The 72,089-nt window shown below is 48.2% G+C and overlaps 1 protein-coding gene and 1 pseudogene across 1 annotated transcript; one reads left to right on the top strand and one right to left on the bottom strand.

Annotated features, from left to right (window-relative positions):
* Positions 1-9,087: 9,087 nt before the first annotated feature.
* Positions 9,088-15,861, top strand: LOC149328850 (uncharacterized). The gene is made up of 3 exons (XM_089561969.1): positions 9,088-9,332; positions 11,813-12,598; positions 14,827-15,861. Exons 1-3 carry the CDS (start codon positions 9,293-9,295, stop codon positions 15,345-15,347), a joined length of 1,347 nt encoding a protein of 448 aa, XP_089418095.1. The 5' UTR covers positions 9,088-9,292; the 3' UTR covers positions 15,348-15,861.
* A 15,107-nt stretch (positions 15,862-30,968) lies between these two features.
* Positions 30,969-58,667, bottom strand: LOC149328851 (uncharacterized; annotated as a pseudogene).
* Between the last annotated feature and the right edge of the window lie 13,422 nt (positions 58,668-72,089).

A 72,089-nucleotide genomic window follows, 5' to 3' on the forward strand; every position in this document is an offset into this window, starting at 1 on the left:
CGTCGACTCTTGCGCTTTGACATTTTATTTCTATTTAAATAAACAACTTTCTTTCTGCAATTTTGCCCTAAGCCATATCGGCATACTCTAAGCCGATCCTGTGTGATTTCTTCCTTTCAGATGGTGCCTGAAATGATACTCTCGTAATGCTATAAGAAGTGCACCTGATCACAGAACGAAAGAGGAATTTAAACGGATTTAAGCTTTTACACGAAGACTTGCATGCCTCTGAGATATGGCTTCAAGCACAAGAATAAACAGTTTCTTATGGGTGGAATCTATTGTGCCATCCAATGAATTTTCTGGCTTTAACCAGGTCTCCTGATAAAAGTAAAAGGAACTGATCTGTTCCTTTGTTTCTACCGGTTTCGCTCCACTCCAGTGCACACTCGTTTTCTAATGCCAAGGCGTTCAGAACGTGGGAAAAGAAATGCATTGAAGTATTTCAATACTAATGGTTCCTTCATTGTAGGAATGTAAAAGAACAGCCAGACTTTTTTAGGGAAATGGTTGAAAAACAGCGCACAAAAGACTTTGAGACTAGAGTAAAGGCAACGGCACGACAAGCGCTGAACTCACAACTAAGGCTTTATTGCGAAAACCTGGGCATATAAGGAAGGTATAATACATGAAAACAAACAAAACTAGGCAATGATAAAACTACTGTGCGCCCGAAGCCCAAAATGTGCCAAGAAACGTGGTCTGGTTATCACTTAAAGCAACCGAAGGTTTGCTAACGCAGCCCGTTGCTCCGTTGCGATGAAGTATGCCCAGTAGCACAAACGGGGCTCGGAATTGCGGGCCCTCGTGGGCCCCACACGGGCAGCCCATGGGGGCCCGATGTGGGATATGTGCGGGATTTGCAACTCGGCATCGCGCGGGACCCACAGGTGCAGCCCGGTGGGCTTGCTACATAGGACCAGCAGGAGACCCCTATGGTCTGCATGCATAAAAACGATACAGGGGGCTTTGCTCGGTCCTTTGTGGGACCCATAGGGGCAGCCCATGGGGGCCCGATGTGGGATATGTGCGGGATTTGCAACTCGGCATCGCGCGGGACCCACAGGTGCAGCCCAGTGGGCTTGCTACATAGGACCAGCAGGGGACCCCTATGGTCTGCATGCATAAAAACGATACAGGGGGCTTTGCTCGGTCCTTTGTGGGACCCATAGGGGCAGTAATGGGCTTCTTAGAGGGGACGTCCAGGGGGGCTTAGGCGGCAGTGCAACGGGGACCCGCACGGGCTAGCCCAAGTCCGGCCCACATGGGCTAGCCCAAGTTCGGCCCACAGGCAAACACACATAGACCAAGAAAGAGACAGGACACACACCAGCGCTGAATTCAGCGCTGGTGTGTGTGTCCTCTCTCTTTCTTGGACTTGGTGTGTTCGCGCTGTTGAACCATCATTATGAATATACACTAATTAGCCCAATCTGGACCTCATCCGCAGGCAAAACAGTCCACTTTTGCTTCTCAACCGGTTTTCCTTGGGTGATGGCTCCCCCTCCCAATTTCTTCTCCTTGTTAGAGACACCTCGGTGCGCGCTATCTTTTCCCCATTGAACATGAAACGCGAGCTGTGATGCATTCCGTGAAAGGTCTAGTATTGGACAGTCGCAGGTATTAAGCGACAGCGTAAGGAGCTCGTTCAGGTGGAATCCCGGCTCCGCCGTCGGAAAAAACCCCAAATTCCTGTAAATAGAAAAAGAAAATAGCCCCACTGTGCCAGGTGGGCAAGTAACGCGTATGCCACGAAGGTTTTTGTTTGTTCTTTATTCCCGTAGGCCACGAAGGGTAATTGCTTCAGGCGTGTTTGAGCGACACCCATTGAACGCGTGGTCGGGTAACCTGTGTTTGGGATGTGTTCTGGTCTGACAGTAGTGAAAAAAATATTGGTGTCGTGTATGGTGGCTTAACGTCTCAAAGCGACTCAGGCTATGAGGGACGATGTAGTGAAGGGCTTCGGAAATTTCGACCACCTGGGGTTCTTTAACATGCAAAGACATCGCACAGTACACGGGCCTCTAGAATTTTGCCTTCATCGAAATTCGGCCGCCGCGGCCGGGATCGAACCCGCGTCTTTCGGGTCAGCAGCCGAGAGCCGTAGCCATTGAGCCACCGCGGAGCCAGAGAAATATTAATATGCAAATTACCCATCAGAAATTGGACGGAATGAAAAGGGGTGTTATGGTGCTTCAGTGTACTGAAACAAATGGTGTGTATGTGTAAAAGTGGCGTAGTATGCCGTGCTCTGTAAGCTAGATAAGGATTGATCATAGGTAATCAATAATTGGGATTCTAATCCGCGATCGTTATCGGTAAAGTGATTGTGGATTGGTAATCGCTAAGAAATAAGAAAAAGAAAAAAAGACGAAAAGAAGCTACCGAGAATCTCACGCAGTGGAAGGTGTACGTCACATTACTTAAAAAGAGATAATGCGTGCAAAAGAAGACAGGACGAAAGAGAAGGCACGGACAAGCCAGGCGTCTCATGACGCCTGGCCCTGACGATTGACAATGCTCAGTATCGTGAATGCACCTCACGCCTTTCGTATTTGAATTAATATTGTGTTTCAAATGTGTGTCGTAACATCGTTGGTGTGTAAACAGGTTGCTCGGACGATTCCAATGCTTGCTTGGTCATCCTTCTTTATTTACGGCACATTCCGCAGCATCGATGCGATGCGTGATGTTTGTTCAGGGCCTTGAGCCGCTCCCCCTCAGGACGCTCGTCGATGATTGCGCTCGCACGTATGCACCATATGCCTGTGTAAAGAAAGAATACACACCAGAAAACTTATTTTAGTCTTGTTACCATGAAGGACAAGAAATTTCGGTATGTAACAGAGAAAATATTTCGGTATTTTGTCTCTCTACGCTGTGCAATCTAGAACTGGCTGGTTCAAAAAAGACACTGAACTAGAAAGTTTCTGTTTACGCCGAGCATATCACTGAGACGGCGGCAGTACTTAGACAACAGAGTGATTTCAAATGCGTACTTACGTCCTAGCAGCACGACGTCGCCGTCATAAAATCCGCCTTCTCCGCCGTGGCCTCCACCGCTCATATGCCAGTAAGTGTCACTGTTCGCCACTCACGTCTTTCGGAGCGAAGTTATTCAACACTGAGACAAGGGCGACAGGGTTCCACCATACTTGCACTAGACGTACGCATGGAAGGCGATGCCATCTTCGATCGTGGATTGATCGAGCAACACGAGGAAAGGCACAAAAAACTGTATGACACAAATTCAACGAGGACTAGCAAGTGCCAGCGTGTTTTCGCAGCTACTTTCATCCCTTGACACTCAACCCAACCGCAGGAAAAAAAAAAACCTGTTCCAGACAAACGCAGGAAAGGCGGGGATGCACTTCTGCGGAGCCCCCTCTGCACTTTATTGTGCTTCGCGGGGAGTGTGGTCGGGAGGGCGGCTTAAAATGTTCGGCAGTGGGCTGTAGAGTGAGCGCCTCCTCGCCATTTCGGGGAAGGGGGATGGGAGGGACAGGACAGACACAAAGGAGCCCTTGGGGAAGCAACAAAGGCAGACAGAAAAAGCAGGGTTGAGCAGGTTTTTTTTTAGAGTGGACTCAGGAAAAGCAGGGAAGGCGGTGGTGATAGGAAAGAAAAAAAAAACTTGAAAAAAAAGTGCGCAAAGACAGGTTACTCATGTGACGTTTCTACAGGAGTTTCTTTTTATTTTGTTCTCTCTAGCACTGTACCTTTTCGCTAGCTAACCTTTCTTGTTCGTCGATAGAAATGTGATTAGTATCTCTTCCTGATAGGGTGAAGGGTGCGGCAGCTCGCAATGGCGCTTGGCCAAGTTGCGTTATCAATGTGCGATCACTAGACGAAGAAGACGCGCAAAGAATGCCTGCACAAAAACCAAGAATTTTGTGTCTTGATCAATGCGTCGCTACAGACTGCTGCTAGCGGACATTAAGAAAGCTGCTGCAATTAACGCGACAGTAAAAAACCTTTTGCAGCCTCTGGCGCAGTCACCGGAGGCTCGCTATGTTCATCAACTAGTCATGAATTCCATGCGCCACATGTTGCATGGAGACGACGAAAGCGCTTGAAGTGCTGGCGTAATTGAAGTGCGTTGAAACAAGCAAGAAACCTTATCCTGGCAGCTTTCTCCGCGGCGACCGCAGCACACCAGAAAAAAATACAATGCGATAAACGCAAAAGAAGCACCAACAAATCTCAGAAGCTGGTTTTTTTGTTATTACGACGTTCAAAGAGCAGCTCTTCGTCAGAGTGAAACGTGCAAGGTCTTGCTATTTGGTCACGCTTAACCCTTTTACCTCTGATGTAGGATATGCAGGCAGACTAAATGCAAGAATGTCAGCTCTTCCCGTGTACAACTAGTGTACGTGTGACTGTCGATATGTTTTGCCCGGCAACTCGCTAATGGCGCATGATGTTTCTGCGCTGTGAAGCCCAGAGTAGTCTGCGCAGGATTTACGAAGGCTGCTGGCGGATATAATACTAGCCGTTTGCCCGCACACACTGTATGTCTTGCTACTGCGCAGCTCACGCTTAGGCCTTTTCTACCAGATATGAACGATACAGGCGGGGAAGATGTTGGAATCGCAATTGTGCCCATGCTTAGCCCATATATTTTCCATGCAGGACCAATTTAGGCTACAGGCGGGAATACTGGTGTTAGCCCACACACAGCCCAATTGGTTCCGTTAGGGCGCAGCACGGGCAGCCTCTGTTGGGTGTGCCCGCACTTCACCGTCATGTAGCCCCATCTTTTATGCACACCAACTGCACGCAGCCCATGCTTACCCCTTTCATACCCGATTTAGAATACAGGCGGTGAAGACGTCGGAATGGCAAATGTGCCCATGCCCAGTCCACGCGGGACCTTCGCCGGTGTTGCTAAGACAGCCCAAACTGCATGCCTGAAACGCTTCGCCACTGTGAAGCCCATAGTTTAGCCCCTGTATTTCCTACGCGGGACCCATGTCGGCTGAAGGCGGGAATACTAGCTCTTTTCCCACACAAAAACACTGCGGCTCCCTCATGGTGGTGTACGGGCAGCCACTTTTGGGGTTGCCCGAGCTTTACCATTATAGAGCCCGCATCCTAGCCCGCATGTATCTGCGGTGGGACCAAGGTGGGCTGCCCAGTCTGTTTAAGCCTATGCCTAGCCGAGGAGGGTCCCAGTCAGGCACGAAGTGCGCAGCCCCAGTGTTTTGTGCCAGCACTGCACCCACGGGGGACCCCTGTGGGTTTACTGCGGGCAGCCACCAGCCCTCATTGCCCATGTCGGACCCGCATGGGCCAGCCACCTTGTGCTACTGGGGATGCTTCTGCTACTTCCCGCGGGGCTGAGTTAGTAAACCTTCGGTTGCTTTAAGTGATAACGCGATCACGTTTCTTGGCAGACGTTTGGGCTTCGGGCGCACGCTAGTTTTATCATTGCCTAGTTTTGTTTGTTTTCATGTATTACGCCTTCCTTACTTACCCAGGTTTTCGCAATAAAGCCTTAGTTGTGAGTTCAGCGCTTGTCCTGTCGTTGCCTTTACTCTTGTCTCTAGTCTTTTGTGCGCTGTTTTTCAACCATGAACCCATACCAACTCGCCCAACTTAACGTTCTACTAAATTGTTTAGGGAAAGGCGTATACAGTATGGTTAAATGCAAATGTTTCCCCTAATTTCCTAGCGTCTCAGGCATAAAACTTCGCACAAATAGACGCGCATACAACAAATCGCGTCCTCCCTTCGCCTATAAAATTCTCAGAACTGATAAGTATACCCACCAAAATAATCTATAAACAATCAAGGCAAAGACTTCACAACCTCTTCATTTTACTTTGTCATTGCACCACATTAGCCTACTTCGCCATAATTCTTAACATCTTCATTATATGTTGAGGCGGCGTACATCTTTAGTAGCTGCCATTTTGACTTTGGTTTGTTTGGTATGTTGGAAAAACTTGAAGTGTCTCGAGTAAGCCTACTAGAATAGAACAGCGAACTGAAAATGAATATTGCATGCAAGTGAAAATCTCCGTTACTTTTCTTCCGTCAGGCACCACATTGTGAAGGAATCTAAATGAGACAAGCCGGCTCCGTTCAGTGGAGTGCTGCTGAAAAAAAAAACGCTCATTCAGCACCACCTGGTTGATGATGATTTCCTGACATAATGAATTATTTACATATTTCATTTAGTATTGTTATACTGAGGAACATTTTTTTCCAGGTTTTCCTCCTTATGTTCGTGCAGCACTTAACCTGCCACATAGCACAATGCTTAGTCATCATCGGCTCCCAGCACCATTATCTTTTTTTTTCGGTCACACATCCCAAGCCGGCTAGTATACACGGCTTAGGCGGTGCCAGAATGTTCGCACGTACTGGCTATGAAGGAGGTGCGGTTTCATGTCCTTTCTCGATTTTCACGAATTCAAGCGCCCCGTTGCCTACAGTGATCTGAGTCACGCTTCAAGTGCGGGGGGACATTTTTAAGCTCGACATTTTTAACAACTGTGGGATTCGAACGCGCATTCGCCTTGCGCTGTCAGTGAAATATATCTGTTAAGGGCAGAAGTTCCGCTAAGACGGTATATTCCTTCACACCAATTCACTTTTATCATTTCGTGACTGCCATCACTCTTAAGGAATAAAGGCGGCGGAGTTGTGGTGGCACTGGGCTGCTAACCCGAAACACGCGGGTCCAATCCCAGCCACGGTGGTCGAATTTCGATGGAGGTGAAATTCTAGAGGACCGTGTACACTGTGATGTCAGTGCCCGTTAAAAAACCCCAGGTGTTTGAAATTTCCTGAGCCCTTCACTAGGGCGCTCCTCATAGCTGGAGTCGCTTTGGGATGTTAAACCCCCATAACCCATTCACCAATCTTAAGGAATAAATGATAGATGTGGTAGGAACCGTTTACATTCCCGCGTAAGAACGCAGAACAATCAGGTATTCGGGGCGGAAGCGCTGTTCAGACAGCTCCGGACAGCTCTGGACAAGGTAAAAGGCACCACCTGGGTGTGACCAATCGAGACAGATCTAGAAAAACAGAGCGATGAATCCGCGTGCTGGCAGCTTTGTAGAATGAACAAACTTTAAACGGTCACTAAAGCAAAATCTTATACTTGAACAACAACACTGAAAAAGGTTCTCGGTATATGATTACACCGAAATCTAGTCGTCACTGCGCATATTTTTCAGCGGATAGTTTTATTTGCGATCTTTAATCAGCGCGCGCAAAGCCTTCCCGGCTGGCGCGAAGTGAAGAGCGTGACGTCTTGACGCCCTCGTCCGATGGGACACCGGTCGCGTCACTCGAGATGTCGCACTGGAGTTTTGGTAGACCAAGTGATAAGGCTCCGAAACTCCGACGCTGCCGGCGCAAAATTGACGATGCCCGTGAGTAGCGATGGCGGTCCTGCTAATACGGGAACAGTGGGTGCGCGGGTGTTATGACGTCTAGTCGCAGCTTCCACAGGCGGCCACCAGGTGCAACGATACGGCAGGAAATTGCGAAAAAAAAACGTGCTATCCGCCTTTTTTCGCTAAAATGCTTGTTGGATTTACCAATTTTAGCAGTCAAGCTCTTGTTTACATGAAAAACAGCAGCTCCAAAAATTTGGTTCAGTATCCTTTTAAACAGTTTGCGCCTTTGCCCATATCATAACCAAACATCCACGAGATGGTTTATAACGCAAAGAAATGTGGGCAAAAAGAAACAGTTAAGGCAATCACTGAAATTGCAAGCGCCATGTTGATTAGCGCGCACAATAATGGTTTAAGCAGCCTAGTTGCAGCCTATGACGCCTCGTGTCGGATTGCAACACATTGCGAGATGTGCATTGCACATTGGGTTCTTTATCAACTAATGCTACTATCGAACTAATATTCGAGCTTAGAGCTCTGTGCCGGTGTAAGGGAGAGATGTGTGCCGCATGCGTTGGCGTGGACACCGTTGGGGAAAAAACACTGCACGAGAGCAATACGAGTTTTGGTTGAGAGCATTGCTGCAGAAATGTGGCGTAGGAGCATAGGCTGACGGCGTACATTGGGTAAATTCGCACTCAACATGAAAAAACTGAGGAAGCGCATAACTGGCTGTTTGTGTCTTGTGTCTTTTAGGTGCGAGGCTGTGGTGCCAACCATAAAAAAACTGACTCGAAACCTAACGCATGGTAACTACAGTCTGTTCAAAACAAAATTGCCTGCGGTGAGTGGCGTATACCATATGTTGGCACCGCAGTTCAGAAAAATTTTTAGTTTGAGTTAGTTGATGGTTCACACAAGCTTTCACCGGAAATATGGAACCTATGCAGTTAATTGTCGAACTTACTGTACTCTATCGCATGCATTTTTAATGTGTAAATCTGCAAACAGAGCCTTTCGCCACGACTTTTGCGTGCGCCTATATGGCGTTTCCGCTTTGTGAGCTCTTTAGAATTGTGGCTTTTATTTCATTTCGTTATCCCTATTTGTTTTCATCTCAAAACATTTTGTGCAAATGCCAAGACGAATTTGTGTTTTCCTAGAAGCTTGGCTCCTCTGGCTATTTATTTCTTCGAACCACGTCCAGCCCCTTGCTACGGTTGTAAGCACTGTTTTAAACGTTTTGGGTTTTAATGAACAGAGTAAGGCATATTTATTTTGGGGAAAATGTTACAGTTACTATGACATAATTGACACAAAACGACAAAAATGACACAAAATGACACGAATGACACAAAACGCACTACAAAGTCTCCGATACACACCAGCCTAAGCAAAATTGAAGAGAAAAACAGGCACATATTACTGTACTGCTCTTGCAGTAGGAGCCTGTGTGGAGACTGAACCAAGCGACTGCTATCGTATATATTAATGAAACCTACTGCGTTCCAAGACGAACAAACGGGCGTGTTTTCGGGGAAACCAGCAAAGTCAAATAAAGAATCGAGATAAGCCTAGAATCTCTGTTTGTACCGCTTTTGGAGAGGGCCACTCGTTTTGCTGGATCGCCCTTGTACCGCTTATCAGCGGTCACTATCTTGAAAAAGCAGCTTCCTACGAGTCTATCACTGCTTCGCCGGAGTGTTTGCAGTCCGCTCCTTCTTGTTTTGGCCGTAGCAGTGCGCAGCACCACGAAGCGAGTACGTGTGAGTGTTGCGGAGGAGGAGTCGCAAATAACACGCGGACTGCAAACGTTCCGGTCTCCATTCAGGAAAAAGAATAGGAACCGCTGACAACTGGTTTAGGCCACGACATTCGCCTTAACAAGGAAGGAAAACCCTTGTTGCTGAAGGGACCGCCGTCACCTACCAGCAGTTATGAAACATGTCCGGCCGGCTAAGCACGAGAGACAACCAGGTAAGCGGAAATCCGCATTTCACTTTTCGCTTTTCAGAACTACGAGGTCGGTGTGACTGCTTGTGTACTTTAAACCCAATTAATCAGCAGTTATGCCCAACGTATCAAAAGTGTTGAAGGAAGTCACGAGTGTGTAGACATTGCTTTGCGTGGTAATTGAGACTCGTCGGGCGGCTTTACCCTTAGCAGAAACTAATACGTTTGGAATATACGGTGAGCTTTTTAAATTGCATTTTAAACATGTTTTGTATTTATGAATGCACTAAAAATATGTAGGAAATACGTTCCTGAAATTGCATGTATCGTATTCGAAATATATTCTTAAAATATGCCAAAAATACCATCACTTAAAGCATACTTCGAGCACTTTTCAAATACCTGAAAACCTATGTATGCAGTTTTAGCATCTTGTCAGTGTATTAAAAGTGTACTATCGCGCTCAATATGAGTTGCAACGCGCGGTCACCGACCGGTGCTCGTTCCGTGGTGTGCCTCCTCCAAACAGTCGCTCGGAATTCTGGGTGAAACTTTTTTCCAGAGCGGGGGTGCTGTTCTTTCCTGGAACAGCAGTTTCTCCCAGAATTCCGAGCGACTGTTTGGAGGAGGCACACCACGGAACGAGCCCCGGTCGATGACCGCGCGTTGCAACTCATATTGAGCGCGATAGTACTTTCGTATATACGAAATTAATTCATCCCAAGTATACTTCAATTCTAACACACGTGCAGTCCTTTTAAACGTATTTGCAGCACACTTCTAGCTGCCGTTGAACAGTCGAGTGCTCGAAATAGCATTCCGGGAAATGGCATATGCGTGTTGTCAACGTATTTGAAGTGTAATTCCGTAAATACGCAATTCATTCGTCCAAAGAATACTGAAATTCTAGCAAATCGGCAGTCCGCATTAGCATGTTTGCAGCGCACTACAAGCTGTCGTTGAACAATCTAGTGCTCGAAATCGAGTTTCGGGAAATCGCATTCTGGTATTGGCAACGTATTTAAAAAGTATTTTCTTAAATACGCAATTAATCCGTCCAAGGATACTTAAATTCTAACATATGGGCAGTCTGCGTAAAGATATTTGCATTACACTTCAAGCTACCATGGAACCATCTAGGGCTCGAAATGACGTTTCAGGGAACAGTGGAAACTCTCCCTTTCCTGTCGTTCTTTCGTTTATGGTAACTTCTAACAGGAAGGTAATCAACACTCATTTACACTACGTGCGGAGAAGGTGATAGCATGATATCGGCGAAGGCGCCTTGGGTACTTCCGGGCCTGAATATGTCAGCGAAAAGGACCACGACCGGCAAGGCGGACCGGCTCCCTTAGACTACCATGTATCTGTTGGTTGACAGTTCGACTCCTGACCGATTTATGACGCAAGTTTCGACTAGCAGTTCGGTTATCGAGTGGCCCGAGATTCGAACGTGACCAGTAGGGCACTTCTCGGATAATTTGTGGGCCCATAGCCTTAGCGCAAAAAAACACCTCACCGGGCAAGTTAGTGCGTCGCTCTTGGTGGGTATGTATAAGCAACCAAGTATGGCGCTTGTCGGAGCACTTCTTAATTGCTGGGGCACTTCCGTCACGATTTTTTTAAGCCGAAGTGAATATATTTTTACTGTTTTAAATGTATACTTTTCGTGTATTTCTAATGTAATGTAATGTATTTATGTATATTTTAGAACATTTTTAATGCATTGTAAATATGCTAAGCAGGCAAAAATGTACTTTTCACGTTCAAGCATTCGTATTGCAGTTTAATCATAGGGACAAAAAATGCGAAATATGAAATTAATACAATATGTTTGAATGCATTTTAAGCACATTGGGTCATGACCCATGGCTTACCAGTCATGATTGGTCATTGACTAACCAGTCATGATTGGTAAATGACTAACTACTCATAACTAGTTAAATGATGACGGGTTAATAACTAGCTAGTCAGGACTAATTAGTTGATGACTAACTAGTCATGATTGGTTAAAGACGAACTAGTCATGTCTGGCTAATGACCGGCTAGTTAAGACTAACCAGCCATGACAAACCAGTCATGACTAGTCATGACTAACCAGTCATAACTACTCATGACTGTTTAAGACTAAATAGTCATGACTGCTTAACGACTAACCAGTCATGACTAATCAGTCACTGGTGATGGTTAGTCATGACTAACTAGTCATCACTTGCTGCATCATTGCTTGTTGATTGTGTAGTTCCCAAACCTAAAATTATGCTGCTTTTACACGCTTAGGGCAGCTTTGAAGCATGGTGGTTTCTGAGCTAGTAATCCTATCCTATAAACTATGATGGTTGGTCTGCATAACGGTGTTCGCTTGAGACTGCAGCTTATTTTTCCTCTACCTTCACGACTTCTTTGTTTCCGGGAATTTACCCGCTTGTGTCTTCGCCACTCCCCTGTGCTGGGTCCTTATTTGAGGCCAACGAACTAATATTTCTTTTCTTTCTCCCACGCAGTCCTGCAAGAAGCAGATGGCTCCTATCTTCCCTTCATATCGCACACTTTAACTCCCTTGCTCCTCATCATATTGGTTCCAAATTTCGTGGTATGCGCCATATCCTTCGTCGTCGCCCATGATGCCTCCACGGTGAAAGCTCTGCAGCGGGGATTCATGGCGTTCTGCTACGACTCGTGGACTTGCCAAGGCGGCACGTGGCTGAAGTCCTCTATCCTTCTTGCGGCGTACACTGCCTACAGCGGCCTGTCGCTTCTAGTGCTGCCTGGGAGAGCTTACTACGGGCCACCAACGCGTACAGGTCACCGGCCCATGTACCGCATGACAGGCTTCACATATTACCTGATCACTGTGGCATTAGCTGCCTTCGCCCTTCTGGTCCTAGACACTCCGTGTGAGCCGCTGTACAGGAGTCTTCCTGGGGCAGCTGTTTCCCTCACTCTGATGGCCTACGCAGTTCCATTGCTACTGTACATCAAGGGCAGAGTGAAGCCTTCCCCTGGAGAATGCGGCACCTCCGGGAACATCATCTTTGATTTCTATTGGGGCCTAGAGCTCTACCCGCGGATCGGACAGCGACTGGACATCAAACAATGGACAAACTGCCGCTTCGGAATGATGTTATGGCAGCTGATGGTGCTGCTAAGCTGGAAAGCTCAGGTGGAGACTAGTGGTTGGAACTGGTCCGTGGGAGTGACGGCTATACTGCAGACTGTGTATATAGCGAAGTTCTTTTGGTGGGAAGACGGTTACATGCAAACTATTGACATTACAGACGACAGAGCAGGTAAGCACGCTACTTGATTGGGATTGGCCCATTAGACCTCATAGGGAAATGTGTAACGACGAGCGCTTCTGGGCTTTCACACCAGACTAGCCAATTATTTCAAAAAGAAACAGTGCACAGACACCATCTCCTCGCACGTTCTCATGATTACTACATGGTTTTGGAGCCTGTAGACGAAATTGTCTCCACGAATACTGTTGCCAATTTCTTACAGACGGGAAGTCTTTAAATTTCAAACTTTTCTTTTATGTTAATTTCTCAGAATACATATAATTTTGTTCACACGGATTTTTCGTTCAGGTGCGGAAAATACTTATTTATTCCTTCCGGATCCACAACATAGATAGAAGTGTGTTTATACATCGTATTGTGAGAATCTAAGAAACTATAAATCAACGCTCACCGAAAAGGACAAACTTAAATCCTCTTCCAGCGGTCACTGCAAAAGTCCGTCTTTGACTGAACTTACACCTCGTTATAGCTGTTGTTGAGGCTGGGATAAAAGACTAGAGCTAACCATATGCTTCTTGGTAGTGTCAAAGTGGCTACCATCAGGAGTAGAGATTCAAGAACATTAGATTGTCAAGATGAGCCAAAGATTTTACGTTACCAGGGTGGAAAGGAGGCGTGGGCGACGCAACTTGGGATATTTTCGGATATCGAGCACAGAGAGACCACCAAAGTGTTGTACATTGCACAATTAAACTGGGGCAAAGCTGTAATCTAGGGAGCGGAAAATGACAGGCGCAAGTTAAGAAGAGACCAGCCTTTCTCAGGGTGTGCATAGACACGGCATGCAGTGAGAGGGCAAGGTAACTGATGTGTCCTTTGTGGAGGCCTCAAATGTTATTTAATGAGGTTAAGAAGAGTGCACGAGTGCTAATTGTTACTGGATTCTTGAGAGCGCATCACGAAAATGTTCGAGCTAGCTTCACTAACCCGGAGGTGTTGGCTCTAAAGATGATGTTGCTCCTCTGTGCTCTCAATTGGTTTATGTAGACACCTCACAAAAAAAATATTTCTGGGCTGCACCCCACCTGGCCCAAGCCACTTCAGGATGCCCAATGAGAAGCCGCCCTGAGATCGTCGACTTAATGTCATTAGGGCCAGGATGGCAAAGAACATACGCTGTAGATGTCTCTAGTTGACTGCGAGCACCTAATTTTAAAATTATTTATTCATTACGTGACGTTCGCAGAACTCCTAAAATAAATTCATACACTGGACATACTCTTGTGCTAGTTTTCGTGGATACATTGCATTACATTATGACCATCATAATCAATTCCGGGCCTCTATATAGTCACATAGTTGAAACTTGGTTCAGCGCAAAAGGCGATCCAAGTTTCAACTATGTCCTACCAACTAGCCGGGCATGAAGTTTTGTTCTTTATGGGGAGTATGTGATTACTAGAGGGGCCAGCTCACTCATGGCCATCAGCGGCTCGAGAAGCTGGGTCAGGTGAGAACGTTAATGGTGCGAGGTAGCCGCTGCTGACACAAGATCTTCTTCATTTCGAGTGATATCGGAGTTGTCTCTGCCCTGAAGTGGACGCAGTTAAGCTTATGATGAGTATTGCATGACAGACATGATGCTTCGCAATTCAGTCGCATCAATGGACGCCGACCACAGTTAGCATTTGATTCTAGGACCTCTTGCTCTTTATCACACCTTCTTTACGCATGTGCCACCAGGCTGAAAAAGAAGCTCATGAACTTTGCCGGGAGAACGTGGCCACATCTCGCGCAGTAGCGGGTTATTTTCAGACTACCTTTACTCGTCTTGCATTAGACTGGAGTCAGCTGTTGCTGCTGATAATACTGTAATAGCTCAGCGGGCGTGTGAAATTAGTGGTGGGATTGTGAGCGAGCTACCTGCTAGAATATGCGGATACGGAATGCATTAAACTGACCACGTCAAATGACTGACTGGGGAATCATGCAAAACTTTTAAGCAACTGCGAGCTGCCTCTCCTTAAAGATTAAGAGAAATAACGAAACGGGAATCGTAGGTCGCTTCTTGTCGTCGTTGCTGTAACCAAGTGGCATGCCTTTACTCAGAAGGGAAACTGCTATAGCGCATGACTCCCTAAGGTATAAAATTATGGCACGAGAGAAGACAGTACTTGAAGATGTGGGTTTAAGAAACGCCTGGTTTTTGTCGGAGTTTTGTCATATGCATGTAAAATAATAAGCACGAAAAAACTTAAGTTGTCTATATTTTGCAGGTTTCTACCTCTGCTGGGGATGCGTTTGCTTTCTGAGCCTTTTCTTCCCATTGACAAGCTTGTACATGGTCAAGAACAGTCCAGAAGACGACCCATTAAGAGCGACCATCATTCTCGTCTTGGGTGTTTTGATGATCGGCTTGGAGTACTGGACAGATTACCAAAAACAAGTTGTCAGGGCTACGCAAGGCAAATGCAAAATATGGGGATCACCACCCAAGCTGATCCGTGCTGCATACCACGACGCTACTGGAAACCCAAAAATCAACCTGCTATTGGTGTCAGGGTTCTGGTCGCTGAGCCGTCACGCCAACTACATGTTCGAGATCATTGCCGGTCTATGCTGGGCGTTGCCCAGTGGGGCTTCGAGTGTGGTGCCGTACCTATACGTCGTCTTCCTGGCCATTCTAATACTGCACAGAAGTTACAGAGACGAGAAAAAGTGTTCCCAGAAGTACGGTCGCTACTGGAAACAGTACTGCGAACAGGTTAGGTATCGTATTGTTCCTGGCATATTCTAGTCTCAGCAGTAGAAGGAACCCGCGTATAACGTCGAGTACGCTGACGCCTTTTTCTCCGCAAGTTTCCAGTGACGCGTGTTTATGACATTATAGGCCAATGTATTCTTTTTGAAACGTCCAAAAATTTATTTTCAACTTCCCAGCTTACACCTCCAAGGACATCACAATATATAAAGTGTACGAGCGAATGTTGTCGAAAATATAAAAACAGAGCAGGGCAAGATACTCGGAGCTAACTTCAGAGATGATGTTGATCACTGATGAGTTTTCCAAAGTAGTTTGTTAATATATTCACTGCAGTTAATAGATTGATTATAAAATAGCTATTGCGATTTGGGCGAAAAATGCCGGTGTCATATTGTAGAGCTTGCCGAACGACGTCAAAATTTTCAGGTCTCGTTTTGATATTTTTCTGTGTGTAAAAGAACGCGGGAAAAATAGAGAAATCCACGTGACCATGTGCTTTATCTCTATGTCATGCATCTCTATTTCATAAACATGTCTATGCCATGAATACTTGTATGTCATGATCTCTATGTCATGAATATGTCATGCATATGACGAGGGGAAGATAGTTGGACGCTAGAAGCAAATTAAAAGTAATGCCTGCTACCGAGCCGCGGTGAGTGCAGGAAACGGCGGGTACGCCAGTTCCCGCTGGCTATACAGGTGCCGAAATAAAGACCACTCCTACTCACCAGTGCGCTGTTTGGTCTAAATAGCCAACTGTCTAACTAACCAGTGTCGCACTGGAGGGCCAGATTGCACACATCATTCTAGCTCGTACGGCAGCCCTCACTACTAGAGTTCTGCTGCAAGGACCCCACCCACTTCACCTGAAAGAAATCTTCAATATGGAGAAACAAAGTTTCACTCCACATCCGCCTCACTTTTTACGACCAGGACAAACCTCTTACATTCAATTCCGGCCCTGGAGCTTCCTTCATTGTTTTCAGCCCGCCACATTGGGTGTCACCACAGCAGAGGTTGCTGTAAGCATTCAGAGTTTGAGAACGCTCCCGTAGCGCAAACCAAGGGTCACACCAGGTATTTTCATGTTTCCAGCGCTTTATTTTGAACAGGAAAAAATGTTATGCATAGAACACATAAAGATAAAATTGAGTGAAATAAAGTTTTCTTGGGACAGTCTACAAACTTACAGATGAATTTTTGCCGTAAATACCAGCTCTACCAGCGACAAGTTACCGTTGGTGATGACTAGCACTGACTTCTCGTCGGATGTTTTTTGTAGCACTTTGCAGAGGTAACAAAGAAGGCTGTGTTGAACGCCGTAGTATTTTTGCACACAGAGAGCGGAGGAACACACCGGAACGCATAATTTCATATTTGAATCATTTTTCTAAGTGTATTTTTCTCACGCAATGCTCCCGTAAGCATTGTGGAAAATAAGTGTCGCTTCAGTGAATCTTATTCCTGTGAGGATTAGGTTTTCAAGCGTATCATTTTCGCGAATAAATAATCATCCCTACCGCTGCCCCAAAACGGCAGTGTCCGTGAACAATTTGAATAATAGCTTTGTAGTATGTGAGGCAGGCGTTGCAATTGCCGACGTATTCAGTGTAGCGAGAACCTTGAAATGGTCTAACGCAGATGACACACTTTTAAGAAAGACACCAAGTAATTTATTGCTGGAAGTAATTTATTTTTTGGACCAAAGTTACTGGTTGTCCGTGTGAGGATAATCTCAGATATTAGCTGTAGAGGCGATTTTATTTAAAGCTTGCCTACGTTGCACCATCAGGGAATCTATCATCATTAATAATCCAAAATGTTGGTTTCCTTCATGGGGGTTTCTAGTCCCAAAGCCACTCGGGCTGTAAAGGACGCCGTACCGAAGAACTCCGTATCGGCCACCTAGGGTTCATTAACTTGAACTAATATCGCTCCGCGCACGGTTAGCTGCTCCAAAAATATTTATTTCAGAATTGTTGGGGATGATAACAAACATGAAGTTTCGATCACGTTGCCCTCCGCCATAAAAAACTAGCTTTTAAAACCTGCAACTCATGCTTTCTTTCTTCACATGTGAATATGCAGTTTCTGCAGTGCGGCCCATAATTTTGCTGCGATCCAGCATTCGCTATGGTCTTCGCCTTTTTATGCCAGGCATGTTCTCTGCTGGTTTTACAATAATACTATTAACGAAATAAGGTAAATGGTACAAATTCCTAATGTTTTTTCTGACAGCTAGCATCCGGTACCTAATAGCTCTCTGCTGCTAGTGTTATTGTGTAACGAACAGTTGATCTAGCCCGGCTGAGTTTGCCGGCGTCAGAGTTGGACAGCGCTAAGTGTGTGAGTGCATGCGTCTGAGCCTCATGTAGTGGTCACCTTTATCTAATATTTCCCAAGGTGCCGTGTAGGTACGCAACCACAAGCAGGTGTCGTCACCATTTCGTCAGTTCCTACGCAGTATTTCTACGCAGGATTTCTGGCGCACTCTAGGCGCCCATTTTCCGAATCGGATTCGAAATGGCTGAAAATTTATATTTTGTTTTAGTTTCGTTTCTACGGTTTGACGTCTCTATGCGACTCAGGCGATGAGAGACGCCTTAGTGAAGGACTCCGCAAATTCCGACCACCTGGGGTTCTTTAACAAGTTCGCTGCGTAGTCCCTTATAACAGTATTCCGCCGCTTAAGAACGTGGGTGGCGCTGATGAACACTCTCAAAGTTAGGTTATTTGTAAACATAAATACCCCCAAAAGCAGAAGATTTGACAGCCGTCGCCGTAGCTCAGCGGTAGAGCACCGGACGCGTAATTCGGAGGTCGTGGGTTCGGATCCCACCGGCGGTATGTGGTTGTTTTTTCTTCTGCTTTTCTAATCAATTAGCTTTAAGCGATAACATATTCAGTGATATTATAAATTTATCAACACCAGAAAATAAATAAATAAATAAACTATAAACAAAAGTCCCCTTGGTTTCTGTGGCTGTTGGCTTCTCTCAGTATTGATCTCTGTGCGTCGTGGCCCACCGGTGGGTCACCTGACGCTTCCCTCGGGCGCGGCTTGACAGACCGGTGGGGCACACTTCTGAACCTATTTTTTCCACCTGCTGAAAGATGGCTCTACTGGCATTTTCGGTGGTCTATAGCTTGTGCGGGCTACTTGAAACATGTATGCTAGCGCACAAAGTCAGCGCATGGTTCACTTAGCCCGTGCATTTCCAAGAAGTTGCTTTCTCTGGGGCTGTATTTTATAAGAATCCGTTGTTCATTTTCCGCTCCGTTTCGCGTGACGTAAGCGTGACGGAATCATCAGAAGAAAGCAGCAGTCGACCAATCACAGAAATCACCATTCGCTGCGTGCTCCAGTTCAATATTGGCTGCAAGGCGCATCCAATGGTGCGGTCCGGTCGCCAATGAGCCAATAGTCAGGTCGCCACCCACGGACGGTGGAACAGCACGGCTACGCCATCGAAAAATAATAACCGGACGTAGAGAACCAAATGGATCATAAAAACAAAATGGATAACGGATCCTTGTAGCATACGGTACCTGGAGAGTTTATTGAGTCAGTTATTACCGCGACTGTGCTCGCTTCATCGGCAATGAACGCGACTGAAGCACATTCTCAAGGATGTCCTTGAAAAACGGCGCCCCTCATGTCAACAAAATTTCAGCTTTTTTTTAACTAGAGCGCGGCCTAGAGTTTCGGTCGTTCCGGTCCAAACAAGTGCCAGAGGCGCTTGCTGCTCTCGCGCTCTCAATTCTTCTTTCTTTTCCTGGGCATGCTCAAGATTCCACAATAAAGAGTTTGCGTTTTGAAGCCGTTGCCTGCTACGTTCACTACCCACCGACCAGCTCCCCTTTGTGGGGCAACACCACGTGACCCTGCGTTTCAGCGTTCACTAAGCACCAAGCCTGAAGAAAAGACCTCGAACTCGACATTTTATTGAAGTACTTCCAGAAAAATTTTTCGAAGAAAAAAAAACAGTTCAAATCACAGCATTTGCAACTAAACGTCTTATGTGCCACCAGCTCACGATGTCTAAAACGTAGTTCTACTCGTGCAGAAGATTGAAAAATGTCAAACACATAAATGGCGAAATGTAACAAATTTCTTCGCCATTACCCTTGTCTGCTCTGGGCTTCTGCGAGCTCTCAGTGATGCGTAGCATCCAGCACATCTCCTTCGGACAGACTGGGCAGGCCCATCGGCCTTTTCCAGCGTATGGGCGCGCTTTGTTCCGCGTGTCCTTTCGGTCTCAATCTGAGCTGAGGCGTAGAGTGCGCGTGCCAACTCCTCGCGGAATTCGATGATTGGTGACGTTTTACCGTCCACCATTGAACGGACAACCCATGAGTTCACAAGTGCACTTCCAACAATCAGCTCCACCGCAGCTTTCCTATCCTACTTCAGCCCTTTCCGTAGTCAGGACTAGTAGGACGTCACTTGGCCACTGTAGTCTACGCCCTTTTTCGCCGCGTGTTAGTCGAGCACTGTGCGTAGTTTCATGATCGGCGCACCCTTCTCGTTTTTTTTTCGGTATCCACAAGGCTGGCGTCATGCTCATCAACCGTTGTCATCATGAGAACGGGCCGTTTATCTAACCACTTCAGCACCTTTACGCCATTGTGGGATTCAAGACCAACGACTTCCCCTTTTTTACTGTAGCTTGTGTAACGTGTTTCGAAGCCCCTTTCGGTTCGATTGGAGGGTGCCATATAAAAATGTATCATCTTTTAACAGGCGTGACGCAAGCGGAATGCTCGCGTAGAAGTTATCGACGAAAAGTGTGCGACAACAGCCGGTGAAGCCAGCCATCAAATTTACTGCTACTTCTTCGGCATGCCCCATGCCCACTAAGGCGCCAGATTTTCCGGCATATATTTGCACTTTCAATGTATAGCCCTCTTTCGTGAAGGCCTTTATAGCTTGACTCCATACTTGTACGCTTTACCACGGATGTATTGCTTAAAGGCGAGGCGCCCACGCCACGGAATCATCGTTTCGTCAATGACAATCACTTTGCCTGGCTCCAACACTGAGCAGACATTGCGATTCATTTTTTCCATCAAGGGTCGAATACGATAGAGACGATCCTGTTGTGCGCTCGGTTTCTCGTTATCTGCGAAATGCCAGATCTTTAGTAGCAGCAGAAAGCGGTCGCGGGCCATGTTCTGGCGAATGCAGTTTACGCCGTACAGATCGCTCCTTGCCTAGTAGTGCTGCATACTAAGAAGCCTTACTAGATGCCATGCAGATCAGTACACTACCGCGCACTTTCATCTCTTGCACGATTGCCTCAGTCCATTTCTTCACGCGCGATTCCTCTTGTAGGACGTTCGAGTCTACGTACTGCTTCCCATATCTGTTTGTCTCATGATCCATCATGTCCCAAATGTCATCAGTCAAAAAAAGAGAAAATAAGCTGAGAGCATTGTTGCTAGTCGGGAGGCTGATTAGCACAGGAGGGCTCCAATTTGACATCGCTCTAATTTGACCATGACGCTTGGCACTGAGAGTGAGCCAAGTTATTGCGAATAGGACAGACTAACTCTTGAGCTGAGATCTTGCACACATTGTGAGCGCTTTTCAAAAGCCCGTTACGCATGTGGAAAGCGCCCGAACAAAAGGCTGTAGCGGGTATTTTCTAGTGAAGCAGCGCAACGGCACAAGGCCAACGGAAGAAGAGGACAAACACAGCGCTTCCGTTGGCCTTGTGCCGTTGCGCTGCTTCACTAGAAAATATGTCAGACCAACTCGCCCACCAGTTCATGTTGTAGCGGGTACCTGCAACGTTTTCTGCGCCGTTTTCTGATAGCCGTCAGCTTTATCATCAGAGGCCTTGCAAGCGCCGATGTCAATATATATGTCTCTACCGCCATCTCAGATATGATAGTGGAAACGCACTATCATGCATTTGTCGAAGCATATCGCCGCCGCACTGAGAGAAACGCCTTGTTATTTGCGGCAGCATGGCTGGAGTACGTTGCGTGACCCACCGGTGGGCCACGACGTCGTGAACGTGTTAACGGGCACTGACATCGCACAGTACACGGGCCTCTTGAATTATGCCTCCACAGAAATTCCACCGCTGCTGCTGGGATCGAACCCGCGTCTTTTGGGTCAGAAGCCGAGCAATATAACCACTGAGCCACCGCGGTGGCCGGAAGTTCGTATCGGAATATCTCAGTACCTCCTGCTCTTACGCATGTGCTGAAAATTCTATTAGCCTTTGAATAATTAGTCTCTAAAGTTGTGATTGGAATTTGCGCCACGAAGTGAACAATTAAAAAGAAAACGAATTTCTATTAATTATTTAAATGACTCACACTACTATGTCCTAATCTTGTGTCCTGCAAGATGAGTACACATTCAGTGAAGACTACACGATACTATCAGCGCATTCTTTTTAATTACCTATAAACGGTTAAAAAAACCATTAATAACGATCTCTTCAGCTTTTATTTTTGGTTCTATTCCTGAGTATATCTTGCATTTTCGTATTCCTATTGTGAAATATGTCTGTCGCGGCTACGGTTATCCTTGATTCTTCATATTGTCCTGAGCCTGTGAAATTTTTAGTTGCTGGTACTTATACTGGCTTTTTTAAGTTCTTGAGTGGCTGCTTAATGCCGATAAGATTTTCCATATGTGCATTCCGCTTTCTTATTTGTGCTTTTATGTGCTTTACTCGCCCTATCCTGCAACCGCATCGTACATGAGGCGGGCAGAATGTAATAAATAAGTAAAATAAACAAATATATACTGCCACTTTTTATAGACGTGACGTGATCATTTTCTTTCCATCGCAACCATCGCTCCACTGATGAAACCAAACTGCATTAAAGAAATATTTTAATATATTGATAAGTGCTTGTGTATTTTTATTGTAGTCGGGAATACGGCGTCGAATACACCGGAAATTTAGCGCGCACTTTCAAAAATTCCGTAAAATATTGAGTTAAATATAGCGAAAAAATGTGTCTAGGACCACAATCTCTGTCCTATATGCTGCAAAACCAATCTCAACACAATATGCTACAAAACCCCTTAATTATCTAGGTAATTGAAAAAAAAACCATTAATTAACTCTCTTCTTCATCGTATATGGGTGGTTAGTCCCAATTGGAAGTTTGTGTCACACAGGTTCTTGAAGCTAAGAAAAACTCAATTTCTATAGCCCTGCAGCACAAAGAACGCTGACGCTTTTTGCTGCACGCGACCGAAACTGAGCGCACGAGGAGCGCCGGAACTATGGCGTAATCGAATCGCCCGCAGGTGACGTTTCGTAACGAATGCATCACCCAGTTCGAAACGCGTGTGCTAACTTACCTCGCTAGAGAACCTCGGCGCTCAGTTTAGACCGCGGTCGGCATTTTCGACTGCTTCGTTGCTTTGGTTAAAAAAAATTATAGTCATTGTCAGTTACAGGAACGTCGATTTTGAGAGCCCTGATGGGCGCATCTGCAGGCGTTTGTGTGTGTGTGAGTGTGCCTGCGTGTGTGTTTGCGTGTGTGCGTGTGTGTGTGTGTGTGCACGCCCGCGTGTGTGTGTACGTGTGTGTGGGGGGAGGCGTGCGTGTGTGTGTTTGCGTGTTTGTGTGTGTGTGTGCGTACGTGCGTGTGGTTGTGGGCGTGTGTGAGTGTGCGTGCGTGCGTGCGTGCGTGTGTGCATGCGTGCGTGCGTGGGCGTATGTGTGGGCGTGCGCGCGTGTGCGCGCGCGTGTGTGTGCGTGCGTGCGTGCGTGCGTGAGCGCGTGCCACTTCTGGTACGGCTGCCCGACGGCTCGATTTTGTGCGTCATCATGGATTCATTTACTCGCTAAGTTGATCATCTCTTTTCCCATAATCACTGCGCATCAAGAACCACGCCCGAAAAAGAAAAGTTTCTCAGTATGGCAAGGAGCGCTTGAGCGGCAGTGGCTGTGAGCTATAGGGCAGTTCTTGCGGTTGTGGTAGAGTGTGTTCACTTCAGTTTCCCAATACAGCACAGTCGTTTGCATTTCAGGCGCTTTTCTTCGAGGTGTGCGTGTGAAAAGGCCATTGCAGTGACAGTGTTTAAAATCACTTCAAATTGTGGAAGTGCCCTCTAGGATTTAAACGTGGCGCCGCATTGTGTGAATTGTGCGAATGGCCGCACCAGCACAACCCCAATAATCCACTTCCGATAAGATGGACATGGTAATCGCGTAAGTGAGTGCACAAATGAATGCGGAGCTGGCATCCAGTCTGTATGCTGCCCAACATCCTCGTAATCGTGTGCCGACTTTTCCCACGTTCGTATCCATATTTAATCTATATAAGTCTGATGGATCAGTTCATGTTCAAAAAAGGAAAGACCAGGGAGCGCAATCGACAATTTTTACATTGATATCCTCGCGTACGTTTCTGTCAGGCCAGAAGCAAGTGTCAGGGACGCCAACGCGTACAGAGCCAGCCCGTCATCAGTTTGGATATCACTATCAAGACACAGCTACGACCCCAATCATGTGTGCCTTCACCATGAACTGACACCGAATGACTTTCAGAAACGGCTCGATTTTTGCAAATGGTGCCTAATTAATTGTGACAGACGAGGCCCAATTTTGCAGGGACTTCAATGTAAACTTGCACAATGCGCATTATTGGTGCAACAAGAACCCACAATGGCTAATCCAGGACAAGCACCTGGTAAGATGGTCATCACATGTTTGGTACAGCATTTATGACGGCCGTATTGTTGGTCTTTACTTATCGGCGGAAACCTTACTGTGAAAAGCCCACAGACTGCGTCCTAAAAGGCGCCGTCTCTAAATTTGTTTGAGAGCTACACTAGCTGGGCTGAGAAAAATGTGGTTTCATCATGACGGAGCTCCGCCACGTTTTCTTCTTTTTTTGCTGAGCGGTGCAATTCCTGGAAAGCATCTTTCTGAACCAATGGATTTGGCATGGGGTTAGAACAACGTGGTCTCCAAGATCGCCCGGTTTCTCACTACTCGATACATTCCTCTGCGGTTACCTCAACAACGAAGTTGTCATTACCGAACCAGTGAACCTCGACGATCTGAAGGCGTGAAGGGCGTATCAAGTTATAAATTGAAAAGGTTCCCCGAGGGATGCTAATTTCGCCTGGGAATTCCATCAAAAAGAGCATTCTATTGTGCATTGCAATGGATGGCAAGCATTTTGAACACGTGATTCGAAAACGGCTTCTTTTCACTCTATATAGTAGTTCTTTCCTCGAGTGTCCAAGTGGAACTGCAACCAACTATCTCCATAAAAGGTCAAATATCCTTCATTCCTGTTTGTTATACAACTATAAATTGCTGAGCATCTGCGGACAAGGTATCCTAATTAAGTATGAACACTTCTTACAGCACGGGACGTGTCTGATCCCGTGCAGGGCAACCATATTGAGCCAGCCGGCACGGAGCACCTTAGTGCCAAAATTGCAACGTTTTCAGTTAGAATCTTTTCATCTACGAAGCCATTCTCATTTGTTGTAACGGTCAAGCCGATGCCGCAAAAAAGAAATATACGCTTGACCAATAATACCACACATGTCGATATACTGGCACTATTTTGCGTTAAACAGTAATCTGCACACTGTCACAGAAAAGTACCTTTAACCCTTTTACGAGGCTAGTGATAAAAAAATAAAAAAACTCCTTCCGGGGTTAATCAGGTGGGTAGACCGCCAGGTGTACTTAACAGTGTTCTCAAAAGCGATGGCCGTATAGCGAACTATGATAATAATTTTTCTTACTCCGAGCGACAAAGTAGAAGATAAAGACGGCCGGTGTCTAAGCTGCGCGCCGAGGTTCTCGAGCGAGGAAAATTAGCTCACGCGTTTCGGACTGGGCGCTGCATTCATTACGACCCGTCACCAGCGGACGCTTCGCTTACGCCAGACTTCGGGTGCTCCTCGTGCGCTCAGTTTTGGTCGCCTGCGGGAAAGAAGCGTCCGATTTCTTCGCGTTCTAGTGATCTAGAAATTGAGTTTTTCTTCGTTTCAAAAACTGATACGACACCGTCTTGTTCACGGCATAAAACTCTCAATATAGACTCTTCACCCACCTACGATAATTAAACAGTTAATCAGTAGGTCTCTGCTAACTATCTGGATAATTGGAGCATATCTGGAGCATATTGTGTCCGTCGGGGTAGAGAGTGTGATACTACACCTATTTTTTGTTGTATTTAGCCCAATATTTTCAAGGATTTTTGAAAGTATTCACTGAGACACCTGGCGAGAGCTGTTGTATGGTCCGCTGTAGGGTCCCTTGGCCTCACTCTTAAGCTTATTCCGAGGGTAGGAGTTGCACTTCCTTGCTCGTTCCGTCTCTTTGATTTCAGTAAATTTAACCAGTGTAAACCTGCCGTGAGAAACGGAAGGCCATTCCCGAAACTATTGGCTAATTATGCGTTAAAGACGATCAGCCGCATCTTTTGTAACGCTGTACTTCCATTAGTCAACGGGCCTATATTGAATAACCTAAATATACGCATAGGAATCAACCTGCCCGCCATGCCAAGCAGTTGCATAACTAATCGCGAGAGGCTCCTCGGAAATGCAACCTGATTTGCAACTCAACCCGAGCCACCCAAATCCCACCGATGGCAGCCCCTGACATACAAGGGCAGTGGAGCAGCGTTTGACGGCTGCACCACTGCTACGGGGGGGGGGGGGGGGGGTAGGAAGACTCCCAGGGGTTTATAAATTTAGAGGAGGGATTGATCAATTCCGCATATAGCGATATTAAGACATTACCGCTTTAGGAATAGCTGCCATCAGTGAATACTGAATCTGAACAGCGGAATTGGAGTGAAAACCGAAGTGCTAGCTGACCTAATCCGCATTTGTCCCAACAACGCAAATCTACTAGCATTTATTTCGCGGGATTTGCTCTTTTTGCGCTGCTAAATGGATACTGCACCAAACGTTTTGAGTTGCTCTTTTACATGTAAACAAGAGCTGGACCACCGACATTGACAAATGCGACAAGCATTTTAGCGAAAAAAATGGCGGATAGCACGTTTTTTTTTCGCAATTTATTGCCGTATCGTTGCACCTGGCGGCCGCCTGTGGTGGCTGCGACTAGACGTCATAACACCCGCGCGCCCACTGCTCCTGCAGGAGCACGATTGACATCGCTACTGGCGGGCTTTGCCAGGATTGCTGGGGCAGCGTCGGAGATTCGGAGCTTTATCGCTTGGTCTACCCAAACACGATTTCCCGCGGCCTAGCTTCGGCCTGCAGCGTTCGGCGCGGCGAAGGGCTATGACCCGACACTGCTGCGCTCAAGGCTGCCAAGAGAGCATCGTTGGTCTTGACACACCTTTGGATTCGTTTCCGCGAGATGAATGAGTGACGAGAAGAGTGACTCGAGCGGTTGCCTGTCGGCCGATGTAGTCTTGACGTTCCACTCTTCACCTCGCGCCGGCCGGGAGGGCTTGGTATGCGCACACAAAACATAAAAAATCATACCATGCGTTGAAAAATATGCGAAGTGATGGCTAGATTGAGGTGTAATCACATTCCTAGAATCTATTTTCTGCATTTTTGTTCAATTTTAAGACTTTTGTTCAGTATCCCTTTAAAGTGTATGCTGAGCGCGACTTGCCCCTTGTACACTTTCTTCTCTTCTTGAATAGAAAGGACTTCGCAAAAGCCTGCTGCCCTTTATTCTGTCCGCCATGGCACAATAGGAATTCATTTGTGTCTTTCGAGGGAGCGTGCAGCAATATTTTCCAGTGCTTTCTGGAACTTTTGAAGTGTTCGCTGAAACACCCGGTATATTGTCATCAACTTACGTTTGACGGGCGCAGAGGAAGTTTACTTGACCGCAAGATGCTGCTGGGACGCGCACGGCAGCAGGTAGCTCGTGAAAGGAAGACAACAAACCATCTAGCCCCTACAATCCCTCAGGCTTGCCAAGTGCCAGGTAATGCACTTCAGCCGCAGTACGGCGCCACTAGAGGAGTTAATAGTGCGGCAGTTTGTACACGCACGCGCGCGCGCACACACACACGCACACACACGCGCACGCACGCACGCACTCACGCACTCACGCACCCACGCACCCACGCGCACACGCGCACACACACGAGAACACACGCGCACACGCACGCACGCACACGCACGCACGCACGCACACGCGCACGCACGCACACACGCACACACGCACGCACGCACCCACACGCACGCACGCACTCACACACGCACACTTGAGCAGATTGGCAGATTGGTCACCACTCCGCGGACAGGTGAGCAGCCTGCCTTATCTACCTGAGTCTATGGTATTGGCCCTCCATTGGATTGTATAAAATATATTATGAAATTCTTCAGCCACCGCGGCAACTCAGATGTTATGGCGCCCGGCTGCTGACCTGAAAAGCAGGGGTTCGATCCCGGGCGCAGCGGCTGCATTTCGGTGGAGGCCAAACGCTAGAGACCCCTGCACGGTGCGATATTAGTGCAAGTTAATGAACCCCAGGTGGTCGATATAGAGCTCTTCGGAACGGCGTCCGTTACAGCTCTAGTCGCTTTGGGACTAGAAACCCCCATGAGGCAAACCAACATTTCGGATTATTAATGATGATCGGTTCTCTGATGGTGCGACGTAGGCAAGCTCTAAATAAAATGGCCTCTAAAGCTAATATCTGAGATTATCCTCACACGGACAAGCAGTAACTTTCGCCCAACAAATAAATTACTTCAAGCAATAAATTACGTGGTGTCTTTCTGAACAAAGCATCAGCTGCGAAAGGCCGTTCGAGAGGTTTTCGCTACGCTGCTATACCACAAAGCTGTGATTGAAATTTTTCAAGGACACTGCCCTTTTAGGGCAGTGGTAGGGATGATTGTTTAATCGGGAAAAGAACAGGCTTGAAATCCTTACACTGACAGGGATCAAATTCACTGAAGCGACACCCATTTCCGCAATGCTTACTGTAGCATTGCGCGCAAAAAGGTACTCTCAGAAAAATGGTTCAAATATGAAATTATGCGTGCCGGTGCGTTCTTCCCCTCAATGTGTGCAAAAATGCTATGGCTTTCAACACAGCCTTTTTTGCTACCTCTACAAAGTGGTACAAGAAACATCCGACGAATAGTCAGTGCTAGTCATCACCAACGGTAAACGCTGGTATTTATAGTAACAATTATTCTGTAAGTTTGTAGACCGTGCCAACAAAACTTAATTTCACTCGTTTTTATCTTTTTGTGTTGTATGCATAACATTTTTTCCTGTTGAAAATAAATCCCTGGAAACAAGAAAATACCTGAATTGACCGTTGGTTTGCGCTACTGGAGCGCTCTCCAACTCTGAATGCTTAAAGCAACCACTGCTGTCGTATCGCCCAATGTGGCGGGGTGAAAACAATGAAATATACGCCAGGGCCGGAATTGAATGTAACAGGTTTTTCCTGGTCGTAAAAAGTGAGGCGGATGAAGAGAGAAACTTTGTTTCCCTATATACAAGATTTGTTTGTGGTCAGGTGGGTGGGGTCCTTGTAACAGAACTCTAGTAGTGAGGCGCCGCCGCGGTGGCTCAGTGGTTACGGCACTCGGCTGCTGTCCCGAAAGACGCGGGTTTGGTCCCGGCTGCGGCGGCTGAATTTCGATTCATACTGAGCAGCGCAAAAAAAACGAGGACCAAAGCGAACGAGGATACACTACACAAGCGCAGACTATCAACTGAATTTTTATTCAGGAAAGGGAAGCTTTTTAAAGGCGTTAGAAAATACAAAATTGAAACACAACCACTACCACGCGTGCAAGGAAAGCATGACATATCATTCCTGCGTGAAAACGAACATAACAACAGGATGACAAGTGTAATCACGTCAAGCCAACCCTCCGTACTGTCTGTTCATACTCAAGAACCTGCGCAGAAAAGGAACCTCCTGTTCCTGTAGGCTGACCGATGGTGATGCGGCACACGCGTCTCCTTCTTTTTTAATCAAGTAAGCTTCCATCAGTTCCCGGCAAACCTTATCTCTGTGCCTGAACAAGATGTTTGTCCTATCAAGGTGGGGAAAGCAGTTTCTGCAACCCTTGCAATGCAAGGAGAGGTTGGAAGACACACCACCTTTCAATGATCTCCGGTGTTCCGCTAAACGCTCATTGATACACCGACCGGTCTGGCCGATGTAATTCCTGCCACAGGAAAGCGGAATGCGATATACAACACCTGTGTCACAATCTGTGATCCTTTTTCTGTGGGCTATCGTACAACTGTCCCTCCGGCGGACACCACCATGCTCAAGCTTTTTTCGCACAGCACTGCACACACCAGCAAGCTTATTCCTCGCGGTGTAAACAACGTTTACCCCATACCTCGCCCCCGTGTGCCGCATCACCATCGGTCAGCCTGCAGGAACAGGAGGTTCCTTTTCTGCGCAGGTTCTTGAGTATGAACAGACAGTACGGAGGGTTGGCTTGATGTGATTACACTTGTTATCCTGTTGTTATGTTCGTTTTCACGCAGGAATGATATGTCATGCTTTCCTTGCACGCGTGGTAGTGGTTGTTGTGTTTCATTTTTGTATTTTCTAACGCCTTTAAAAAGCTTCCCTTTCCTGAATAAATATTCAGTTGATAGTCTGCGCTTGTGTAGTGTCTCCTCGTTTGCTTTGGTCCTCGTTTTTTTGCGCTGTTAAGTATGAATCCACACCAACTGGCCCAACTTTCTGCACTTGTTAACTGAATTTCGATGAAGGCGAAATTCTGGAGGGCCGTGTACTGTGCGATGTCAGTGCACGTTAAAGAACCCCAGGTGGTCGAAATTTCCGGAGCCCTCCTATACGGCGTTCCTCATAGCCTGAGTCGCTTTAGGACGTTAAACCCCAATAAACCAAACCAATCTAGTAGCGAGGGCTGCCGTACGAACTAGAAGGATGTTTGCTATCTGGCTCTCCAGTGCATCACTGGTTAGTTAGACAGTTGGCTGTTTAGACCAAACACCGCACTGGTGACTAGGAACGGTCTTTATTTCGGCAGCTGTATAGCCAGCGGGAACTGGCGTACCAGCCGTTTAATGCACTCAAGACGGCTCGGTCGCTGGTATTACTTTTAATTTGCTGCCAGCGCCCAACTCTCTTCACCCCGTCATATGCATGACATATTCATGACATAGAGTACATGACATAGACGTATTCATGACATAGATATATTTATAAAATAGAGATGCATGGCATAGAGATCAAGCACATAGTCACGTGGGTTTCTCTTTTTTCCCGCGTTTTTTTAAACAAAGAAAAATATCAAAACAAGACCTAAAGAATTTGACGTCTTTCGGCAAGCTCTACAATATGACACCGGCATTTTTCGCCCAAATCGCAATAGCTATTTTGTAATCTATCTATTAACTGGAGTTGATATATTAACAAAGTACTTTGGAAAATTTTTCAGTGATCAACAACATGTCTGAAGTTAGCTCCGGCTATCTTGCCTTGCTGTGTTTTTGTTTTTTCGGCAACATTCGCTCGCACACTTTGTATATTGTGATCTGCTTGGAGTGGTAAGCTGGGAAGTTTAAAGTTAAATTTAAGACGTTTCAAAAAGAATCAATTGGCCTATAATGTCATAAACACGCGTCACTAGACATTTGCGAAGGAAAAGGGGTCAGCTCACTCGACGTTATACGCGGGTTCCTTCTACTGCTGAGACTAGAATATGCGAGGAACAATACGATACCTAACCTGTTCGCAGTACTGTTTCCAGTAGCGACCGTACTTCTGGCAATACTTTTTCTCGTCTCTGTAACTTCTGTGCAGTATTGGAACGGCTAGAAAGACGACGTACAGGTACGGCACCACACTCGAAGCACCACTGGGCACCGTCCAGCATAGACCGTCAATGATTTCGAACATGTAGTTGGCGTGACGGCTCAGTGACCAGAACCCTGACTCCAATAGAAGTTTGTTTTTTTTATTTCCAGTGGCGTCGTGGTATGCAGCAAGGATCAGCTTGGGTGGTGATCCCCAAATTTTGCATTTGCCTTGCGTAGCCCTGACAAATTGTTTTGGGTAATCTGTCCAATACTCCAAGCCGATCATCAAAACACCCAAGACGAGAATGATGGTCCCTCTTAATGGGTCGTCTTCAGGACTCTTCTTGACCATATACAATCTTGCCAGTAGGAAAAAAGGCTCAGAAAGCAAACGCATCCCCGACAGAGGTAGAAACCTGCAAAATATAGACAACTTAAATTGTTACGTGCTTAATATTTTACATGCAAATTCAAAAACTCCGACAGAAACCAGGTGTTTCTTACACCAACATCTTCAAGTACAGTCTTCTCTCGTGCCATAATTTTATACCTTAGACAGTCATGCGCTATATCTGCTTCTCTTCTGACTAAGGCCATGCCACTTTGTTACAGCAACGACGAAGAGAAGTGACCTACGATTCCCGTTTCATTATTTCTCTTGATCTTTAAGGAGAGGGAGCTCGCAGTCGCTTAAAAGTTTTGCATGATTCCCCAATGAGTCATTTGACGTTGTCAGTTTAATGCATTCAACATCCGCCCATTCCAGCAGGTAGCTCGCTCACGATCACACCACTAATGTCACACGCCCGCTGAGTGCTTACTGTATTATCAGCAACAACAGGTGACTCGAGTCCACTGCAAGACGAGTAAAGATAGTCTGTAAATAATCAGCTACTGCGCGAGTCGTGGCCACATTCTCCGGGCAAAGTTTTTCATCTTCTTTTTCAGCCTGGTGGCGCATGCGTAAAGTAAGTGTGATACAGAGCAAGATGTCCTAGAATCCAATAATAACCGTGGTCGGCATCCATTGATGCGACTGAATTGCGAAGCACTATGTCTGTCGAGAAATTCTCATCATCAGGTTAACTGCGTCCACTTCAGGACAGAGACAACTCCCATATCACTCGAAATAAAGAAGATTTTGTGTCAGCAGCAGCTACCTCGCACCACTAACGTTCTCACCTGAACCAGCTTTTCGAGCAGCAGACTGCCATGGGTGAGCGGGCCTCTCTAGTAATCACATAGTCCCCATAAAGAACAAAACTTCGTGCTGGCCTAGTTGGTAGGACATAGTTGAAACTTGAATCGCCTCCTCCGCTGAACCAAGTTTCAACTATGTAGCCATAAAGAGGCCCTGAAATGACTATGATGGTCATAACCTAATCCAATGTATTCGTGAAAACTTGCATTAGAGTATGTCCAGTATTTGAATTTATTTTAGGAGTTCTGCGAGCGTCACGCAAATGACAAATAATTTTATAATTAGGTGCTCGCAGCCAATTAGGGATACATCTCTAGCGCATGTTCTTTGCCACCCTGGCCCTAATGACATTAAGTTGACAATCTATGTGCGGCTTCTCATTGGGCATATTGAAGAGGCTTGGGCCAGGTTGGGTGCAGCCCAGAAATATTTTTTTCTCAGGTGTCTACGTGAACAAATTGAGAGCGCAGAGGAGGAACATCATCTTTAGACCTTCGGGGTTAGTGAAGATAGCTCAAAGATATTCGTGATGAGGTCTCAAGGATCCAGTAACAATTAGCACTCGTGCACTCCTCTCAACTTCATTAAATAAAATTTGAGGCCTCACCAAAGGACAGATCAGTTATCTTGCCATCTCACTGCATGCCGTGTCCATGCATACCCTGAGAAAGACTGCTCTCTCTTTAACTTGCCCTTGTCATTTTCCGCTCCCTAGATAACAGCATTTCCCCAATTTAATTGTGCAATGTACAGCACTTTGGTGCTCTCAGTGCTCGATACTAATCCGAAAATATCCCCAGCTCCGTCCCCCACGCCTCATGTGCACCCTGGTAACGTAAGATCTTTTGCTCATCCTGACACTCCACCGTTCCCGAATGTCTACTCCTGCTGGTACCCACTTTGACGCTACCGAGAAGCGTATGGTTAGCTATAGTCTTTTATCCCAGCCTCAACGACAGCTGTAACGAGGTGTGAGTTCAGTCAAAGATATACTTTTGCAGTGACCGCTGGAAGAGGATTTAAGTTTGTCCTTTTTGGTGAGCGTTGGTTTATAGTGTTTTGAATTCTCAAAATGCGATGTATAACCACACTCCTATCTGTATAGTGGACCCCGAATGAATAAATTAGTGTTTTTCACACCTAAGGGAAAAATCCATGTGAACAAAATTATATATATTCTGAGAAATTAACCTAAAGGAAAAGTTTGAAATTTAAAGACTTCACGTCTGTAAGAAATTGGCAAAAATATTCGTGGGAAGAATTTCGTCTACAGGCTCGAAAACCGTGCAGTAATCTTGAGAACGTGCGAGCAGATGGTGTCTGTGCACTGTTTCTTTTTGAAATAATTAGCTGGGCTGGTCTGCGAGCCCAGAAGAGCTCGTCATTACAACATTTCCCTTTGAGGTCTAATGGGCCAATCACAATCAAGTGGCAGCCTTAGCTGCTGTGTCGTCTGTGATGTAAATAGTTTGCATGTAACCGTCTTCCCACCAAAATAACTTCGCTATATACACAGTCTGCAGAATAGCCGTCACTCCCACGGACCAGTTCCAACCACCAGTCTCTACTTGAGCTTTCCAGCTTACCAGCACCATCAGCTGCCATAACATCATTCCGAAGCGGCAGTTTGTCAATTTTTTATGTCGAGTCGCTGTCCGATCCGAGGGGAGAGCTCTAGACCGCAATTGAAATCAAAGGTAACGTTTCCAGAGGTACCGCATTCTCCAGGGGAAGGCTTCACTCTGCCCTTGATGTACAGTAGCAATGGAACTGCGTAGGCCATCAGTGTGAGGGAAACAGCTGCCCCTGAAAGACTCCTGTACAGCGGCTCACACGGAGTGTCTAGGACCAGAAGGGCGAAGGCAGCTAATGCCACGGTGATGATGTAATATGTGAAGCCTGTCATGCGGCACATGGGCCTGTGACCTGTAGGTGTCGGTGGCCCGTAGTACGTTCTCCCAGGTAGCACTTGAAGCGACAGGCCGCTGTAGGCAGTGTACCCCGCAAGAAGGATAGAGGACTTGAGCCACGTGCCGCCTTGGCAAGTCCACGAGTCGTACCAGAACGCCATGAATCCCCGTTGCAGAGCTTTCAACGCGCACGCATCATAGGCGACGACGAAGGATATGGCGCATACCACGAAATTTGGAACCAATATGATGAGGAGCAAGGGAGTTAAAGTGTGCGATATGAAGGGAAGAGATGAGCCGTCTGCTTCTTGCAGGACTGCGTGGACGAAAGAGAAAGAAAACAAAGGTTGGTTGGTTGGCCTCAGATAAGGATCCACTACAGGGGAGTGGCGAAGACACAGGCGGGTAAATTTCCGGAAACAAGGAAGTCGTGAAGGTGGAGGAAAAATAGGCTGCGTTCTCAAGCAAGAACCGTTATGCAGACCAACCGCCGTAGTTTATTGAATATAATTACTAGCTGAGAAACCACTGCGCTTCAAAGCTGCCTAGGGTGGAAAAGCAGAATAATTTTAGGTTTGGTAACTAAGCAATCTGCGTGCAATGAAAGTTCAACTGAAACAAGAAGCGAAGAGGCTAATAAGAGGCACTAAAACAACAGAATCCTTGGCTACACACTGTTTTTGAACGCAGATGAAAGGAGGCTTTCATAGACACAAGATGCACAGCAATATGGATGCAAAACGCAAAAGTCGCCCAAGTGTTTTGCTATGTCAGTGCTCGCTAAAGTTTCACAGGTGGTCGAAATTATTCCGGAGACTTGCACTACGTCACCTCTTTCTTTCTTCTTTCACTGCTTCCTTTATCTGTTCCCTTTCGGAGAGGTTCGGGTGTCCATCAAGTTATGGCAGACAATTACTGCGGCATCTGCTTTCCTCAAAGCCAGTTTTTACTATAACAAGTCCGATTGTCAAGCGCCTGGGGAATGGTGCTGTCATCGCCTTAGTGCCACATACACACGCTCGACATCACTTATGTAAGTAGGTGGCTAGTAAATCGAACTTAACGCTGTGTGTCTGTCCCGAAAACTTTATTCCTCGTACATAACTGGGAGGAAGTTCGAATTTTCCCGGAAGGGGTCACTTCTCACAATCACTAGGTGCGCTCCTCAGTACAGGAGCCCATTGGCGACCGCAGCCGAGCAAGGCTGCGCCCAGTCCCCTTGGATAGATGTTATGTTTGGGGCGAGCTTCGGGGTTGGCTGACATGCCCAAATGATATGGAAGAAGTCCGAAGACATATCCTCTCAGTAGGCGCACTTTCCTGCATATGCAGGATCAAAGTGCTTTAAAATTGCCGAGTACAGCATAGCTTTGTGTAAAGACTGATGAGTGTGCCTTCCTCCGTCTTTGCAAGGACCATACAGGGCTTGAAATAAATTGCTTGGCCGGATTAGTATCCCTGAGTAGGTTGTGGAAAAGTGACGGCAGATTGGGTTCAGGATCCGTTTCGTAGGGGTCTGAAGCAGTGGTGTAGCCAGAAATTTTGTTCGGGGGGGGGGGGGGGGGGGGCTGATGCTGTAGCGCAGCCTCCTCATAGCACTTTTGGAGAAATCAAACACTATAATAATAAATGCATTGCGGTTCACAATGCCATTGTGTATTAGTTAATGCTACGCACTGTCTAGGCAAGTGAAATATGTATTTTTAAATAAAAGAATATATTCGTATGTTTAAAAATCATGGCAGACATAATTGATACCAATGCTTCCATGTTTTTGTGTATTTCATAAGTAAAGAAAATATCACATGAAGTCTAGAACTATATCAGTCCGAAACCAGCAAAGCAGTGCATGCCGCTGATATTAAAAACGTAAAGGCTATGAAAGAGCAAGTAGAAAACAAATATTTTAAAGAATCTTTGTTGTTGAAGAACCTTTACGTTTTTGTACTTATGCAACGGAGAGCGAAAAATCTCAATGACGCTGTCCTTCGTTTCAGTGTACTCTGCAGCAGCAGCTGTCACCGGTCATGTATTGCGAATAATTGTACCGAAATTATAGTCGCAACAGAGAGCACATGTATAAACGCGCAGTTCTGCAAAATATGCAAAAATATGTAAAACACAAGAATAATTAACTGAATTTCCCGATTTGAAAATCTAAAGCACGACTTTGAAATCTCCGTGCAGCTTTCGCGTAAAAAGTTTATGGGAACTTTATACCCTCTGAGTTTCCGAATTGAAATGCGTGGTTCCGTAGACTCCGCGGCCGCCGCGAGATGCCTCGGCGAGCCCGCTTGCCACCGATAGGCACTTGAAAGCTTGTGCTAAGATGGGGCTTCTTGCGTTACGTGACTCCAACTGTATGGCCTTGCCACGAAATCCAACCCGATTTAGCATTGTTCGCGCCAAAATGTATTTTCTATTCTGAAAAAGACATTGTAGGTGACAAAATCCAGAATGACTTCCGGCTACGGTAGTTGTTTTGGTCAGCGGTGCGTGACAGTTAAGAAAAAAATTTTTTTTTTTTTGGGGGGGGGGGGGGGGGGGGGCTGAAGCCCCATAAGCACGCCCCCCCCCCCCCTGGCTACGTCCCTGTTCTGGAGGAGTTGCCCGGAGAGTGAGAACAAAGGAGACAGCATCTGCCGTTTCATTGCCTTTGAAACTTATGTGACCAGAAGCCCATACCATCGTTCGCGACGCGGAGCCCTCGAGGTACTCGCTATTTTGAAGGATGCGATACGCAAAGAAAGGAATGTATTTCTGTTAAATATTCCTGCAGGCCCTTCTAGAGTCGGTAATGATTACTCGCGAGTCCTTATCTGCGGCGGCGAAGGCAACGGCGACCTCTTTCACATGTGTATGTCATGAGCTCTGAACGTTCAGCCGTTCACAACGACGATTTGGTGGACGACTGCGGCCGTGTACTACCATTCATGGTGAAAGCCGGATGCGTCCACTTAGAATATTCCGCATTTGCTCCCATAGCTGCGGGTCAGTGCCTCCATCCGCGCAAGGCGCCTGCCTCTGTGATCGTCACTTGTCATGTTCGCCGGAAGAGGACACACGCGCAGCGCGTATCTCCAGACTTCTGATATGCGTACGAGCTCTACCGTCAGTTTTGGCAGTGGATGTGTAGTCGGGCTAGGCGGCGTGCCGACGGCGTCTTTGAAAGCCTCGTATATTGATTTCTCAAGTGTGCCTCCCGGAGCTCGGCGAAAGTGTTTACCACCCCCAGGCCCATGAGGCTCTGGTTTAACGTGTTCACCAGGAGATCGAGGGCAAACTTCTACATCTTTCTGAGAATCACCTCTAAGGCGTTCTCGTCATACTTCCGTAGGTGAAGGTAAGGAGTGGAGTAGAAGAATCGACTAGGCACGAAAGCATGCGCCAGCCACAAGGCATCTTTGCACCGCAACCCCCAGCGTTTGTTGGAAACCCGGCGCACCACCCGGTTGGCCTGGTTTCCCACATTGTGCAGTGTGGCTAGTGTCGTTTCAACCCGTAGATATTTATGGATAGAGAGACCAAGTACTCTAATCTCGTCGTGTTCTGGTATTGGACAGCAGGCCAGAGATAGCTACATTTTGGTGGAGCACTTAGGCGACGGGCGAATATGCACAAATTGGGTTTTTAAGGCGAAAGCCTTTAATGCCTCATCGTTGTAAACAGGAGTTGTCGACAGAAATGTCACGCTTTTCAGTTGGTCGAAACGATCGTGACTTCACAGTGCGCGGATTTCAAACGGGGCCAATTGTACTTTGTTAGTAACCATGCAACCAATTAAAGGGATTGTATAGTGATGATCCAAGTAAGTAGGACTGACTGAGTTTAGTTAATTGCTTAATCACCCAATTAGCGTAATTAAGCTTTCTAGTCATACCAGATAAATAAAACCGAGAAAGAATTTAGTCGAGTTCGGGAATCGAACCCCGGTCTCCGGAGTGCGAGACGAGCATGCTAATCACTCCGCCATGCCAGCTAGATGGTTTGGAATGAACAAAGGCGCGTCTAGTGAATACGGTGTCTTCGTTCACTCCCATCTTCCTCCCTTTCCTTAAGGCGAGGGTCAGGTGTCCACCGAAATTTGCGAGACAGATACATTTCCTTTCCTCAAAAACTAATTTACCGACAAGCAAGACGTAGAGCCGAATGGGCGATGGCGTTCTGTGGACTCCCTGGCAGCCAACGTTAATAGAACTAAACTCAGTTGCCAAACCCAGAGCGGTTTCGCGGCGCCGTCACCACTGGCTGCTTTGAGTGGCGCTGCAGTCGTACCAGGCTTCAGCCGGTCCGATCAGTTGCTGTACGTGCGCGCATGTCGTAGAGTGTTTCCGCGACGCGATTGCTGCTGTGATCGTTGTCTTTGTGTTACCGTGCGCTTGCATGCAGAGTTTCAGGTGCTGTATCTGCCATGCCTACGTGCTGTGTGCCGGGCTGCACGAGCGGTTACAGAAACAAGACTGCGAGACATTTTTTCGCGGCTCCTCGTGACGCGGATCTCCGCGCGGCGTGGGATCAAGCCATTCCCCGTGTTGACAGAAAACTCTCCGACGAATCACGTGTGTGCGATCTTCATTTCCATTTTGAAAGGAGCGTGGTTATAAGAGTTTCTTCACCAAAGTAGCATATCAGACATCTACTTGAAAGTTGGAGATCAGATCATCGCTCTTACCAGCTTATCTAAACGCGAATGTCTGGCTGGCATTGGTGCAGTGTGTTTTAAACATAAACTAGCAATAGTTTCAGAGCGCAAACTCCCGCATTTATGGCACTCAAAAGCAGACCACAAGTAACTACGATTTCTGTGGTGCAGTTTTCCGAAATAAGCAGATTTTACGCACAGCGTCGTGAATGATTCCGCCCGCTGCTCACAACCCGAGCTGCGAAGGCAGTGAACTTCCTCGGGTTCGTGTGTCGTCAGTTTCTCTTTCCCTGCAACAGCGAGGATGTCTGACGCCAATTCCAGACAAGAAATTTCATTTTTATGAGTTTACCGCTCTCAGTGTATTGATCCTAGCGTGCGCTGCCGTTCCAACAATATTTTTCGATCCTTCACGCAGTGCACTACTGCTGGACAGAAATACAGAGATACTTTTACATTTTATTCACAACACATTTTGCGCACGCATTCCTCGACGAGGCTCCACTTACCCCTCTCGATTTTTGCTTCTTCCCCATTAATAACATGGGTGTACGTCTTCAGTATGTCTTCTTCGTGAAAATGAAGATCGCACACACGTGATTTGTCGGAGAGTTTTCTGTCAACACGGCGAATGGCTCGATCCCATGCCGCACGGATATCCGCGTCACGATGAGCCGCGAAAAAATGCCTCGCAGTCTTGTTGTTTCTGTAGCCGCTCGTGGAGCCCGGCACACAGCACGTCGGCATGGCAGATACAACACCTGAAGCTCCGCATGCAAGCGCACGTAGCCCAAAGACAACGATCACAGCAGCAATCGCGTCGCGAAAGCACTCTACGACATGCACGCACAGTAGCAGGCAGACATTCGCGTTTAGATAAGCTGGTAAGTGAACTTACGATTAGCCTTGCGATCATCTGATCTCCACCTTTAAAGTAGATGTCTAATATGGTACTTTGGTGAAGAAGCTCTTATAACCACGCTCCTTTCAAAAATCATGACCGCCCGCAATTTCGGCCAACGGTATAGCATTGGCTGTAGGCAGCGATGCTCTATCACTCGAGTTGCTGCAGCAAAGATTTGTGGCATACTCGCCGCACAAGGTTCAGAACTGACTGGTGTCATTACGATAAACATCGGTAAGTGCGATATTTGGGACGCCAGTTGCTCGACATTCCCGAAGGCTGCATGCTACGACGCTGGGCGGCCGGGCCTGCGGCGTCTGCTAGCGGCGGCCAGCGGGAGCCTGTTTCGACGGCAGCGCCCCCTGGCGCTAAAATTTGCGGGCCGCTTCAGCCGCATGGAGAAGGCGGAGAGTTTGGCAACTTAGTTTAGTTCCATTAACGTTGCTGGCAGCGCTGCAAGACGCTATCGCGTTCCACACTCAGAGGCGGAGCTTAACATCGTAACCACAATTCAGTGACACTAGCAGCAACACCACGCTCAAGGCTTTCGCCTCTCCGCGCTTTAGGTCTACAAAGCGCACCCCAGAATTTTTGGCAGAGAGCATTCAAGGTCATAGCGGCGGAAGTAAGCGTCCACGATCTCCGCCGCTTTTTGCAGGTTGGCTTCAATGCCTCCGACGGATCCGTGTTTGCCCCAGATGGTTATGTCGTCAGCATACAAGTACAGCGCATGCTGGAAGCTTTCTACCTGCCCTAGCTCAGCTGGGAGTTTCAACATGGGGAGATTTAAAAGTAGCGGCGAGAGGACCGCGGCCTGTGGGCTACCTCTCGTTATCAGTTGATAGGGGCCATGTCCTTTTTCTTGAATTCGGATTATAGATTGTCGATCTGAGAGAAGTTGCTTAGTATACCGAAACTAGTTGAGAGAAAACTGACGCCAACCAATATTTTAATTTTGCCCAACGTTTCGGGACCAACTCGGCCCCTTCTTCAGGGGTGACTAAAGTGTGCCAGCAGCAGCAGGGTGCTGCCTTCGCTCTCCCTTTGTTAGCAGGTGGCGCAGTATACTAACGTACGCTGAGGGGACCGTTCCTGGAGTTCTATTCATCGCCGCCTTTGCGAGCCGGGTGTGCCATGACTCCACATGTCGGCTCTTGAACAGATTTGGCTCCACGGCCAAGACGCTCCCCTCCTCGAAGGCTGTTGGGTGGTTGGCGCGCTCGCCGTGTTCAGCGAGGGGCATGGATTGGGAATCGTTAGCCAGATGTAATTTTTGTTGCCTTGTTCTTTGGGGGAGGTTTTTTGTTTCGGCGACGCATGAACTCGGCACTTGGAGCACGAGATTTCGTGAATGACACCCGGTTGTTTTTCTCTGGCGACGTGGTATTTCGGTCGTGGTAAGTAGCGGCTTATTCTCGAAACTGGTTTGTGAGCAGAGTACATTCCATATTTTACCAGAATGCTTGCAATTCCATTCTTCTGTACGTCGGCGAGAACGGTGGCTTCTGCTTTTTTCCCTGCTTCGGAGGAGCAGATTGCCTTCGATCTTCTCAGAAGAGAGGAGACCACAGACTCTTTGTGGCTGGTAGGGTGATTGGAATTAAAATTTAGGTAGCGGCTGGTGTTGGTTGGCTTCCTAGAGACACCGAACTTTAGATCTGCCACTTTTCTTCTTATGAAGACGTCCAGGAATGGCAATGTGTTGTTCACTTCTCGTTCCATTGTGAACTGAATAGCAGGTTCGACTGAGTTGAGGTGAGCCAGGAAATTTTTGACCTGCGATGTCTTCAAAACGCAGAAACAGTCGTCGATGTAATGAATATAAACTTTTGGTTTTTCTTGAAACGACATGAGTGCCTCCTCTTCCATGGCCTCCATCATCAGGTTGGCAGCAGTCAACGAGATCGCGGCGCCCATGGTAGTGCCGCTGGTCTGCTTATAAAATTCTGCTTTGAAAGAAAAAGCTGTGCTGCTTTGGCAAAACTCCAAAAGCTGGCAGAGTTCTTCTGGATTCAAGCTCGTCTTGGTTCCTAGGTCAGCGTCCGCTTCAAGGACTTGCTTCGCTGGGGAAACGGCAAAGGGCACAGGAACACTGGTAATAAGCGAGAGCACGTCGAATGAAACCATGCACTCGTCCGCTTCCTGTTGTACGGGCTAAAGACGTTCGACGAAGTGGCTGGAGTTTCGCAAGTGCGTTGATGTGTTGCCTGTTCGGGGTGATAGGACTCGGTGGAGGTAGGCTGAGAGCGCATTCAGGGGTGAGCTGGTGAAGTCCACGAAGGGTTGCAGCAGATCGCCGCGTTTATGAAATTTTGGCAGTCCGTAAAAGGCCGGTGTTGAGCCGTTCCAGCAGATCAAGCATAAGTAGAGGTGTATTGATTCCGGGTGGTGCTTGACGGTGGATGCTAGAAGCTTGTTCATTCCGGTCTGAAGTTGCGAAGTTGGATCCTTTCTTATTTTTCGTAAGCTGTGAAGTCCAGGAGCGTTTTGACCTTTTCCTCGTAATCCGGTCGGTCGAGAACCACTGTTGCGTTCCCTTTGTCTGCCGGGAGAATGACGATGTTTTGGTCGCTTCTAAGGCCCAGGAGAGCTGACATTTCTTCTTGGGAGAGGTTCTGCGCCTGGCGGCCGGGAATCTTGGACGGAACCCTGATAGCTTTTAGCCGCACCTCTTCGCGGGCGGAAGATATAATATGCCTGATGCCGTCGTCCACAGCTGCCACTAGTGGTGCGAGGGGTGGCCTAATTGACGTGGTGTTGAACCCGTGGCCTTTCGCCAAGGCAGAAGTTTCGTTTACAGACAGCGATCTCGATGATAGGTTGGTGACAAAGTGAAGACGTCACCAGGTGGTCTACCTGCCTTGTCTTTCTCCTTTCGCAACTTCCAGAGTTTTCCTGCGTGGGACGACTCCTGTTTTTCTGCTGTGCTGGAGAAAACACTGTCGGCGAATACCTCTAGCGAGTCGAACACATCCGCGCGTCGATGTTCAAGTTGTCGCCACAAGAAGAACAAGTCCAGTTCCTTCCGCCTCAAGATGTCAGAGACTTATGTATCCTTTGCATGCACCAGTCGTCGTTTAGCCTGGCACAGAATCTTCTTGCCTTCCGGAGAGTGGACTAGGCGCTTCAGTCAAGGCTGTGTGGAACTAGTTGCATATCTCGGCAGGGCTTGTTAAAATCCACGTGGGTCTTGTACGTGATATCTCGGCAGGGCTTCGTAAAATCAAGGTGGGTCTTGTACGTGGCCACCGTGCGGGAGCAAGTGACAAAGTGCTTGGCCAACTGTGCTGTCTGCTGGCCGAAGTCAAGGTGTATTGATTTGAATGAAAACATCTTCGACGGAAGTCCGTCAGGTTGGGTTCGTGAGATGGTTGAGAGAAAACAGACGCCAACCAATATTTGAAATTTGCCCAACGTTTCGGGACCAACTCGCTCCCTTCTTCAGGGGTGACTAAAGTGTGCCAGCAGCAGCGGCGTGCAGCCTTCGTTCTCCCTTTGTTAGCATGTGGCGTAGTCCGCTAACGTACGCTGAGGGGAGCGTTCCTGGAGTTCTATTCATCGCCGCCTTTGGGAGCCGGATGTGTCATGAGTCAACATGTCGCCTCTTGAACAGGTTGGGCTCCACGGCCAAGACGCTCACCTCCTCGAAGGCTATTGGGTGGTCGGTGCGCTCGCAGTGTTCGGCGAGGGAATTGGATTCCGAATTCATTACCCCGATGTCATTTTTGTGTTGCCTTGTTCTTTGGTGGAGATTTTTTGTTTGCCGACGTATGAAGCCGGGCACTTGGAGCACGGGATTTTGTAAACGACACCAGTTTTTCTTTCTCTGGGGACGTGGTCTTTCGGTCGTGGTGAGAAGCAGGTTATTGCCGAAACAGGTTTGTTAGCAGAGTAGATTCCATAATTTCCCAGAATGCCTGAAAGTGCCTCGATGGTTCCCCTCACGTATGGAAGTACCACGTGCGCGCCTTTCGTTGTTTCATTGTTGACTGTTCCCCCTCTCCTCCGAGACTGACGGCGATCAACGCGTTGAATGAAGCCACGTATGTAGCCATTCTTATTTAGGTCGGCGACAACGGTGGCCTCTTCTGCTTTTTTCTCTGCTTCGGAGATGCAGATTGCCTTCAATTTTCTAAGAAGATAGGAGATTCTTTGTGGCTAGTAGGTTGATTGGAATTAAAATTTAGGTAGTGGCCGCTGGGGGTTGGCTTCCATAGGCACCGAACTTTAGACCTTCCACGTTTCTTCTTATGAAGACGTCCAGGAATGCCAATGTGTTCTACACTTCTCGTGAACGCACGTGCAATACTCCAGCCACTTCGTCGAACGTCTTTCTCACGCACAACAGGAAGCGGACGAGTGCATGGCTTCATTCGGCGTGGTTTCGCTGTTTACATGAGTTCTTGTGCCCTTTCCCGTTTCCGTAGTGAAGCAAGCCCTCGAAGCGGACGCTGACCTAGGCACCAGATCGAGCCTGAACCCAAACGAACTCTGCCGACCTTTTTAGTTTTGCCTAAGCAGCACAGCTTTTTCTTACCAAGGAGAATTTTATAAGCAGACCAGCGGCACTGCCATGGGCGCCGCGATCTCGGTGACTGCTGGCAACCTGACGATGGAGGCCATCGAAGAGGAGGCACTCAAGTCGTTTCATGAAAAACCAAAAGTTTTTATTCGTTACATTAACGACTGCTTCTGCAGTCTGAAGACATCGCACGTCGAAGACTTCCTGGCACACCTCAATTCAGTCGAACCTTCTATTCAGTTCCCAATGGAACGAGAAATGAGCAACACATTGCCATCCGAGGACGTCTTCTTAAGAATAAAAGGCGCAGATCTGAAGGTCGAAGGCAATCTGTTTCCCCGAAGTAGAGAAAAAAGCAGAAGAGGCCACCGGCCTCGCCGTCCTGCAGAAGAATGGCTACACACGTGGCTTCTTTCAACGCATTGGTGCCGTCAGTCTCGGAGGACAGGGGAAAGAGCCAACAATGAAACAACGAAGTGCGCGCGCGCGGTGCTTCCATACGTGAGAGGAACCAGCGAGGCACTTGCTCGCATTCTTAGAAAATAAGGAATCTACGTTGCTCACAAACCTGTTTCGACAATAAGCTGCTCTTACCACGACCGAAGGACCGCGTCCCCAGAGAAAAACAACCGGGTGTCGTTTACAAAATCCCGTGCTCCAAGTGCCCGGCTGGTATGTCGGCGAAACAAAAAAACGTCCAGCAAAGATAAGGCAACACAAAAACGACATCCGATTAATGAATTCGAAATCCAACACCCTCGCCGAACACTGCGAGCGCACCGACCACCCAATAGCTTTCGAGGAGGTGAGCGTCTTGGCCGTGGAGCCAAGCCTGTTCAAGAGGCGACGTGTGGAATCATGACACATCCGGCTGTCAAAGGCGGCGCTGAATACAACTCCAGGAACACTCCCACGTGCTAACCACAGGAACGCGCCACCTGCTAACAAACGGAGAGCGAAGGCAGCACCCCGCTGCTGCTGGCACACTTTATTCACCCCCGAAGAAAGGACATAATTGGTCCGGAACGGTTGGACAAAATTAAAATATTGGTTGGCATCAGCTTTCTCTCAACTATCTCAAGAACCCAAATACACGGATTTCTGTCAAAGATGTTTTCGTTCATACTGAAAGCTATTATGTCCACAGTGGGTCTGAGAGAGATGTTGCGGAATAATTTCGTGTGTGACGTTGTCGAAAGCCCCCTTCCAGTATAGGGCGTGTACTGCCTCATCGTTGAGGGTGTATTCGACAGGGTTTCAGAATTTGTCGATCGAGTTGAAGCAGTACATCCTGCGCACGACGGTGGGGGCGGAGACCGAACATGGTGCCTGCGAATGTGTTTTGGTTTTCCAGAAACCCAGACAACCTGTCCAGCACCATGGTCTCTATCAGCTTTCCCGCACAAGACGTGAGGAAGATGGGTCGGAGGTGGTCTGTGTTTATGGCTTTGGCGAGTTTCGGAATGACAGTTCCTAGAGCGCTCTTTCAACCATTGGAAGGGGTGCCTCACCAAGCCAGATTGAGTTCATGAAAGCGAGGAGGGTTTTGTAGGCAAGGTTCGGAATATTGGCAAGCATGTCATAGTTTTGTTCCGGCCTGGTGCCGTTCCTCGTTTCATTTTAGCCAGGGCCCCATTCAGGTCGTGCAGCTGGAACGGCTGATCCAGCTCCGTGTTATGTCAACCTGCATACGAGTACGCGGGCTCTTGGGGGTCCTGTTGAGTGCAAAGACACTGGTCGCGCAGTTTGCACGCTAATTTTGGAGCATTTTTATCGAAACTATGAGTAGCTCGCTGGAGATGTTTTTTTTTTGTCTCAGTGCGGGTTTGAGCCCGGTCAATTAGGGCGCGGAATAGGCGCCACGTGCCCTGGCTAGACATCTGTCTGGCAGCCGTGTTTCATTGGTTCAACCAGTTCGAATCGGCGAGTTGGGCCGCGTACTCTGCCACTCGCTGGGTGTGTTCGGCGATAAGAATTTTAAGCTTTCTATTATGTTTTTGGTAGCGCCATCTGGGGACGTTGAAATTGCCAACAATTATAAGGCGGTCCCTGCCCGCAACCTTTAGATCGCGGCTCAAAAGTGTTGCGAACATTACATTTTAAATCTGTGGGAACAGTAGGTGTTGAGTATATGGAGTGCTGGATCGTGTTTCTTCAGCGGAGGAAGTGTCACCATCACATACGAATATTCAATGCGAAGCTGTAAGTCGTCTAGAATAGCCTTACAATTTTTAGGCACCCTGACGCAAGAAGACGGGTCCAGCTAGAAGGTGATGTAATTTGTAAAGGTGGCGCAGCTCCCTGGCTCCTGGAGGGCAACCACCGCCGGAAGCAAGTCGAAGGTTGAAAGGAAAAGTCGGAGATCCGCCTGTGTTGAGCAGGAGCGGAAGCCCCCTGAACAATTTGGACTGAGCGATTTGGACGGAGGTGGCTGATTTGGTTATTGGGCAGCGCCTGAGATGGGCAGTAATCAGGGACGGACCTAGTTTGTGTGAGATGCGGGTTCCAGGTCATCATACAGATCCGCCGCATTGCATAAGGAAGGAATGTAAACATCCTTTTGATCCTTCTGGCCATACCGAGAGTAAACTGGCAGTTCTATCTTTTGATCAAGGAAGCGATGCATTACTTATGCAGTTCGGGGACAACGAACAGCAGCTAGAGAGAGTGCAGTAGCCTGTACTCTCTATTTGATAGAGTACCAGTTCTTAGAGTGTAAAATACTTTACGTGAAACGCTGAAAGCGTCAACGCTTTAGCTGAAGTTAATTAACAACTTGCGTTGCAGAGTTAGTGCGGTTAATTGTGGTGGTTAGCCATTTCGAACATTGAATCTAGCGCAAGTTAGACGAGAACAAGACAAAAAAAGCACGACACAAGAAGGGAAGACGGTACAGGAGAAGGCTAGAGTCTTTCCTGGATTTCATCGCCTCGTCAAATGTGCGCCAATCATGTAGCTCCAAATCTGCTGCACTCGTTTCGTCATAAGTCATTGCTGCTGAGTTTGATCATAGAACCAAATTGATCATGACTTCCAGTTCCTCTTTTTGTTGAACTGCAAAGAATGAGGTATGTAAGGATTACAATTGCCTCCTACAGTTCTTAAGCTATATATCCTGACAAGCACTTCTTGGATTCTACACGTGGAACAGCTCTGTTTTTTTTTTCATCAACTAATGCAGTTCGAGCCCAAGTAGCATTAAAAACGTATCAGGGATTTGCTTTACCGCGTACAATCAGCGCCGCTCAATGACCATGACCCCTCTCTTGCTCCAGCATCACCGTTCCTTCTCTTTAATGATGACCGGGGCTGCCCCTACGAACTATAAGACAACCTCCGGAGCGATTGCGCTACGCACCGCATTGTGTCGCAATGCCGCTTGCACGCGCCGCTCGAACTGTTTACGATCCCCGAGGAGGGGTATGCAACAATACATGGGAGAGAGCTCGCGAGAACACCTCACGGGTTTTGAACAGCGGAAGCGTCGAACCTCAATATAATGCAAAGCGAAGGAGCGTGTGATATTCCTCATATGTCGGCGTTACCTTTTAATTCACAGAGGGGCTTTGGGAACGAATAATTCCAAAGAAAGGTAATGACGCTGGCGCAAACGTTTCAGCCATTTATTTTTCTATCGCACTTACGCCGGCTACGTCTTTATTGCTTCAACTTCTAGAGAAAACACTGTAGCCAATCGCCCAACCGCAAGCGGTCGCGGCGATGTAAGAAAAACGAAACACCTTCGCGGATACGCCGAGCCGATCTCGGCATCAAATCTCCATTTAGATACGATTCTCTGAGATTTAAACCTACCTGAGGAAAATGGCTTCAACAATTCTCTTATACTCGCAGCAAAGGGAATAATTTTGGTTTATTTCCGCAATATATTTAGTGGAAATTTTTCTTTAAAAACAAAAATACAGCTTAGCTGCAGTGATAGAGCCGCCCACCGAGTTATATTACCACGCAAAGCAATGTCTACACACTCGTGATCTTCTCAACAGTTTTGCTACGTTGGGCATGGCAGCTGGTTAATTGGGCTTAAAGTACACAAGCAGTCACACCGACCTTTTTGTTCTGAAAAGCGAAAAGTGAAATGCGAATGCCAGCTTACCTGGTTGTCTGTTATGCTTAGCCGGCCGGACTGGTTGCATAACTGCTGGTCGATGACTGCGATCCCTTCGGGAACAAGGATATTTTTCTTGTTAAGGACAATGCCGTACCTAAACCATTTACCAGCGCTTCCTTTTTTTTTCTCCTGAATGAAGACTAGAACGTTTGCAGTACGCGTGTGCTATTTGCGAATATGGTATTTAAATGTGCCTCCGCCGCAACGCTCGCACGTACTCATTTCGCCGTGCTGCGCACTACTACGGTCAAAACACGAAAGAGCGGACTGCAAACACCTCGGCGAAGCAGTGATAGACTCGTAGCGAAGCTGCTTTTTCAAGATAGTGACCGCTGATAAGCGGTACAAGGGCGATCCAGCAAAACGGGTGGCCCTCTCGGAAAGCGGTGCAAACAGGGATTCTAGGCTTATCTCGATTCTTTATTTAACTTTGCTGCTTTCCCCGAAAACACGCCCGTTTGTTCCTCTTGGAACGCAGTAGGTGTAATTAATATATACGATAGGAGTCGCTTGGTCCAGTGTCCACACAGGCTCATACTGCAAAAGCACTACAGAAATATGTGCCTGTTTTTCTCTTCAATTTTGATTAGGCTGGTGTGTATTGGAGGCTTCGTAGCGCATTCTGTGAAACTAAAGTGCGCCATAATTTCACCCTGGTTGTCGGAAATTATGTCATAGTAACTGTGACATTTTTCCCAAAATAAATATGCCTTACACTGTTCATTAAAGCCCGAAATGTTTAAAACAGTGCTTACAACCATAGCAAGAGGCTGGACGTGGTTCGAAGACATAAATAGCCAGAGGAGGCAAGCTTCTGCAATAACACAAATGCGGCTTGGTATTTTCACAAAATTTTTTGAGATCAAAACAAAATAGGGATAACGAAATGAAATAAAAGCCACAACTCTAAACAGCTCACAATGCGGAATTGCCATATAGACGCTCGCTTAATTCGTGGCGAAAGGCTTTGTTTGCAGATTTAAACATTCAAAATACATGTGATAGAGTAGAGTAAGTTCGTCAATAAACTCAGTAGGTTTCATTTTCCGGTGAAATCTTGTGTCGACCATGACCGAACTGAAATTTTTTTTCTGAACTGCGGTTCCAACATATGGTATACGCCACTCACTACAGACAATTTTGCTTTGAACAGACTGTAGTTACCATGCGTGAGGTTTCGAGTCCAGCAGAAAAAAAATGGATGGCAGTTCTTTAAGCACGCTATTAAAGAAACACGCACTTTATAGTCATGCAGGTGACCGAATGTTAACGGTTTCACCTGATAAAGGAAAGCTTTGTCGATTCCTTATAGATTCAGGGAAACGTGTAATTGGGCCAAGACATGTTGCAAAAATCCAGCGCCACAACACGAAGCAAAATAAAAAAAAATAGCAGGTGGTTTAGCATTGCTAAAGGGCAACTGAAGCGGTTTTAGAATTCGATGAGTTTAAGGTTGCCGAATGTGCGAAATGTGTTGGTAAAGCCTGCGAAATAGTTTTGCTCTAGCATTTGAAATGGTGGCGTAATCGCCGAATATAGTCGTCGTCGGCGTTCAGGCTTCGCTGCAGTGCACAGCGATGGGCAGAGACCCTGATAATGACGTCACGTATGACGGCACTACGTTTCCAGCGAAGAAACGGTTATTCCATGGAAGAAAACCGACGCCATCGAAGGTGAAGCTCGCAATGCATTGTTTGGAGGCACCTGATGACGCACAGCAGCATGTAGGCATAAGCAGCGGACAATGAAATTTAGGCAACAATGACGTCACTGGCGAGTTTCCTCGCACTACTCAATTGTAGTCAGGAGAAGCCTGAACATCTTCGTGACTTTAATCGACGATTATGTCACCATTTCAAATGCTAGTGCAAAGATACTTTGCATGGTTTATCTAGAAGCTTGATAGATTCGATTTCTTGAATAACCTGGAATTCTCACAAAACCGTTTCATCTTCCCTTAAGCATGAATATTGGCCGAAACTACAGTTTTTCTTAGGGTTGGCACCACAGCCTCCCACCTAAAAGACAAAAGACACAGACATCCGGTTTTGCGCTTCCTATATTTTTTCATGTTCAGTGCCAATTCATCCAATGTACGCCGGCAGCCTATGCTCCTACGCTCCTATGCTCCTATCCCCTCATTCCCTTCCCCAGGGCAGGGTAGCCAACCGGAAACCTTTCTGGTTAACATCCCTGCCTTTCCCCTCTCTTTATCTCTCTCTCTCTCTCTCTCTCTATCTGCAGCAGTGCTCTCAACGCAAACGCGCGTTGCTCTTGTGCCGTGTTTCTGCCCCAACGGTGTCCACGCCAACGCATGCGGCACACATCTCTCCCTTACACCGGCACAGAGCTCTAAGCTCGAATATTAGTTTGATAGTAGCATTAGTTGATAAAGAACCCAATGTGCAATGCACAGCTCGCAATGTGTTGCAATCCGACACGAGGCGTCATAGGCTGCAACTAGGCTGCTTAAACCATTATTGTGCGCGCTAATCAACATGGCGCTTGCAATTTCAGTGATTGCCTTAACTGTTTCTTTTTGCCCACATTTCTTTGCGTTCTAAAGCATCTCGTGGATGCTTGGTTATGATTTGGGCAAAGGCGCAAAGCGTTTAAAGGGATACTGAACCAAATTTTTGGAGCTGCTGTTTTTCATGTAAACATGTGCTTGACTGCTAAAATTGCTAAATGCAACAAGCATTTTAGCGAAAAAAAGGCGGATAGCACGTTTTTTTTTTCGCAATTCATTGCCGCATTGTTGCACCTGCCAGCCGCCTGTGGAAGCTTGGACTAGACGTCATAACACCCGCCCGCCCACTGTTCCCGTATTAGCAGGACTGCCATCGCTACTTACGGGCTTTCCCAGTTTTGCGCCGGCAGCGTCGGAGTTTCGAAGCCTTATCACTTGGTCTACCAAAACTCCAGTGCGACATCACGAGTGACGCGACCGGTTGGCCATCGGACGAGGGCGCCAAGACGTCACGCTCTTCACCTCGCGCCAGCCGGGAGGGCTTGGCGCACGCTGATGAAAGATCGAAAATAAAACTATCCGCTGAAAATTATGCGCAGTGACGACTAGATTTCGATGTAATCACATTCCGAGAGTCTTTTTTCAGTGTTATTGTTCAATTATAAGATTTTGCTTTAGTATTCGTTTCAAGTTTGTTAATTCTGCAGAGCTGCCAGCACACGGCTTCATCGCTTTGTTTTCTGGATTTGTCTCGATTGATCACACCCAGGTGGTGCCTTTTATTCTTGTCCAGAGCTGTCCGGAGCTGTCTGAACAGCGCTTCCGCCACGAATACCTGATTGTTCTGCGCTCTTATGCGGGAATGTAAACGGTTCCTACCACATCTGTCATTTATTCCTTTTTTAGGATTGATGAATGGGTTATGGGGTTTAACATCCTAAAGCGACTCCAACTATGAGGGGCGCCCTAGTGAAGGGCTCCGGAAATTTCAAAAACCTGGGGTTTTTTAACGGGCACTGACATCACAGAGTACACGGGCCTCTAGAAATTCGCCTCATCGAAATTCGACCGCTGTGGCTGGGATTGGACCCGCGTGTTTCGGGTCAGCAGCCGAGTGCCACCAGCACTCCGCAGTCACGAAATGGCAGTCACGAAATGGTAAAAGTGAATGGATGTGAAGCCATATGCCGTCTTTGCGGAACTTCTGCCATTAACAGATATATTTCACTGACAGCGCAAGGCGAATGCGCGTTCGAATCCCACAGTTGTTAAAAATGTCGAGCTGTCCCTCGCACTTGAAGCATGACTCGGATCACTGTAGGCTACGGGGCGCATGAATTCGTGAAAATCCAGAAATGATGTAAAGCCGCACCTCCTTCATAGCCAGTACGCGCGAACTGTCTAGCACCACATAAGCCGTGTATACTAGCCGGCTTGTTATGTGTGACCGAAAAAAAATGGTAATGGTGTGGGGAGTCTCTGATGACTAAGCATTCTGCTGTGTGGCATGTGTTAAGTGCTGCACGAAGATAAGGAGAAAAACATGGAAATAAAATGTTCCTCAGTATAACAATCCTAAATTATTCATTATGTCAGAAAATCATCATCAACCAAGTGGTGCTGAAGGAGCCTTTTTTTTCACCAGCACTCCACTGAACTCAGCCGGCTTGTCTCATTTAGATTCCTTTACCATGTGCTGTCCGACGGAACAAAAGTAACTGAGATTTTCAATTGCATGCAATTTTCATTTTCAGTTCGCTGTTCTACACTAGTAGGCTTACTCGAACCACTTCAAGTTTTTCCAACATACCAAACAAACCAAAGTCAAAATGGCAGCTACTAAAGATGCATGCCGCCTCAACATATAATGATGTTAAAAATTATGGCGAAGTAGGCTAATGTGGTGCAATGCCAAAGTAAAATGAAGAGGTTGTGAAGTCTTTGCCTTGATTGTTTATAGATTACTTTTGTGGGTATGCTTATCTGTTGTGAGAATTTTATAGGCGAAGGCAGGACGCGATTTGTTGTATGCGCATCTATTTGTGCGAGGTTTTATGCCTGAGGCGCTAGGAAATTAGGGGAAAGAGTTGCATTTAACCATACTGTATACGCCTTTCCCTAAACAATTTAGTAGAACGTTAAGTTCGGCGAGTTGGTATGGGTTCATGGTTGAAAAACAGGGCCAAAAGACTAGAGACAAGAGTAAAGGCAACGACAGGACAAGCGCTGAACTCACAACTAAGGCTTTATTGCGAAAACCTGCGTATATAAGGAAGGCATAATACATGAAAACAAACAAAACTAGGCAATGATAAAACTAGCGTGCGCCCGAAGCCCAGAATCTGCCAAGAAACGTGATCTCGTTATCACTTAAAGCAACCGAAGGTTTGCTAACGCAGCCCCGCGGGAAGTAGCAGAAGCATACTTCATCGCAACGGAGCTACGGGGCTGCGTTAGCAAACCTTCGGTTGCTTTAAGTGATAACCAGATCACGTTTCTTGGCAGATTTTGGGCTTCGGGCGCACGCTAGTTTTATCCCCGCCTAGTTTTGTTTGTTTTCATGTATTATGCCTTCCTTATATACCCAGGTTTTCGCAATAAAGCCTTAGTTGTGAGTTCAGCGCTTGTCCTGTCGTTGCCTTTGCTCTTGTCTCTAGTCTTTTGTGCGCTGTTTTTCAACCATTTCCCTGAAAAAATCTTTCTGTTCTTTTACATTCCTACAATGAAGGAACCATTAGTATTGAAATACTTCAATGCATTTCTTTTCCCACGTTCTGAACGCCTCGGCATTAGAAAACGAGTGTGCACTGGAGTGGAGCGAAATCGGTAGAAACAAAGGAACAGATCAGTTCCTTTTACTTTTATCATGAGACCTGGGTAAAGCCAGAAAATTCATTGGATGGCGCAAAAGATTTCACCCATAAGAAACTGTTTATTCTTGTGCTTGAAGCCATATCTCAGAGGCATGCAAGTCTTCGTGTAAAAGCTTAAATCCGTTTAAATTCCTCTTTCGTTCTGTGATCAGGCGTACTTCTTATAGCATTACTCGAGTTTCATTTCAGGCACCACCTGAAAGGAAGAAAGCACGCAGGATCGGCTTAGAGTATGCCGCTATGGGTTAGGGCAAACTTGCAGAAAGAAAGTTGTTTATTTAAGTAGAAATAAAATGTCAAAGCGCAAGAGTCGACGGTTATAAGTATAGAATGTCGCATCAACGTAGAAGAAAGCAACGTTTCTTTTGCAAGCAAGCATTCGCGATGCGCACCTGAAAATTGAAAAAGAGGAAACCCAAAACAGGCTTGAAATGAGCGCGTCGTCTGCTACTTTTTGTCTCTGCAACTGTCGCGCACTTTCCGTTGTATCTGAGAACTACAGAGAGTTAGTTATAAGCCTCACTTGGAGTTTGGCATCACTTACGGAATTGCTCTTGCTGAAGAAGGGATATACTGGTGCTGTGTAGTCTGGTTTCAGTTTCAGTTTTATTGCATTAACCTACTCGTCCTGCTTAACGGCCATGGCTTTCAAAAACTTGGCAGCAACCGCCGCGATGATTAAAGAATTGCTGGGTGACGAAGACCTATAGCCCGCTCGAAAAACACGCCCAAGCCGATCCCAAAAAAAAGCAGAAATTTTTGTCAACTGGTCGTTACAAGTGATTTTTCTGCAGTATTTATATTGTTACGTGCTTAGCACGCACGGGGGTTTATTCACAGAGGGGATCGGTCGGAGCAGGATGGAAGCAGGCAGCCTACCAGCGTCCCTCAGCTCTTTTTCTTCCTTTCTCCCTGCCGGTCAGTCCTTCATCTTCTGCTTCTTCCGTCGAGATTCTGTGGAAGCACGTGACAATATGTTGCCTGTTGGTGCTATAGAACTGCCTGTCTCGTTACGACAACAGACTGCTCAATACTACAGAAAATCCAGTTGTTACTAGAGGAATGATGATAGCGGTGATCATAGTAACGATGACAGCGATATCAAAAAAGAGATCGTGGGTTCGAGTCTCGTGAAGGTAGTGGGCTCCACTCCTGTGAAAGGCGTGGCTTTGAGTCGTACAAAGGTCGTTCGGATGTAACGATAGCCGTGAACGTCTTCATAATTTGCCCTCCTCTGAAACGGACGTCAAAGTAGTCATATATGTCGACATAATTAGGCCTACTCCCCATAAAATAAAAATGATAAAGGAGGAAGAAGGAAAGAAAAGATAAAGGCGCTCGCATTTCAGCTTTTAAGAAGACCTAACACCAAATCTGCAATTTTCAATCCAAACTTCATGGCTCGTCGCCGGATCACTTCGAGCAGAGAATTTATGGTTTCTGTTCGGTGCAAAGTGTTTTTTCGTGCTGCCTTTTAGAAGACAGCCAAAACGACCAATGAGAAGAATGAACACGAAAATGGGCGATCGCTAAAGCCGACACGATGCCTTAAATTCGGCACTAATTAGAGAAATGAGGTTAAAATGAAGCAATACGTACGGCTTCCACTTTCACGATATCCACTTTTTCTCCGAATGTTGCATTTATATATTCGGGGTTGTCCTTTTGAATCGTGGCGAAGTGTTTGTAAGACGTAAAGTCGGTGGTAACTGCGTACCCGTCGCCCGATTTACGCACTTGGTAGGTTAAAATTTGTCCGGCTTTCATACCAGCCATAGTGAAGTATATTGTTTTGCCCTCCAGATAGATCCAGAGACTGGAAAAAACAAAGAAGGGCGGATCATTAGTGCGAAAGCATTGCAGAGCTCACTTTCAAGGCCATGTCCGCTAAAAAATGTGTCCACAGTAAATGGCACCAAGGGACATCACGAGTCACACTTCAAAACACGCGACAGCAACGTAACATGACGTCATGCCAAGTCATGTGGCAACGATATATTATGACGTCATAGAAAGCCACGTGAAATCGATGTAATTTGACATCCTACCATGTCATGTGAGAGACGATTGTAAGAAGTACATGCCCCGTGACTAGCAAGCTATGCTTAAAAGAAATATTTACATAAGGACAAGGTTGCTCAAAAAGTCCCAGGCTACATGGTCCGCTTTTCATCGGTATATCTTGGCACTTAAGATTCTGATAAAGCTATGAAGGTTTTCAGATAGTAGAACGATCCTTCTTCTATTCTCTGCAGATATATTGAGCTTCGAGGGTATCTAAACTGCCCGACTATGCTGGTCAAAAGCAAACCCTATGGCCTTTGAACTTTTGACTGACCTTGTACATATATCAAGGTTACCGGACACATTGACATTCACAAGTACGCATGATCCTAAGCATGTAATGCGAGCCTGTTAAAGAGGTACCAAAGACTCGTTGAGTAACAAACAGGAATGGCTCGTAGTTGATGTAAAACAGGATAGCATATTTATTGACAGAAGAGTTTGGCCTAAAAGCCGGAACAAGGCGATCGTTGTTACCATGGATGAATATGACCATTGCCGAAGAAACTCTTCTTCGCCCAAAAAAACGGGTTCCTCTGACAAGAAACTCGTTAGTTCCATTCGAAGACGTCCGAGTATTCGCCACACAGCGCAACGGAAAATTCCAGCAGTGACCACGGCGCCTCGACCTCACCGCAGACTTTGAAGACCCGCACCAATTAGCAGGCAAGCCACGGGAGACGAAGCACGAAGTGCCATGCCCGTGGAATACAACATAACTGTGCGCCAAAAGACATGCGCTAACACGCAGGAAACTGCAGCGTGGTGATTAGAATCGTAGAGCGGGCAATTCAGACAGGTACCGGAGCGTAACGCACCCCACCGCTCTAACCGATCACAAGCAGGCAGCGCTGCCCCACCAAGTTACCCAACAATGGGGCATAGATGGTCTGGGAGGAGACGCTGCGCTAAGTGCGCCCATTGAACGCGATGCATCGGTGTGCGCCGATCGGCCGGCACAACAGGAAACAATAGCGAGCTCATAGTGTACGCCACATGGTGTGCGACGATATTGACATAAGGTGCTACGGCTCTGGCATGCCTGAAAAACGCCACTGACGAAGCATAGAAAGCGTTAGGCTGCTCTGACAAAGGTCCATGATTAACTGGGGCTGCGGGATCCAAAAATCGTAAATGGGGGTCGAATAAGAACAGATCCACGTCAGGGTTCACGCCGGAGACGCGCCCCCCGGCAGGATACCTAAAATGCCCCTCATATCTAACAGCTATGATTTGACGGACAAATTTGGAAGAGAAAACTTCCTTTATCCCGTGGTTATTGAAGAACAGCACGAGCCACAAGCTCGGTTCTGCCTGACCAAAAAGAAAGAACTGTTGTCTGCGCCAGTCTCAAACACCAAGGGGTGGTTGAACAATGTGGCAAAGGTATGAGAAGGCACCCGGCATGACGGCTTGAACCAGGTAGCGCCTCTCAAGCAGAGGCACATCAATCGTCCGTGCTCTTCGCACACGAGCTAGAATGCCTTCTACGACCGCAGACAACACACCATTCCATACACCAGCACATTCATAGCTCAGTCATAGCTGTGTTCATCGGCTCCTCAGCTGGTGCCGGCGGAGGCGGATGTAGTGGTGCGGGAGCTGATGTAGAAGTAGGAGGAGAAGGAGCGGGCGAGGACAGACGCGCTGGCGTGGCCTGCAGCTGACGTGACAGGTCCTTATTTGAAATCTACTTGGAAGCGATAAAGGCCTTGAGAGCCATGATTTTGGGGTCCGGCGTGTGGGGCTGCGATTTCCAGGAGACCAATGATGCCTTTGTGGAGGCGGGGGCAGTGGACGCCTCGGAGTTGGTTAGAGGCGGGTAGGAGACGGAGCGGTGGCGGCTGGCAGACCGGGCACCACGGGAGGTAGAGCATTGCGTAGGCAGGAAGGCCGGGAGTTCTTGAGGAGGGACCCAGTTGCAGTCGTTGTTGTGAGAGGTTTGGGCTTTGAGGTGGCTCCGGCGACCCTTCCGGTCCAATCGGTGCCTGCACGATCGCGAGCCCGTGATGTGGGCCCCCTTGCACAAGATGCAGCAGGGCACGCAGATCACGGGTTCGACAGTCTTTTGGATCTCGCCGCAGCGGTGGCAGAGGGCGGACTTGGGCTTCGTGCAGACATCCGCGCGGTGGCCTGGAGCCCAGCAGTTCTTGCAGGAATCGGCTTTAGGGCGGAAGGGATGGCAACGGTAGATCCTGCAGTTGAATGCGATGGTGATGGAGAGGGTGGTGGTACCGACGAAGATGACCACGATTCATTAGAGGGCCCGATCTGAAGCGCGTCGGCGATGACGTCGGGTGTGTTGACATTCATTGATTGCAGGTCTTGGACTATTTCGTCCTGATTTTGGGAGTGCGGATGGCGTTGTATGTGATGCCGCGGTGGGCGTTGTAGGGTGCGGCTATGTAGGCACGGAGGGGGTAAGAATTAGGACCCAAGAGGCGTTCTGAGAACCAGAGGCAGAGACTAGCGCGCTGCTCAGATGGGGTGGTGACAGCGAGAGAGTTATTGTACGGATTGATCCTTACATGCTAGGGGGTGCGGGCGATGGCATGTTGGCGAGGGAACAGAGGATTTTCATCAGGGCTTTCTGGATGGTAGTGCTGAGGTCAAGTCCTCCACCTGTGTGAAGACGATTTTGACGTCTTCCGCTGGGAGGGGAGCATAACCATGTAGTGTGGCAGTACCAGAAGTACCACAGCCGTTGGTGGTGGACGGGGGAGGGGAGGTCGTGGATATATCCGAGGCAGGCGCTGGTGAGATGCACAGTGCATTCACTGCATTCACTGCAGTGCATTCATTCACTGCAGCACGTACCCACTGTGGGTCAGCTGCAAGCTCGGCAGGGGTGATAGAGACGCCTTCAACTTGGTCCGCCATGTTAGCTCCTTGGAGGTCTGCGAACGGCTGCGGTGCAGGCGGCGAAGCCGGGCCGCGGTGGCCGCAGGTGTGGCGATGACCCCATCAGTGCGTCGCACGCTATGCTTATTGCGTCGAAAGCGTGGAAAAGGAGAAGAATGAAATAAATTGTCTAAAGTGGACATAATCGGACTTCGAAGGTGTCAAACGGATCATCTCACCTCCCCGGATGCGTTGGTGAAGTGTCTCTAAGAAAGGATGAAGATTTCCGCGGAAATGAAGTCAAAAAGCGCGGATGCCATGCGAGGCACGCCCGTTCAGCTTCGCGTCCGAGTAGCGTCTCTTCTATAGAGGCCCTGCACTACGCTACCACGTTCGCTCCTGCCGGAAGAGTTTCTTCTAAGCTTAGGTCATTGACTGTCGTCGTTCACAGGGTAATGTCCTCTGCGTAGACAGAATGGGAGAGACTTGGATTTTGTGAAAGTTTGGGGTCATCGGGATGAGTGTAATGTTAAAAAGAAAGGAAGGTAGTACAGACCCTTGATACGTTCCTCGATTATCCAAAGGGAAGTGGGTAGAATTCAGGGTGGCGACCCGGACTGCTGCTCTGGGATCCTGGAGAAAAGCGGCGATGTAGGAGTGCGTATGACGCCCTACGCCCAGATTGGACAAAGCGTCTAATATTGCAGCGTCGTATCGTTGTCAAAGGCGTTTTAAAGCGAAAGCTTTACTACTTGCAATTTCAGCCTTTGCCGGGGTGCGGCGGTGCCACCATTGACCTTTAGTTGACCTCTGTCTGACGTCATGTGTGACATCACGCCGAAGAGAAGGGCGATCAACTCGCGCCGTCGCAAGCCGCGGCGGTGCCACCACCGGCGCCTAACTCCTGCGTTCTCCGCTAGGAGCGCGATTGTGGCGTCACGCTGAAGAGATTAGGCTCGACTCACGTCGCTAGAAAGCAGTAGCTGTGCCAACCACCAGCGGCTTAACATTGCTTCGCGATCTCGAGCCGTCCGTGTGCGACGGCGGTGCACATGAACGGCGGCCTGACTGGACTGGATTGGATTGGATTAGAATAGATTACATTACATTAGATTACATTGGATTGGATTGGATTGCATTGGATTGGATTGTGTAACAGATACAGCGCCACAAGTCTAACCACAAGCACCACCACCAGCTACACTACCTGCTGAACCATGGCGTAGGTACGGATAATGCTTTCGCAATTACCGGGCTTAACCAAGCTAAGCCACAGCGAATTTTTACGTTCTAAGGCCCTCAGCGTTCGCGTTCGTTTGCAGGGCCGGGGGTGTAGGATGTCTTCCTATATCCGAAGAATTTTGCCCTGTGTAGATAGGCGCCTTCGAAAATCCAACATCGTGTGGGGGAATGATTGTTCATTTGCATGTGAGTGTTTAACCTGTTGAGGGTTACGTGCTCTAAAAGCTTTCCAAAACAAGAGATGAGCAAGATTGGACGGAGATTTAATAGGTTGAGCAGTTTGCCTTGTTTCGGAATATAGGTAACTTGAGCCTGGGTCCACTCTTCAGGGAGGATGCCTTCATTCCAGTGCTCGTTGAAGGGGTTTGTTGTAGCCTGGATAGAGTTCTCATGTAAGTTTCTTAGGGCTTTCTTTGAGATTTTATCGGCTCCGGTAGGCATGGTGCGAAGTGGGAGCATGGCTGCTCGGATTTTCCGCTTAGTTGTGTCCTTGCCTAGTTCGGGGTTTTCCGCTCCCAAGTATGGGGAAGGGAAGTCTTGGTTGTTGTCGCGAAATACGTGGATTTGAGGTTCTGAATCAAGGTGTCGTTGCCCATGTCTAGGGTGTGTACGATACGGGTTACAGGGCGATGTTGGGTGTTGCTGGTGAGCTCAGGTTCTAGTAGGTAGTGTAGGAATTTTCACGCGTGCTTTAATCCAAGGTTTCCGGCTAGGCGGTCCGATACCTGTCCCACTGCTTCAGGGACTGGTTGCGTTTGGTTTTAAGCCAGTGTTTTTGCAGGCTGGAGTGGGCCTCCCACGTGTGCAGTAGTCCGCTATCGATCACCTCCGAGTCCCGAGTGCTCGGTATATGAGACGTGGCCTTGTTTACATCTTTACTGAGATCTGCCATCCAGTGTGCTCGATGCTCAATGTTGGCGGGAGCATTGGTACGGAGGTTGCGGAATGGATCCCCATTAGTGATCTTGAGTTCTTTTATGACGCGATGCGCAACAGAAGTTTGTGAGAGGGAGGTCTGAACGAAGTAGTGATCGCTACCTGGAGAGGTGTGCGTGTTCGACCAGTGACAGTGCGTGATATTCTTTGAGAAGGTGAGATCGGGAGTGGTGTTGTTTTGAACACTCTTTCCCATGCTTGTGTATTGTTGCGGATTGTTCACATTGATGAGCCGCTGGTTTGTGAAAAGTAGTGTACAGAGTTACGTGCCTTTGCGGCAGTTGGATGCGTTATCCCCAACTATCATCTCCTGACCAAATGTTTAGGGGAATCCCCCAAGGTGGAATAGATTTGTAATAAGGGAGTAATTACTCATTGACGTCCACCCAAGCGGTGGTGGTGGTGGTGAAAACATTTATTTAGTCATAGAGAAAGGTGTTGGGGGTCGTGAACTGAAAGGTCACGCCCTTACAACCACTAGGTGGGATGCCTAGTCAGGCACACCATTGGCGTTTGCCGCAGCCCGGGCGCGCTGCGTTAAGGCCCTTTGGGCCTCGAGGGTGCAGCAACCGGACAGGGTCGCCTCCCAGTCCTCTAAGGTGGGGCTCGGGATAGGGGGTAGGGATGGGTTCTGCTGGCAGGCCCACACCATGTGGCAGGTGTCAGACACCTCCCCACAGTGTGAGCACCGCCCGTCGAATTTAGGATTGAAATGCTGTAGAATTGCCGGGCACAACATCGTGTCGGTGAGCAGGCGCAGGAGTACACGCTCGTTGACCTTCCCCAGCCCTTTGCACGGGGTGGGAAGAGTTCGGTGCGTGGATTTGTAATAATCGCAAATTTCCTTAAAAGTGTAAATTGGATTGAAATTGAAGCCCTGGTCGGCGTCGGGGCCCGTGGGAAATGCCCAGAGAGAGAGCGCGCGGGCGGCGGCGTCGGCTGCCTCATTTCCGTGGACGCCTTGGTGACCTGGAGCCCAAAAGATAGATCTGTGCGCGGGATCCGAGTCTCGGCTACAATTTTGGTAAATGCGATAAGCTAGGGGAGTAACCCGCGGGTACAAAGGAAGGCTATACAGATTTCTCAGAAACTTCGCAGTTAAAGAAAAATTCGTCCTGGTCCGGGGTTCGAACCCGGGACCACCCCTTCACCGGAGCAGTCGCTCTACCAATTGAGCTAACCGGGACGGCAAGCTTATGGTAGGGCGAGAGCGAATTGATCAATAACTCGAAGTGGGAACAGTGTTGACCAAAGGTTTAGGGGAATCCCCGAAGGTGGAGTAGATTTGTAATAAGGGAGTAATAACTCATTGAGTAATTACCCTACGATAAGCTTGTTGTCCCGGTTAGCTCAGTTGGTAGAGCGACTGCTCCGGTGAAGCGGTGGTCCCGGGTTCGAACCCCGCACCAGGACGAATTTTTCTTTACCTGTGAAGTTTCTGAGAAAGCTGCATAGCTTTCCTTTGTTGCCGTATGGCTGCGCTTAGGTGGACGTCAATGAGTAATTACTCTCTTATTATAACATCTCTTGCGTTCAAGTCGTCTGTAGAGGTTATGAAAAAAAATTACCGACGATTACGTTACTTCCTAATGCGAAATTTGAGCGCAGCAAATAAGCTGTTTCACCTTTTCGATAGATTGAGGCAAAGAAATAGACTGATATATGTTCGACTTGGTACAGCAATGCTTGATTCTCAAAGACGAGATCTATACAAGTGCCTCGCGAGGTTGTCACAGCCGTGGGACGCGTTACGAGCGAGAGGAACGGGATGTTCTCCCGCATAAGTGTTAGGAAATTGCTGTTTGTGTTTATGTCAACATTAAAGTCCCCCACTACTAACATCGGTGTGGATCGATGGACGGTTAATGCGAGTTGCAGGAAGTGCACGACGTCTTTCGTGAGTGCGGTAGGGGCGAAGTAGGCAGCTACTACCAGCAAGCCGTTGGGCAACTTTGCGGCGCACAGTTCGCCAACTTCATGTGACGTGCCAAACATTTCGACTGGTATTGCAGACAGACCTGTGCGCAAGTAGATAGCGACTCCCGCCGCTCTGTTGTGGTCTCTGCGAGCACCACAGCAGTATAGGAAACCTATGATTTCGAGAGGCTCTTCGGGATCCATCCAGGTTTCAGCAAAGCAAAGTACAGAGGAATGGTGCAGAATGTGATCGTGGTGTACGTCCTTGGCATGTGCGGCAAGGGAGCGTACGTTAAGAATGTGGTTGTGAATGATGAATGAAGTGCTGCCAGCGAATGACGCGTCCATTGGCTGTCTGCGTGTGTTACTGATGTGTGGTTAACATGTTAAGCTTCGCCTGTAAGAGTGGAACGCGACAGCGTCTTGCAACGCTGCCAGGGAGTCCACAGAACGCCATCGCCAATTCGGCTGTACGCCTTGCTGGACGGTAAATTTATTTTTTGAGGAAAGGAAATGTATCTCTCTCGCATATCTGGGTGGACACCTGCACCTCGCCGTAAGGGAAAGGGGGAAGATGGGAGTGAACGAAGACGCCGTATTAGCTAGACGCGCCTTTGTTCATTCCAAACCATTCAGCTGGCATTACGGAGTGGCTAGCGTGCTCGTATCGCACTCCGGAGACCCTGGTTCGATTCCCCAACTCGACCAATTTCGTTCTCGGTTTTATTGATTTATGCGGTCTAACTAGAAAGGTTAATTAGGCTATTTCATATTTATATTATTGTATTTCTATCCATCGTGTTCTGTCATTAACCTGTCAATTGTTGGAACTGTCTAGGATGTTCGACACAACGTATATGAAACGAGCAACGTCTTACTGAGTGGGGAAGGAGTGGGGAGGTGGTGGAGGGAACGCGGCTTCGTACTTATCTGTTTTTTTCAGCAGCGTCTCCTTCCGCGGACGCTGTTGTCGCTGCGGCGCGCGTCTTTCTTTTTTTTTCTTCTGACCTCTTCATTCTCCTCTATATTAATTAGGCTAATTGATTAATTAAGCAATTAACTAAACTCAGTCCAACTTAGTTGCAGCATCACTATACGATCCCTTTGATTGGTTGCATGGTTACTAGCCAAAGTACAATTGGCCCCATTTGAAATTCGCGCACTGTGACGTCACGAGCATTTCGACCAATTGAAAAGCGTGACATTGGGGGCGGAGCTGGTTACGAGGCCGACGCCGACGACGACGCGAAGCCCAGGAACGGACGCCAAAGAGCTGCGCTCTAAAAACCAGTTCAAATGAGCGTCAAGCAGCGGACGAGCTTGATGGAAGCCGCGGCAAACATCAATTGCGATACCTTCCAGGCCATCGGCAGTGACGTGGCGGCAGTGACAGGAGTGTACTGCATGCGTTGGCTTTGACAACGTAGTGCCATTTCAAGGAAAGGAAGCGCGCATAACTGGCTCCCTGGGTCAGTGGACGCCTCAATCGTGGTTATAGTTACTTGGGGTGATGAGAGAGATGTGCCCTGCAGGCATTGACAGCGTTGTGTCAGAAATGCAGCGCTGATAACTTTGTGCAGTACTGCAGCTGGGAAGCCATAGCGCGTCGGCGTTCATTGTGTTCGTTGGCGTTGGGGTTGACAACGTTTTACACTCCGATCATTTTCAGGAAAAGAAGTGCGCAAAACTGCCTCCCTGGGTCAGCGAACGCCTGAATGCGCGTATAGGTACGTAGGGTGATGATAAAGAGATGTGGGCTGCAAGCGTTAGCGCTGACAACGGTAAGCAAATTCGCGATCAACCATTAACTGCAACCTGCACTAGTTGCAGGGTGGTTGGAGACTTTAATGTACAGTATGGTCCACAGTTAAAGGGAACATGCGATCGCGCGGCCTCCGCGCTTCGCAGAGCGCTGCCGCCCAGAACTTGTGGGAATTGTCGTCACAGGACGCATGCGCAGTAAGCATGATGGCTGGTCACTCCGCGCATGCGCCTGATCGCGCCTATTCTCTCCACATCTAAGCGGCAGGGCTTCGTGAAGCGCGGAGGGCACGCCACCACATGTTCCTTTTAACAATGGACCGTACTGTACGTATAAAGAAGAACAGGAATTTCTTACAACTTAAGCATTAGAACATCTCGTTCCTCTCGCTCGTAACGCCTCCTACGGCTGTCACAACCTCGCGAAAAAATTTGCGTGGGCTTAGCTTTGGTTAAGCCTGGTAGGTTCCTAAAGCAAAAGCCCAGCACCTCCAACAGAAGGAACAAAGTACGCCGCGTCTACAGGTCACGCGTGGCTACCGGCCGCCGCTGCGCGGTGACTCAAAGAGTCTTGGAACGCAGTGCGCCGCGTCTGCAGGTCACGCGTGGCTAGCTGCCACTGCGCGAGAACTGAAAGCTTCTTCGATAATTTTTTCATACCCACGCCTCCGCACAGGTGTTTGGATGGATGGATGGATGGACGGATGGATGGATAGGAGCACCCCCTTTGAAACGGGGTGGTGGCAATTGCCACCATGCTCAGCTTTTCTGTCCTTATTATTTTTTGTTTACTGTGTTGGCAATTCTCATTAAGATTCTCCATCACCTTTGCCTACGGTTTCCTACAATTCTAACCTTATGCCACATCTCTGCTTTTCAGCCACCAATCCTCCAATCGCTTTTTGCTGACTTCCACTGCAGATTTATTTACATGACCATTGTTTGATAGTGCATATGCAGCGCCTCTAGTGGGAAGAGCGCGGCCCGCCGGGCAAGCGGCCGCCGTTACCCTACGAGCCGAGTTGTTAGCCCTGTCTCTCGCTTCTGGTATGACGTCACACTGTGACGTCACTAGGTATGGTATGACGTCAGGGGTCATTGTAAAGGTCAAACGTGCCATGTGGCCGCCGCTACGCGAAAGGCCGTTCATGGAAGTAGTATTGCTTTCGAAATAGTACTTGCGTAGACCTTGTTTTTAGGAACCAGACATTGGTGCAGCAACTAGAGCCCATATTTATCACTTTCTTGGACGAGAAAGCTTCGTTGATGACAATCAAGAACTGTTAGTGGAGTGTTTTTTGAAGAAGGAATTTGTGTGAAAAAAAACAACTTGTCTCTGTAATTGTAGATACACGTCTTGCTCGAATTCTTTACCTCAATCTATCGAAAAGCTGTAGCAGCTGATGAGCTGCCTTCAAATTTTGCATTAGGAAGTAACATAATCATCGGAAATTTTTTGAAATAGTCCATAATTTCACAAAACCGCATAAGCGGTCGGCTAGGCCCCTCGGCTGGGGAGGATGCGGAAGTAGGTGCCCGGGGGATAAGTGCTAGGGCAACCGTATTCGCTGCTTTGTTTACAGGGGGTCCCCAGTGGGGCGGCACCCCCGCGTTGCGTCAACGCGTGGGTTCGGCGTCTCTAACGGCGTTGCAGATTATTTCACATATGCTAAATGACATACCTCGCCCTTCACATAGCTCTCGCAAGCGAAACGCGAGTCGGAAATTGGAACCTTGCATTGGGGGTCTGCGACCGCGACCGCGAGGCGACAGCCACTTCTTCAACGTAGTGAGCATTCTCGGCGCGGAAGGACAGCCCACTGGTTTGCAAGTTCTAGTGGACTACGGACGCCGTGTGGTGGACCTTTAGAATCTGACCTGTTCTGTCTGCTTAACATCTTTTGTTGGTATTGTGATGTGTTCACAACTATAGCTACAGTTATTGTAGACATGTTTTGAAATAATATACTGTTTACTTAATAATTTAATTGCCCTTCAACTACTGTATAATTCATTGTTTCTTCGCGTTTCTTGATGTCAATTGATATGGACGCGACCTCTTTATTTAATAATTTAATTCCACTTCTGCTACTGTATTACACATTGTTTAGTGTATTTTTGGTGTCAGTTAATATGGACACTACCTGCTGCTGTAAACCACTACTGTCTTGTAGAAGGACTCATATGCCTAGTCATGCTATCGAGACTCCTTTACCTCTTGACCCTTTCCAGGGTCTATTGCTCCTGGAAACATAAAAATTGAATTGAATTGACCTCAACGTAGAACGCGCCGGGTTTGGAACGATGTTGCGCATCCAGCGCCCGAGCACACACTGTTCTCCGGACTTCATGTTTGTGTGCAGTCATGTTGGGTGGCATAAGTTGGACCCATAGCCTGTGCCGCCACAGCTCCTAGGTGCGGAGTGGTTACTCCGGGGCATAGGGTAGGCTGATGCTGATGCGACTGAGTAGATGACGCTCACGCCCCGTCTGCTGCAGCCTCGTGTATTAATTCATGAGATGAGCCTCTCGCAACTCCAAGTAGGTGTTGATCATCTCCTCGGCCGTGAGGCGGGTCATGGAGGTGGTAATCGGGAGGTCCAGAGCTCGTTTCAGGACTTTGCGTGAATGAAGTCAAATTGCTTTGTGTTAGTTCCAGTTCAACTCCGGCGGAGGTACGGCACATGACCAGTGACAAGCTTCAGCATTGCGGCTGCGCAGCCACCGCTCCAGTTAGCCACTTTTGGCGATTGTGGTGGCAGCTTTCAGCCAGCGGTGAATGTATAAGCCCAAGACTCTGACCTCGTCAACCTCGCGGACACGACCCTCGTTGAGGGTAATGCACATCGAGGTGGTGTCCCTCTTGCAGGCACGAATGTGTAGTAGCTCGGACTTGGCTGGGGCACAAGCAAGCAAGCATGAGTTGGCGTAAGTGTCCACTACGGTCGTGGCTTGCTGGAGCTTGTCCTCCATCTCACCGACGCTGCCTCGGTTAGCCCCTAGTGTTGCGTCATCGGCATACATTGCATGGTGCAGCCCTTCCACCTGCTGCGGGAGCGATGGCAGCTCCATCATTGCGTTGGCGTCCGCACGTTGGTTCCGAGCATACGCCAACCGGGAGGCGCGCACCGAATGGGAACTGGACGCAGTCACTAGACGGTATAGAGCCATCTTAGAACACCAACGAGCCCTAAAGAGGACCTGCCCCCAACAGAAAAGGTGAGTTCACTAGATAAAGGCGTAGGCAGGATGAAGGTAGAAGCAGCCTGGTCTGAAGGAGACTGGGCGGGGCATATAGAAAGACTACCAAAGATGAAGCATTGTATTGAAGAAGCTTAGCTTGCTGGGACAGTTATTCAACAGTTACGGAAAGCACCACCCGCGAAGACGCGTCCACCAGAGGAAGGAGAAGACCGAATGATACTGGAAGCAACTTGGTCTGAAAGAGGCTAAACAAGAAGGTGCCAAAAGAGCAAGCATATTGTCACCGACAAACACAGCATTAAGCGGGAGGCCCAGCCGTTTTCTAGGACGAGGCTCGCCGAACTGTCAAGCTCGTTCAAGACAAAAAAGACGCTCGGCCACGCGCTGGGAGACAAGGTTCGGCTACCAGGTGGCGCCGGCAGAGTGTCAGCAGTGTGGCATTGCGCCCCTCCCTTCCAAGAGGCATTATCTCGATGCCGCACAGGCGAGGAAAAAAATAATAATAAAGGTAAGGCGGAAAGTTAACCGCGCGAGTGTCTCCGTGAAAAGGGGATAACGGGAGTAATACGGCTTCATTCGGGCCACGTGGTCGACTTCGGACGAAGGTTGTCGTCGTCGAGGGGACCGGACAGTTCCTTGAGGTAGCACCTCGTAGGTCACCGCGCTGACGCGGCGTAACACCTGGTAGGGACCAAAGTAACGGCGAAGAAGCTTCTCAGAGCGCCCTCGCAAACGGATTGGGCTCCACACCCAGACTTACTTGGTCACCGGGTGTGTAAATCACCTCCCTGCGGCGGAGGTTGTAACGCTTGGCGTCGGTTGTTGTTGGCGCCGGTTTCGGTGTCGAGCCACATGGGGAGCGGCTTAGGCGTCACGAACAAATTGGTCAGCGGCCACGACAAAAGAAGGAGCAGGGTCCGGGAGAAGCATGGCGTCCAGCATGGTCAAGGCTTCGCGACCGTGCACCAAATGGAACGGGGTGAAGCGTGTCGTTTCGTGTAGCGCAGTATTGTACTCGAACATGATGTAAGGCAGTATCCGGTCCCAGTTTCTATGGTCATCGTCGACATACATCGAAATCATATCGTCAATTGCCTTGTTAAGCCGCTCAGTCAGTCCGTTCGTTTGCGGATGGTAGGCGGTAGTCTTCCGATGGCTGGTGCCACTGAGACGAAGTACCTCGCTCGTTAGTGCCGACGTGAACGCGGCTCCCCTGTCAGTTAATACGACTGTAGGGGCTCCGTGACGAAGCACAATGTTGTGAATGAAGAAATGTGCAACTTCGGCTGCGGTAAGACGAGGAAGGGCCCTGGTCTCACAGCAGCGGCTAAGATAGTCAGTGGCAACAGCAAAATAGCGGTTACTCGTGGAAGACGCCGGAAATGGGCCGAGTAAGTCCATGCTGACCTGTTGCAATGGGAGGCGCGGTGGATCAATAGGCTGCAGTAGCCCGGCTCCTTTAGTCGGCGGCGTCTTCCGGCGCTGGCACTCTCGAGAGGTTCGTACATAGTGGTGGACAACCGCAGCAAGCCTGGGCCAGTAGTACTTGTTACGTATGCGCGCCAACGTGCGGGAAAACGCGAAGGGGCCCGAAGGAAGGTCGTCGTGGCACGCACGCAGAACTTCGTCACGAAGCGCTGTAGGTACTGCAAGCAGATAGACAGTGTCCGTTGGGCCGTAATTCTTTTTGTAAAGGACACCATCACGCAAGCAAAACGATGACAGTCCGCGCTTGAAGAGTCGAGGGGGAGAAGTAGCGGTTCCTTCGAAATACTCGATGAGGGGAAGCAGTTCGGAGTCGGCTCTCTGTTGGCGGGCAAGAGTGGACGTTAAATTGAATTCAGCGCAAAAATTCAGACAAGGGACAAAGAGAGACACACTGAGACGTTCACGAGCGCTCGTGAACGTCTCAGTGTGTCTCTCTTTGTCCCTTGTCTGAATTTTTGCGCTGAATTCAATTTAACATGCTTCACCAACTAGCCCGGCAGCTTGCTCTCCTGAAGAGTGGACGCGGGGACAGCACCGAGGAAAGCGGAATGGTCGGTGGACTCGTCCGCGCGGCAGGGAATAGGAGCGCGGGACAGACAGTCAGCATCGCTGTGTTTCTGTCCGCACTTGCGCACGACGGCGACATCAAATTCTTGCAACCGAAGGCTCCATCCAGCAAGCTGCCCCGAGGGGTCTTTCATGTTCGCCAGCCAACAAAGTGAATGATGATCGCTCACAACCCGAAATGGGCGGCCATACAGGTACGGACGAAATTTCGTAACGGCCCACAGCACAGCCTGACATTCCTTTTCCGTGATAGAATAGTTGACTTCGGAACGGGATAAAGTGCGACTGGCATAAGCAATCACGCGTTCTAGGCCATCGTGCCACTGAACAAGAACCGCACCGAGACTAACGTTACTAGCGTCAGTGTGTAGTTCCGTGTCGGCCTCCTCGTCGAAGTGGCTATGTACAAGCGTACATTGAAGACGGGACTTGAGTTCCGTGAATGCTCTTTCTTGGTCCTGGCCCCAGAAGAAGGGTTCAGCGTCTTTCATCAGGCGGGTCAGAGGCTCAGCTAGCTTCGAGAAATTATGAACAAACCGGCGATAGTATGCGCAGAGGCCCAAGAAACGACGTAGGCTCCGTTTGTCTGTGGGCTTGGGGAAGGCAGCTACGGCGGCCGCCTTTTCGGGGTCTGGACTAACGCCTCAAGCGCTGACAATGTGCCCAAGAAACTTAAGCTCATGAAACGCAAAGTGACATTTTTGCGGTATGAGAGAGAGACCAGCGGAACGTATGACTTCGAGAACAGCACGCAAACGTTTCAGCGGCTTATCGAACGTGTCGGAGAAAATCACGACATCGTCGAGATATAAGAGGCAAGACTGCCACTTCAGGCCAGACAGCACGGTGTCCATCATTCGTTGGAAGGTGGCAGGAGCCGAGCACAAGCCAAAAGGGAGCACCTTAAACTCGTATAAACCGTCAAGGGCAATAAAGGCGGTTATTCTCTCGGTAGCGTTCGTCCACCTCTATTTGCCAATACCCACTGCGGAGGTCAAGGGACGAAAAGTAGGTGGCATGGCGCAGGTGGTCTAGGGAATCATCAATGCGTGGCAGAGGGTACACATCCTTTTTCGTGACGTTATTGAGGCGCCTGCAATCTACGCAGAACCTCAGGGCGCCATATTTCTTCGTGACCAGGACAACAGACGACGCGCAGGGGCTCGAGGACGGTTGCATGACGTCGTCCTGGAGCATTTGTGTAACTTGGCGGCGGATGGCGTCACGTTCTTCTGAAGACACACGATAAGGGCGCTGACATAGTCGTCGTTGGTAAGCTGTCGTTGGTAAGCGGCGTCTGTCGCACCTTGGAAGTTGATGCAAAGCAGTCGCGGAAGGAATAGATAAGATTTTCTACGGAGCGTTTCTGACTGGCCAAGAGGTGCGGGTTTACATCGGCCGGGATGGCTGTAGCGATCGCGTCGTCGAGGTCTGATGTCGTGGACAAAGAGCACTGCCTGGTACACTCTCCGATCTCGTCAAAGTAAGCGACGACCTCTGTCTTCGTTAGATGCTGTGGTTCACGGGTAAAGTTGGTGACTAAGATGTCCGTACGACCGTTGGCAAGTTCTACAAGGCCTCGGGCTACACAAACTAGCCGAGCGAGTAGCAGCGACATGTTCGCTTCAGCGATGCCAAGGGTGCCGGTGCTGCCATCACACTCGACTGTGACGATTTTGCTGGCTCGAGGAGGGATCGTTATGTAGTCGTCACATAGGCGCAACACTACTGTGCTGGGCTCGCTGTTGCTGTCAACGGCTCGCTGGACGGAAAAAGATACCATGAGCTCCCGGAGGTCGATGACCGCACCATGCTCTGGAAGGAAATCCATGCCCAGAATGAGATCTTTCGAACAGTTACGTAATACGGCAAAGGAGCCAGTGAAAGTAAGACCTCGGATCTGGATGCGGCAGGTGCAGACGCCGATTGGCGTCACTACATGGCCACCGGCGGTGCGGATCACGGGTCCACACCAAGGCGTCAGAACCTTACGGAGACTCGTGGCGAGCTGACTGCTCATCACAGAAAAATCAGCGCCGGTATCGACGAGTGCGGTCACTTGATAACTGTCGGCGGTAACTAAAATTTCAGCTGAAACCAATCGCTCGCAGCACGTCGGTGAGGTCGTCGGATCGGGTGGTTGCTGCCCGGGTCGTCGCGTCGAATCGTCGGGTGGAGGCTGTTGACTCTGTGCACTGGCGGTGGCCCTACCCCCGGAGGACGCCGTCTTCAGTTTTCCCGGCGAGGGGACATGCGTCTGAACTAACCAGAGGTTGAGGGCCGATTGGGCGAAGCGAAGCGCCTCGGGGATTGCGATCGCGATTCGCTCTGCTGAGAGTTCGTCGG

Source organism: Amblyomma mixtum, chromosome 9 (assembly GCF_055824585.1).
Source record: "Amblyomma mixtum isolate Tamu chromosome 9, ASM5582458v1, whole genome shotgun sequence".
In the NCBI taxonomy this organism is placed as follows: Eukaryota; Metazoa; Arthropoda; class Arachnida; order Ixodida; family Ixodidae; genus Amblyomma; species Amblyomma mixtum.

Coding starts and splice junctions, on each gene's coding strand:
- LOC149328850 (XM_089561969.1), top strand. CDS start 9,293: ATGAAACATGTCCGGCCGGCTAAGCACGAGAGACAACCAG. Junction 9,333..11,812: donor TAAGCACGAGAGACAACCAG/GTAAGCGGAAAT, acceptor TCTCCCACGCAG/TCCTGCAAGAAGCAGATGGC. Junction 12,599..14,826: donor CATTACAGACGACAGAGCAG/GTAAGCACGCTA, acceptor TATATTTTGCAG/GTTTCTACCTCTGCTGGGGA.